Source organism: Mytilus trossulus, chromosome 1 (assembly GCF_036588685.1).
Source record: "Mytilus trossulus isolate FHL-02 chromosome 1, PNRI_Mtr1.1.1.hap1, whole genome shotgun sequence".
Lineage (NCBI taxonomy): Eukaryota > Metazoa > Mollusca > Bivalvia > Mytilida > Mytilidae > Mytilus > Mytilus trossulus.
This window is the reverse complement of record NC_086373.1, coordinates 91393229-91465317: the sequence shown is the minus strand read 5'-3', so window position 1 is coordinate 91465317 and position 72089 is coordinate 91393229. Positions and strand designations below refer to the sequence as shown.

At 32.1% G+C, this 72089-nt stretch overlaps 6 protein-coding genes across 6 annotated transcripts in view; 1 reads left to right on the top strand and 5 right to left on the bottom strand.

Moving 5' to 3' along the window:
- Window positions 1-13991: 13991 nt before the first annotated feature.
- Window positions 13992-15937, bottom strand: LOC134704682 (uncharacterized). The gene is made up of 2 exons (XM_063563576.1): window positions 15843-15937; window positions 13992-15222 (listed from the first exon to the last, which is right to left on the bottom strand). Exons 1-2 carry the CDS (start codon window positions 15845-15847, stop codon window positions 13992-13994), a joined length of 1236 nt encoding a protein of 411 aa, XP_063419646.1. The 5' UTR covers window positions 15848-15937.
- A 7762-nt stretch (window positions 15938-23699) lies between these two features.
- Window positions 23700-26967, bottom strand: LOC134704666 (uncharacterized). The gene is made up of 3 exons (XM_063563575.1): window positions 26898-26967; window positions 26270-26725; window positions 23700-23724 (listed from the first exon to the last, which is right to left on the bottom strand). The coding sequence occupies exons 1-3, from the start codon at window positions 26900-26902 to the stop codon at window positions 23700-23702; spliced, it is 486 nt and encodes a 161-aa protein (XP_063419645.1). The 5' UTR covers window positions 26903-26967.
- An 11837-nt stretch (window positions 26968-38804) lies between these two features.
- On the bottom strand, window positions 38805-40377 carry LOC134704649 (uncharacterized). The gene is made up of 2 exons (XM_063563574.1): window positions 40328-40377; window positions 38805-40092 (listed from the first exon to the last, which is right to left on the bottom strand). Exons 1-2 carry the CDS (start codon window positions 40330-40332, stop codon window positions 38805-38807), a joined length of 1293 nt encoding a protein of 430 aa, XP_063419644.1. The 5' UTR covers window positions 40333-40377.
- A 3227-nt stretch (window positions 40378-43604) lies between these two features.
- On the bottom strand, window positions 43605-46096 carry LOC134711156 (uncharacterized). The gene is made up of 2 exons (XM_063571605.1): window positions 46009-46096; window positions 43605-45052 (listed from the first exon to the last, which is right to left on the bottom strand). Exons 1-2 carry the CDS (start codon window positions 46011-46013, stop codon window positions 43780-43782), a joined length of 1278 nt encoding a protein of 425 aa, XP_063427675.1. The 5' UTR covers window positions 46014-46096; the 3' UTR covers window positions 43605-43779.
- Window positions 46097-48476: 2380 nt separating this feature from the next.
- Window positions 48477-63977, bottom strand: LOC134690496 (pyruvate dehydrogenase E1 component subunit beta, mitochondrial-like). The gene is made up of 12 exons (XM_063550473.1): window positions 63880-63977; window positions 59833-59895; window positions 58506-58613; window positions 57667-57729; window positions 55914-55949; window positions 55325-55387; window positions 54617-54661; window positions 53855-54032; window positions 52445-52555; window positions 51542-51633; window positions 50820-50961; window positions 48477-50005 (listed from the first exon to the last, which is right to left on the bottom strand). The coding sequence occupies exons 1-12, from the start codon at window positions 63910-63912 to the stop codon at window positions 49857-49859; spliced, it is 1083 nt and encodes a 360-aa protein (XP_063406543.1). The 5' UTR covers window positions 63913-63977; the 3' UTR covers window positions 48477-49856.
- A 6838-nt stretch (window positions 63978-70815) lies between these two features.
- Window positions 70816-72089, top strand: part of LOC134690485 (solute carrier family 25 member 3-like) — an 8764-nt gene continuing 7490 nt past the window's right edge. The window contains exons 1-3 of the mRNA XM_063550462.1: window positions 70816-70944; window positions 71050-71176; window positions 71825-72089. The exon at window positions 71825-72089 is cut by the window's right edge and continues 40 nt beyond it. Of these exons, the coding sequence (XP_063406532.1) occupies window positions 71056-71176; window positions 71825-72089 (386 nt within the window). The 5' untranslated portion in view covers window positions 70816-70944; window positions 71050-71055. The remainder of the gene's footprint in view (window positions 70945-71049; window positions 71177-71824) is intronic.

Sequence of the window (72089 nt, the reverse complement as noted above, 5' to 3'; positions counted from 1 at the left end):
ATCTTAATTATATTTGGTTAATGAGTTATATCACCAAACGCGTAATTTTAAATACAAGAGGGGAGAAAACACCCTTTCACATTCAACGTACGCTTGCAATCAAAATTTACATCTTATAGCGAAATGTCACAACTAACAATTTAGTAAAAATAATTTGTTGATATCTTATACGGTCTTTGCATATAAGTGAAAATAAGTCAAATTCAAATATAAGAATATGACCTTGACCTTTGACCTTGACCTAATTTTCATTTTTTGGGACCAAGGACCTCAAATCAAAAGATCCTGGTCTCTATCACTTATGGTTTATAAGATAGAAATGCATATCACTTATGTCAGATGCATAAGAGGAAATTACTCTCATATGGAGCGGTCATATTGCTTTGGTCAAAATAGGACAAATCATGCGAAGGATATAACGAGCAATTTTGTAAAATAAATTTGTCGTAATCTTTAACGGTTGCGAAGGAGTTGTGAACAGTGTTTGGGGAGATAACTCCTACAAAGAAAAGTATTCCGTTACGCAGGGTAAATTTCAAAAGCGCATACACTGTTTGATATCATATACCAAATATATTAGCGACATATTGCGAAACAAATGTTTATCGCAAGAACAAAATTTGGCGGATGAAAAAACAAATAATCAGAAGAAAAACAATAGGTCTTTCAACAGAAAAGTGGAAAGACCTAATTAATTGCAAGATAAAGACAATAACAGTTTAGAGTCTTTAAATATCAGCTGTATTTGTACTCGGCTCGAAACATGTGCAATAGCTCGCTAAAAGCTCGCATACACCTTGTTTCCTAGCCTCGTACAAATATGGCTGATATTTAAAGACACTCAACAGTTATTGTCTACATAACCGAGTAGATCCATTTAAACTAACTTGAAAGACTTAAATTAAGAAATGTTAATCTTTAAAATGCCATTCATTTTGTTTTTCGAGAGATTTAGTGTACATTTGTTACACATTTTACAAAACACTCATATAGTCTGCTGTAATCCATGCTTGCCTCTATTTTGTTTTTACTTTTTTTAATGGAAAATGATATCATCATACTTCTACATCAGTTTTCACTTTTCTGCGCTCAATGAAGTGCGAGACAGTAAAAAAAACTTTGCAGTTTATCGGCCGTCGTCTGCACCCATGGATCTGTCCCTATAAAAATATGAAAATTCCGAAATGGTTGACGTTGGATAGAAGAAACTGGAATCGTAGCTAATCACTGGTAATACACAGAATGATGTCGATATTTTTTTTTATGGCTTCTTGGAGGATAGTCTCCAGTAGAGATATAAATAAATTATGATTGTCTAATAACTTTATTCTCATAAACAAAGAGAGGCACTTATTATTGTATACTTGTGTTTAAATATCACTTCCGGAGTTTTCAAAAAAATGAATGGTAAAAAATGTTAAATCCAATATCATATCCTTCATTTTAAAATAAATACTATCATCATTACGCATACACGGGAGTACTAAGTAGTATCTATGTCGTGTTCAATGAATGGTATATCATTTGTTTAACCCCGCTGACTGTTTTCTTTTGACCTAGTCTTCACAATGTATTGATCATAATGAATAAAAAACTGAAATTGCGGTACAACTTCTTATCATTCCCCTGATTCAGGACTGGAACGATAGTTTTTATAATATAGATTGGTAAATTTCATTCGCAAATTCTACCAGAATGAAGTGTCAACAAAAATCGGAATCATAGCAATGTTCTGACGCTGAAGTGGACATACACATCTTTCTGACATAAATGCTCCTTTTTATTATATTTCCCCCCAACCTACGTACGTTGGTACTTTTAACATACACTATTCCGTGAAAAAGACACAAGGGAAGACGTGTTACATTGTATGTGGTTGGATTATGGGATGGTGTATATAAAAAAGGCAAAAAATATCAAGGGAACATTCAACGTCCGCACAACAGTACGCAAAAACCGAAGTTTTATAGAAGCACAAACCTCACCAAAATCATAGAGAGTACATAGTGGAATTTCAAAAACTCACAAAACAAAACGCCATCAATCAACAGACCAACGGAACAGGTGAAAACAATTGTCATATTTCCTGACTTGGTACAGGCATTCTCCGAAAAAAAAGATGGGTTAAACTTGGTATTTTAAAAAGTCAACAAAAGTTAGTTTACATATTTATTTGAATAGTAATCTTTGCATAAAATAACAAATCCGAGTCCTGATTTAAATTATAATGTGATAGTCTTTGCTGGATATCATTCGATTGCTTTTGGTAGTTTGTCTGAAGCATATCTTGGATAGTTTCGTTAGTATACGTAGTTTTGGTGTGATTCGTTGACATTTTCAGTCAATAAATCAAAGAATACCACCTTTGCAACTTAGTTATCACTAAACTCTTACAAAATACTTAGTATGTTCGTTAGTTATTCTTTGAGTCAATAGTTTTTAAAGGAACCATTTTCTTGTGAAATTGCTATCAGCAGTGTAGTTATATAACATTAGTACTAAACATTGAAAAATACAGTAGAAAGGGCGATAACTTATTCTAATATTTCCTTAGGTATTTGTCATCTTTTTCGTTATATTTCTTTTATGTTCATCTTTTATTTCCAAGCTTAAATTTGATTAACTTTTGAAGTTTGAGACCAGGTAGGGTACCGACTTTAGCTGCTAATAAACTCAACATAGATACCAGGACTAAATTTAGTATATACGCCAGACGCGCGTTTCGTCTACAAAAGACTCATCAGTGACGCTCGAATCCAAAAAAAAAAAGAGCATATTCAATGAATAATGTACAATAAAATAAAATAAACCAAAACACAAAAAAAAAAAGAGTTATCAATTATTTCCCTTTAAACTAAGTCACCTTTCATGAAATAAATAACCGCTTTGAATAAGATAAAAACGATTATGGTTTTCATAATTCGAATTGCATGTACAAGCAAATGATCAAATATATGCAGGCTGTAAGTGTTCATTCACGCAACAGCTTTTTACTTAAACTGTCCATATATTTACTAACAATAAGATATGTGTCAACATTTATTAAAAAATATAACCACCAAAGATACAAAACTCCGATGAAAATACATAACGGAAAATCCCTTATCAAATGGCAAACTCATTCAAGGGTTAACAGTTTATTCTTGTTAGCAAAGTTAGCATTGTAGATTAAAATCCAGCAAGTGTGACAGATAATAGTTGCTACTGGTTGGCGAGGTAATATTAAGAGACTCAATGTTAACTGCTTGTATTTCTTTATATTCCCCTCTATGAACAAAATTTAAAAAAAACCAATTTTAATATATTGGTAAACAAAATGTTTCAAGATCAACCGTATTAAATATATTTATACCTTTAAAAACCATTTGTGATAATTGCATACAATTCTTTGAATGGATGTAAAAATCATTAATGATATATTAATGCATCCAGTGTTTTACTGACAAATTTAAATAGCAAATGTGCACAGTCAAGATTGTTTATGAGTCTTAAAGTCTGTCGTGCAACAGTATTGTTTTTTCATTTCAATGAATTTCGATTTCTGTATAATTTAAGTTTACACCATCGAGAAAAGTGACTTGAATCATTTGAAAAATGATCATAACGTTTTTCGCCAAGCTTACTTCGAGCCCTTTCAACTACTTCTTCTGGATCATAGACAGTATAATCAGTGTTAGAGAAGTCAGTTACTTTTACACTTCCATCGAATTTAATTCTTAATGTTTCCTCCCTAATTTTTCTATCTCTATGAAAACCACGAAATGCATAATGAGCTATTTTACACTCTAGTGACCTATCGTGTGATTCAATGTCAAGTATGACAGCAGAATGCCAGCATCTATAATGTTTGTATGTTATAATATCACCGATCTTCACGTCATCTTTTGATTTGATCGGTTGTTTAACAACACTTAATAATTTTCGATTTCTTTCAAAACACGGTTTACAGAGCATTCCTTTTTCACACTCAATTATATTTCGAAGAGCTTCGTCGCCGATACCTTGAAATCCTCGATTTGCAAAAAGTTGCACTATCATTCTTATCTTTCGTATTTGCAAGCTAAGTTTCTCCCCTGTAACACACCATGTTGTAAAATGCTCGCAGTTATTACTTAACAAGTTGTAATGAAAATCAGGGTTGGATTTCGCTGTGACTGCTCTATTTACTATTTCTTCGGGGAAAGAATGATTGATCCAGTCCGAATATTTATAAACCATCACTTTCATCTTTTTTAAATTCAATTTTTTCGTTTCGCTTAATAGTTTCGCTTTGCTTGCAAACGGTGTCATGCAAGCAAATACTGCACCAGCTGTTGTGTTTGATGCATTCACTAATTCGACGACTACTTTGTGATCTTTCTTCTCTGAAATTGTAACATTGACTACAATTGCATGGTGATCATATATTCGTCCATGAAATTTGATATGATCCCCTCTATTTATTTCTTCTCCTTTAAAAATCCTTACGGGTTTTACACATTCAATGCATGCAACAGGTTTTGTCTTTTCTTCCTTTCTACCATCAATATCATCATGATTTTCCTTAATACTCTCTAATTTGTAAGATGATTCGTCAATTTCTGGATCCTCTGTAATTTCTTCTTCTTCAGCTATCTTCACAAAAGTAGGTTTGTCTGATGCTTTCTGTCGTTCCAGTGTTAAATGTTTTACGGATTGTTCAGACGGAGGTCTTTGTAGGTATGTCTGTCTGAGAGCGTAATCATTACCAGTCCATATTTTTTTCTTATTTATGGTTCTCCTATAAAACAAATGTTAAAATGTATAACCTCAAGTAATAAGATGCAATCAGGAACCACACACATAAGCGATAAAAATGTACTTTATGCTGACATACTGGATGCTGTATTAAAGTCATGTAAATCAATTTCCTCCTAGATTCTTTCAACATTGGGTAGCAAAGAAGCATACAAAAGAAAAGAAAAAGAACTAACTATAAAATTAAAGATGTAAAGATGTCTTACCCCATTTTGACAACTTAAATAATCTTCTTTGTCTTCTCTTACGATATAAAATGATATGTTTTACTGACAACTTTATGGTTTCCGGTGAACTAATTATGAAATCTTATAAAAAATATACTACTGTCTAGTCATGAAAGTTGACAGTTTCCTATCCATCTTTCAAGTAGAGTTTTCCGGTTTTATATTTTCGGAGGTTTTACAATAGAATCTTCCTCAACATATACTTATCAACAAAAGAGTCGATACAATTCAATGTTTTTATCTATAAATAAAAAAAATAGATACACTGTACTAAGGTAAATAAACTTTAAAAAAGTCAATTTCCACCACTATTAACTATTATAGTACGGCAGCTTTGTGAAAATTATGCACATTCTGATACAAGCATGACATTTGGCATAGACCTTCCTCAATTATTATTCTGATTTCAGATAGGGAGGTATTTGAACAAAATGTCTCACTTTCGGTAAAATCCAAAATGGCGGACATCATAATTAAATCAGCCCAATATCGAAGGCTAGTTTGTGAAAATGTGTTTTTATCAGGCTGCTATAATAATATTTGGTACACACTTTTGTTATGTACTACTTTTGGATATATTATATAGATTAGATGTCTTTAAAAACCCTACTTCCGGTAAAATCCAACGTGGTGAACATTGTACTAAAATAGGCTTATTGTTTTGACGCATTGCTACTATCATTTAATTGTGCAGGAACCTTTCTTTGATGCTGCTAATGACAACATATGTCTTTAAAACCTTTACTTCCGGCAATATTCAATATGGCGGACATAGAAATATCATTATTTTATTTTGATATTCAACTTCTTTTCAAAATGTAAAGAAAATGTTTGTGTTTATGTGCTGGTCATTTAACTTTTGGATTTTAGTTATCCTCTTAACCACTTGTTCTATTCTATAGTTAATGTTTGATTACAAAGTTAACACTTCCGGTAAATAAAACCAATATGGCGTAAATTTCAAAGATGAATTCTTAGTCCATATTATCGATATAGAGTTTTGGATAGATTGATTGAAATAAAATAAAATCTCTTAAGTACTAAAACATCTTTAAAAGTACTGATTATGGCCGCAAATACATGTTTTTGTACAATCGGAGAGCTATATTTTCCTCAGTTACAAAGAATGTGGTTTTGTTTCTTACATCAATAATTTACAAGCTCCTGATTAGGTGAAGTTGCCTCACAAAGAGTTGTCCAAATGGTTCCAATGGATCATATTTCCCCCCTACGCCATTCATAAGCGTCTGGACTAGTTAATTAGCATAGGAAACAATTCCAAGCTTGTTACTCATCCACACCCGCCATGGTATACTGCAAGTTGACATGCTGAAAAACACTAGACCGAGTCGTTCAAGTAGCATCAATAAGTCTTTCTTCTTTCAAACACATGTTTTAGTGCTTCGTAAACCCCATCTGATAAGTTTGTTCGATCTTACTACAAAACCACGTATCGTTTGATAAAAGACATTATCCAATCGATGTCTGGTGATGTTGGCTGATCAATCGTCATTCTAAATCATTAAGGCACACCTTCAAACGCCATCCATGTCAACAACGTAGTTCCATTTCAAGCAAAGGTTATGGATAGATATATATCTAAAGCTTTTCCCACTGCCAAATGCAAGCCAACGTTCATCTGTCCCTATGTCAGGAAATAACGAAACAGCAATGACAGCAACATCGGTATCGACTGTTCGAGTCATGACTAAATTGAGTCTGTGTATCACTGCATCAGATACATGTATTTTGGTTATAGTATAAGCATATTCAAGTTAACATGGGGATAGAATTGAAACACCATCATGTGGTGGATAACACAGCACATCATGAGCATTTGTTTCTACATCTACCTTTTCCTCAAAATCTATTGAGCAAGCTCCTGTGAATGAAAACTAAAAAGTTCTTTCTTAAAATCGTTATCCCTCAGAAAACTTTGCCAATTTTGAGAAATTTGTGTTGACTCTGGATTCGTCTATGTATTCCCTTCCTCTAAATATAGCTCTTGTTTCTTGTAGTAGCCTTCAAACTATCCGTATTGTTTATGTACGGATCCGAGACTACACCCACTGTTAACAAGTATGCTGATCGGGTATTATGGCCTTACCTTAAAAAAACCGCGAAACTGTTACACGAGTAGATGAAGTCTTGGATGCATATTTCAGTTGTAGCAAAACATGTTCAGGATATTCTATCTTAACCACCACGTGATGTAGTGCAAGTTAAGCACCATTTCCAATTCAAAGGGCTGACACTAAAATCATGGTACATGTGTTTGATGCAGTGAAACAGGAACTTAAACGAGTCATTATTCGAACAGTCGTTACTGATGATGCTGTCATTTCTGTTTCGTAATTCCGTGACAGGGGTAGACGAATTATGGATTCTGTTTAGGAGATTGAAAAGCTTTCTATAAATATCTATCAATAACCTTTTAAATGCACGAGCAATGAGTGATCACACACATATTGTGATCCATGTATTTACCGGTTGTGATACGGTTCTCTGTTAGCTTGAAAATGGGAGAAAAGACTGCGTGGGAGACATTGATGGCATTTGAAGATTTGACTTTACCATAAAAAATAATAATTGATCCGCCTTAATCACCGGTGTTTACTGTAAGATCGCACAAACTTATCAGATGGGGTAAGCATGGTTAGGAAAGCAAAAAATAAATATTTACGCAAAAAGGAAGGCTAATTGAGCTATTCCCTCAACTTAGTTCTGTCTTTTCCAGCATGCAAAAGTACAATATACTTAGACACGTGTTTAGGGGACGAGCTTGAAATAGGCTCTTATGCTACCCACTCCAGCCGCTAATGGATGCCGAAGGGACAAAGAGGTTCACTTTTAAAAAAACTCTTTATGATGCCTAATCATTTTGTCAGAAGCTTGCACATTGTGGATGTAGGAACGGTTGCCGCGGTTGTTGTTTATGTGGAAAATCAAGTCTCCCGTGCCATGCGTCGTGTGCATGTGGTGGTGACTGGGAATTAACATGTTTTTTGGACAAATAGTGGTATTTTTTTTAAAATATTTTAGTACTTAAGTGATTTTATTTTGTTTTAATTAATCTATCCAAATCTCTACATCGAAGATATGGATTGAGGACTCATCTTTGACATTTACGCCATATTGTTTTTTTTTATTGGAAGTGTTAACTTTGTATTTAAATATCAACTACAAATATGATAAGTGGTTTAGAGGATAACTTAGAGCCAAAAGGTTAACGACCACCACATTTTGAAAAGAAGTTGAATATCAAAATAAAAAAAATGATAAATATATGTCCGTTATTTTGAATGTAACCGGAAGTAAGGCCTTTAAAGACATATGTCTTATACATTGTAGCCATTAGCAACATCAAAGAAAGGTTCCTGCACAATTGAACAAAAGTAGCAATGCGTTAAAACACATTTTAAATACCCTCCCTAAAAATAAGCTTATTTTAGTACAAAGTCCGCCATGTGTTGGATTTTACCGGAAGTAGGGGTTTTAAAGACATCTAATCTATAAAATATATTCGAAATGTGAACATAAAAAAGGTTTGTACCAAATATTATTATAGCAGGATGATAATAATTCATACTAGCCTTCGATATTGGGCAAATTTAAGTATGATGTCCGCCATTTTGTATTTTACCGGAAGTGAAACATTTTGTTCAAATGCCTCCCTATCTCAAATAAAAGAGTAATAGTTAAGGAAGGTCTATGCCTAATTTCATGCTTGTAGCAGGATGTGCACAATTCGTCTGAAATATGCTTGTAGCTATTAACACCGTTTGTATGTTTAACATCCTGGACACACAAACACTCAATTAGTTTTTTGTAACTTTATTGATGTTTTAACATTCTCTGCAAGGTTTGACTAACCTATAGATCACCAGACACTGGTCTAAAATGTGTGTTTGTCCAGAACGCATTTGAAAGTAAAATATTACACATTATCATGTCGAGATTGTTGTACTGTTGCACGCAAAATTGTTGGTTTTGATTTATTCGGAAAATCCTTTTAGAAAATTAAAGAAGGTATGATGTTTTGTTTCAAATTAGCGATGGCGTTGCTAGGTTAATAACGATTATGAATGTTCCTTTGATATCTTTCCCTTCTCTATTACTTAATTTTTGCCTTTTTTTTAAAAGGAAAATGACAACATTATATAACTAATCAGTTTCCACTATTCCCGAGCTCAATGAATCGGGAGTTTATCGCATATGCACTGCAGTTTATCGGTTGTCGTTTTCGCCAATGAATCTGCGCTTAGAAATAGGATAGGAATTAGATACTAAAATCATATCCAATATTACACATTTGAATACAAATATTGGTGTCGATATTTTTGGTGGTATTATCCCCCGGAGCATAGTCTTTCTGGGTAAAAAAAAGATTGTTCTATTACAACATTTATTTACACTAATCAAAAAATACATTTTATATCATGTTATGAATATAAGTTGCTGAGTTATCAAAATTAGAAAAAAAGGAAAAATGATTAATTGATATCACATCTTTCATTTTTGAATAAAATGCTATCAACAGTCAGCTTGCAATGAAGAAATCCAATCATTTCTAGACTGAATTGTCGAACAAAACATCGGTTGTACATCAATGGTATAAAACTGTGGTTTATATACTAGTCGTCCATTTTCCCGTACTACAATACGCGGGGGTTTAACTTCTGTGATTTTTAAAATGTATTATACCGTGAACGTTAAACAATAGATGACGTGTTGTATTGCATGTGTTTTGATTATGTGATGGTGTGTGCAATTAAGAGGAAGTTAAACCGCCTTTATTAAATACACTGGGAAAACGAGTTCAAAAGAAATCAGTCTGTAGGTTAAATATGTATACTCTCCTTTCAACAAAGATATAGATATAAATAGCACATAAGTAATTCTATACACTATTATAATTGTCTTTCTTCTTTAAATTTTTGCACATATTGTCATCTACATTCCGATGCGTGTTTACATGATCAGCCGTTGGAATGAGACTTTATGCCTCACGGGGCCGGTATCGCTTACCTTGTATTATAACTTTAAATTGATCCAATATGATAATAACACCACCCATATTTTTCGACAAATATAATTAAAATATCATTCTTGAAAGGCAATAACTCCATAAAAAGCTATAATGAAATTGACTCACCTGGTAACTTATTGTAGATCTTATTTTGGTGATCATTTTTGTTACCTACATTTTCTCCCTAATATAGTTTCCAAACCAAGCTGTCATGGAATGACAGATGCTAGTTATAGTTTCTTTATATAACTTCTGCAAATTTGTAAAACACCAAAATTAATTAATTAATTGATTGGTTGCTTTCATGCCATGTTCAGTTCTTTTGGCTCTATCATATATATAAGAAGATGTGGTGTGAATGCCAATGAGACATCACTCCATCCAAGTCCCCATGTGTAAAATTAAACAATTACTAGTATAGGTCAAATAATGGCCTTTTAACTGCATCCTTTGATCACACCGAACAGTCATCAATAAAAAGTACCTTTATGATTAGTATGAAACAATTCAATCATGAAAATTAACGGTCTAATCCATATTAAATAAAAACACCGAGAAACGTTCCCTTGTGAACCACATCATCAAACGACAATCACTTAACATCAGGGTCCTGATTAAGGGACAAGTTTTATCTAAATTAGAAGCAAAACAGATTGCTGTTAAAGACATGAGGATTCATTTTGCCCATGATTTTACATTTTTTTTAGTGCCTACGCCAACGTGACCTAGGATATTTTTTTATTCCAACGTTATGAGAACCGTTTTTGCTAAATCGCTATAATTTTTTCCGGGTCACGTAGGCGCACGCTATTAAATTTTAGGAAACAATGGCCAAACATCGTTATTTTTACTCTTTTGATATTTTTGGCTCCCTTTTACCCCCTAACCTCACCCATTTTTTGAAATTTATGGTTTTGAAGTTCATCCAAACAAACTTCAATCCTAAGGGAATATTTTAACGTGATAAGTAGCTTTCCAAAACAAATTTAGAAAATGAAAAAATAGGAGGGGCAAAAACTGGTCTTATTGTACCTTGTACAAAAGTGAGCGGATGATTGTGTTTAGTTCATTCTATTCATTAGGGAATTGTTTATTATGAAATTGGAGACGAACGATGCATAAGTCAACATAAGATAACGGTGATTACAGTCCATATCAGTCAGTCAGTACTGAAATTTCATATACCCCCTCCAGTGAGCTTGTAATAAAGGATACTACATAAACTGGAATCTTTGCTTCTTATATTGACTTTATCCTGATGTTGACACAGATTGACGACCTCAAACAAAAATCTATGACGATTTTAACTTTCAAACTGTCAATTTCACCATGTCTCAATAGTACTATATCCTCTTTGCCATGGTATAGAGTATACATATCTCTATTGATAACCTACGCGTGTGCATGTTGTCACACTACAGACTTCATGAACAGGAGTGTGGTTGTAACATGAAATTGCTGAAAACATGGTCGCTGATATCAGAGGATATTTAAACTTTTTATTCGACGACAATATGACAACGTAATGGCAAAAGTCGAAGAACGACGCAAGGACGAATACAATTTTACAAAACACTAAATAACAAACTATAGTTGTTAATTTCTGTGTCATTTGGTCTCTTGTGGAGATTTGCCTCATTGGCAGTCATCTCACATTTTTTGTATAAAGACATACTCGATCCTTACTGAAAATCTCGTGTTAACCGGAAGGTTATTAGATTCTGCACCACATGTGACACTTGAGTCAGTTCAATAGTTATCAATAGGTACCAGGAATTTAATTAAGTACGCTAGACGCGCGTTTCGTCAACATAAGACTCATCAGTAATGCTCATATCAAAATAGTTATAAAGCCAAACAAGTACAAAGTTGAGGAGCATTGAGGATCCAAAGCTCAATGTGCAGATTTGGTGATATGTACTGAATAATGAAGAAGAACCGTCGACTGAAATGGAAAAAAAATAAGTTTTTTGGTCACACTCATTGATCATGTTACCTTTGATATTTACCGTGAATCAACTCACTAACATCATCTTTTCGCGGCTTAAGATCTTTTAAAAAATACTAAGTATCAGATCAGATCTCATGATATTTTTCATTTGCATGGCACGAGATGCATACTGTAGACGCGACTGATTTGAACTCTTGAAGTTCTGTGAAAATTCCCCCCTGTTTTTTTTTGAATGTACATTGATAAACAAGTGTTGCCTGTAATGTTTCTTAGAAACATACAGATAATATAGCAGCCGGCTGAAGTCAAGAAACCAATGTCACCGTGTGAAAGGTTGTGTTTTCTGTGCTATTGTTTGTCAGTTGGTTTTTTCTTCTTCACAGGCCATTGATATGGTTAATTATTAAATAAACTCATCATAGATACCAGGACTAAATTTACTATACGCCAGACGCGCGTTTCGTCTTCAAAAGACTCATCAGTGACGCTCGAATCCAAAAAAGTTAAAAAAAAGCCGAATAAAGTACGAAGTTAAAGAGCAGTAACTCGTGTTTAGGGCGACGCTTATCAATCATGCATAGAAAATAATTTCTTATCTTGTGTTAGTTGGGATTGCATAATTCAATCTGTCGCAGTTTTCAAACGAATAAAAGTCGGTTCTTTCATGAAAATGTAATTTTAAAGTTGTTGATATAAGAAAAAAAGATCATTGTATCTCCATAAGAGACCGAAATGACACAGAAACTAACAAGTATAGTCACCGCATATACATATACCGCATAGTCATGCCCCGAAATGACAATGTAAAACAATTCAAACGAGAAATCGAACGGCCTTATATATGTATAAAGAATGAACGTTAGTCTATTTTGTAATGATTATATTCCTATCAATATGTTTAATTCCATACAAAACGTCATGGCATTGTTTAAACGCAATTATTAGTCTGCTTTAAAATAATTTTTGTTGCCATTTTTGCATGTACTGATTCAAAGAATATGCACAAAACTCAAGTTTTCATTTGGATTGGGGTATGATAGATAGTAATATAAAATACAAGTTTGTTCATATTTTTCTATACTTTTTGTTTAGTTTTGACGGCGGCTGTTCTCATCATTTGAAGAAAAGAAAAAACATATTTTAAAAAAAATTGAAAATCATGCCCCTTTTTTGTAAAGTAGCATACGTTTTTTTTCTCGGAAAACTCATTTAATGTATTCTCATTTTTTTATGAAAAGTTAAATAAGGAAGAAAACATATTGAATTTATACATCAGCCTTATTCAAATGAAATCAGATATTCAATTTTGTTTTTCCTTGAAAACGACATGCGACCTTTGATCTCGATTTCTGAAAAACGGCATCTTATTTACCTTTCACGACCAAATTAATTTTAATGACACATATTTTCGAATCGAATGATTTATGATACATGTATAATATTTTTGACGATTAAACGTTTACAATACCAACTTTGGTAACCGGCCTCCTAGTTTTGTCGTTCTAAATGTTTGTACTTCCTTATTTTATAGTTAAATTTCTGTTGTATTAATATAAGAATTAGAAATGTCGAATGTTGAAAACTTTATTAAATGGGTTAGGTCACCTAAACCACTCAAATACAAAATTCATTGAAACGAAAACAATAGAATTAAAACAAAATACTAGAAATCAATTTACATAGTGGTGAAACCGAAATACATTCAGCGTCAATTATACAGAATCTACATGATTTGTTTGCTTATGCATGTACAATAATCCATTCAGCCAAATGAAGCATTTTAAGAAAAACATGTATTTCAAATTTAATATCAGCGATCGTAGTCGAGTGTGCGAAACAAAGACCATTGTGATTATCGAAGAAAATGCTTGCAAGTTCGAACATCACATATGTTGTCCTTTTTTTCTTCAAAAAGTGAATGAAATAAATTTAATGATGCTTGACAATGATTCATGCATAATACTCTATGGTTAGGACTATAGATTGACGCACATAAATGTCAAAATGTTTATTCCATTGAATATCGCTTTCTGTACAATTTAAGTTTACACCATCGAGCAAAATGACTTGAATCGTTCGAAAAATGATCATAACGTTTTTCGCCAAGCTTACTTCGAGCCCTTTCAACCACTTCTTCTGGATCATAGACAGTATAATCAGTGTTAGAGAAGTCAGTTACTTTTACACTACCATCTAACGGAATTCTTAATGTTTCCTGTCTAATTTTTCTATCTCTATGTAAACCACGAAATGCATAATGAGCTATTTTACACTGCAGTGATTTGTCGTGTGCTATGATTTCAAGCACGACGGCAGTATGCCAACATCTGTAGTACGTATATGTAATTATATCTCCAATCTCCACATCCTTTTTTGATTTGATTGGTTGTTTTGGGACATTTAACAATTTTCGATTTCTCTCGAAACACAGTGCACATAGCATTCCCTTTTCACATTCGATTTTATTTCGAAGAACTTCGTCACCGATACCTTGAAATCCTTGATTTGCAAAAAGTCCCTTTACCATTCGTATCTTTCGGATTTGTAAGCTGAGACCCTGTCCTGTAACGCACCATGTTGTAAAATGCTCACAGTTATTATGTAGCAAGTTGTATTTGAAATCAGGATTGGATTTCGTTGTGACTGCTCTACTGACAATCTCTTTTGGCGAAAAATGTTCAATAGTATCCGAATATTTATACACCATAACTTTTATCTTCTTTAAATTTATTCGTTTTGTTTCTCTCAACAATTTAGCTTTGTTACCAAACGGTTTTATACAATTATATATTGCACCAGCTGTCGTGTTTGATGCATGTACCAATTCTAAGTCTACTTTATGATCTTTTTCATTCGAAGATTTAACATCTACAACAATTGCATGGTGATCATATATTCGTCCATGGAATTTGACGTGATCTCCTATTTTTATTTCGTCACTTGTGAAAACCTGAATCGGTTTCACACATTCAAGGCATGCCACAGGTTTTGTCTTTTGTGTTTTTCTACCATCAAGATCATCGTACTTATCTCTAGTTTCTTCTATTTTGTTAGATTCCTCAATTTCGGGATATTCTGTAATTTCATCATCTTCAGGTTCTTCTAATACGGTACGTTGCAGTGTTAAAACTTTGACCGTTCCTTCAGATGGAGATCGTTGTTGGTTACTGTGTCTAATTTCATAATCATTCCCAGTCCATATTGTTTTGAATTTGTTCCTTTTGTTCTTTATACTCTTCCTAAAAAAAAGAAAAATGCAGTAACCCCAATCTCTTTTTACGTAATTAAATTGATCTTAGAAATAAAACCACGAATTTTTCATAGCCAATTCCTTTCTCTGATAAATTCCACAACTGCGAGCAATAACGGTTTTTTTGCCTGAATTTAAAAAAAGTAGCAGACATTTCATGTCAAAACTATATATTATCCTGACTTGGACTGAAAAATTTAAAATATCTTCAATTGCATATTAGAGCGCAAATGTTCCAAGTAGTTTGGTAGTACAAAAACAGGTGCTTCTGATCTGAATAACAAATGTGCCCTCCTATTGTATTTCATATAGTTTTATTATTATTCTAAAGAAACTTTCAAGTGTTCCACTGGGATCCTAAGTCCTTAAGATTCCATTTAATATTTGTTTCCCAAATACCTTACTTATTGACAAAGGAACACGCTATGCGTATGAACTATTTTGTTTAAAATGTGTACTACTTTCTGTTTTTATTCTTTCTGACTACGTCCAAATATTTGATCTTTATATTTATGCTATTCGATACTTTTTAATACAGCAGTCACAAAACAGACAAATACACCAACAAGAAAAAAGAAAAAAAAACGATAAGAGAAAATTGAATCTTACCACATTTTTATACTTAAATAGTCTTCGTGTCTACTAGTAAATGTCCCAACTTGAATAACGTCAGTTACCAGGTAAATTGTTATATAGTTAAAACATTTTAATGTGTTTACAGGTGTAAAAAAGGTGCAGTTATGTCCTTGTTTTTGTTGATATTATACATTTATTGTTAGCCTGGTGCTCTATAAATAAATGTGTTGTATATGCCAGAAGCTTGTAAAAAGTAATAAAGCCTATCCATGTGAAAAATTCAAAACGGAAAGTACCTTTTCAAATGACAAAATCAAAAGATCAAACACACAAAACAACTGTCATATTCCGGACTTGGTACAGACATTTCCTCAATGATAATGGTGGAGTAAAGAAGATTGTATAGTCAGGTAATACTCTCAAAAAGTAAACGCCAGGTATAAAAACCTGTTCAAAGCCATGCATAAGACGTTCAGTTATCTTGGTCGCATTAAAAGTTATATCAGTCTTGATCTACATATAAGACAAGATAAGATAAGATAAGATAAATTTTATTTTTCAAATTAGGTCCCCAAGGGGGGGGGGGGGGGGCATATACACATAACATATATAATTGATACAACTTCATGAGTTTAAATACCATTGTAAAATAATCTAATGAAATAAAGTCATATAGGTATTGTTTGTTAAATAAAAAAGTATTCAAGAGTTGCTACTCTAGAGATGTGGCAAACTTTTTTTTAAATTTATTTACTTATTTTTTTATTCTTTTATTATTAATTTTTTTTCTCACTTGATTTTATTATATTTGCTGGAAATGTATAAATACAAATGATTGTTTAGCTGCAACAGACACCAAGGGACGATGCTGTAGGATTCTGATCTTAAAAGGTCTAACAATCCTCCTCGTATCTGATGCAGAAAAACATATACAAACGTAAAAAGTTCATGTATATTCACAGCAAATAAATATACTGCAGGAACAGATATTTAGAATAGTGTATGTTTCCATTCTGCAACAGACACCAAGGGACGGTACTCAGGGAGCTGTGTTATTTACACGTTCCTCCTCGTGTCAAATATGTGGTGTGAGTGTTCTGTTGCTGTTTTTTATTTGCACATTTTTTTCATATCAGCATGATCATGATCATGATAATCAATTCGTTTTTTAGATAAAACACAAGCATGATTCGGTATTGCTTTCTTTGAAAAGAAAATAAATAAAATGTACTAAAATAACAAATGTTTTTGAATTATTAAAACATAATAATTGTCTAAGGTGAATGCAGGGTATACACTGAGTTTCGTTTTCATTATGATTTAAATCGAAACCTAAGCAGGCGAAGAATGTTCATGTTCGTATGTGTTAATTTTTTTCATTAATCAAATATCACGTTTATAATACCGATACGTTTTTGGTATATGTGATATAGCATTCTTTTCAATGCATTAAAGGAAAGAGCCTGACATATTCAAATCAATGATAATAGAATAGTGCATTCTTCTTTTAAAGCATAACTTTCATTTAGAATAGTTTTGACAGTATGAAAAAAAAAATATGTTTGACAATGTCTTTTCTCGTAGTTTAGGTTTGATTTCTCGACTCTTTATAGAAATAATCACATTTTGAAGAAAATGCAATGATTAGTCAAACTTTGATTACCAACGTAAGAACAAGTATATTCTGAAAGGAAGCGACTAATACTTTGTAATTAAAAAAGAAATAAGAAAAAAACTTTTATAACAGACAATAAAAATATTTCTGATTTTATTATTTTTAACATACATTTTGTATTTGGTATGTCTAGTGGACGTGTATTTAAACAAAAAGCTGTGCTCACTGCATGTTTTTTTTATGAAGAACATCAATACAGACGATGTTCATTTGTCTTAGGTGTGTGTAGTTATCCTGTTTCAAAAATTAATACGTCCTATTAAAAAAGTCCCTACTCAAAACGCAAAACCAAAAGCTCAAACAAATGGATAACAACTGTCATATTCCTCACTTGGTAGAGGAATTTTCTTATATAGATTATTGTGGTTTTAACTTGATTTTATCGCCATTTAAAACACCCACTTGTATAGCCGTTCGGTTAAAATTTCATTATGTTGACAAGGATGTATGAACAAAAAAAACAAAAACATAGGTAAAAATTTAAAAAAAATGGGAAGAGCCATTGTGTTATAATTTTACTCACTATAAAAAAAAACCAAACACATATATAAAAAATAAACACAAAAAGTGTGAGATAAAAATAAGCTGTCTTTCTTTTGTCTTTAATTGTCATATAAATTATATTGAACCATAATTGATACAAACTTCACACTAAACAGAAAACAACAAATGTTATGATATGAACCAATGCAACCTGGATTTGTTTTTTCTCTCAATCGATTTATAACTTTCGTACAGCGGTATACTACTGTTGTATATTTATACATAATTTACATTACTGAAACGGATATATTAAATCTTTAAACGTACTACAGTTTGAATTGTGTTTTAAAATAAATGTAACATACTTTAAAGTTCAAATGAATTTCCTCAATTGGATCTTATAATCTCAAGGTCAAATATTATTGTGTTTTTTTAAATCGACAATTTTTAACATGTACATAAAATAATAACAACGAACTTTTTGTAGGTACAAAAGGAAACACATTCTTTATGTTGCTCTTGTTATTGTTTCAAACAGGAATAGATTTTGACAAATGTTATTATTTATTTAATTTGGGAAAATAACTTTTTCACATGAAAGAACGGAAATGATGCAATCTTTCAAGAAGAGTTTTTCTATTTCCTACTGTCAGACATTTAATAATTTGTCTTCCTCAACATACTAATATCTGGTTTTGAAATTTTGTCAATTTCATTATTATAAATTATTGTTTGATATTTTAAAAAAAGAGTTATAGTGTATTAAGGTTATGTTTCAATTATAAGATAAATATTAAATTTGAAAAAGGGGGGAGACGCCCATACAAACTGATCAAATCAAACACTATCATCCAATGTAACGAAATAAAAACAAATGTCAAATTCCACTTGTAACAGGCAGTTTCCAAATACTATAGTTGGTTAAACCCTGACTAGCTTAACCTCTCACTTGTACAACAGTTTTTTTGTGATAAGTTTAAGAAATATTCTTTCTCATTTAAATATTTCATTACATTAGATATTTCATCTGCTTAAAATTTGGGGATGATTTTATCATAAATTGATTGGTTGATTGGTTGTTTACATATGTCTAGTTTCAAGTTTCAAATATCAAATATTCACAGGATGATAAATGCAGAAATTATTCAAATAAACTGTAGAACATTAATTTTATTTTTTTGTAAAAGTTTAAAAATTCGGGTCAATCAGGTTAGCTATACCTGCTTTTCATATGTTAAATATACATGTTAGTTTGAAATCCCGCATTATTCTTTATTTATGTGCATGTCCTTTGCCAAGAGCCTGTAGTTAAGTGGTTTTCGATGTTTCATGTCCGTCATATTTGTTTTGATTTTGTTATGAATTAGGCCTTTGGTTTTCTCAATTGAACTGTCCCATATTTTTCATGTCGGGGCCTTTTATAGACGACTAAACAGTATGTTTTTTTTGCCAAAACACGAAGGCAGAAGTGTGTTGGCTGATATTAAATTTCAAGAACAGATAGTAGAAAGGAGTGTATGCAAGGTCCAAACAAGCAGCGACTGCATACTGAGTATTTATCTCACAGTTGATACGGTATTCATGAGTTTACGTTTCCTAAAATGAGTTTTTGCTTTCAAGGAAACGTTTGATTCATCGATTCTAATTGTTGAAGTTACTCCTTCAAAAGTCTTACAAATAAAGGCAACAGTAGTATACCTCTGTTCAAAACAAACGTCATCCTGAGAAGGTTGACCGTTATAGACCGTCCGTTTCACTGATGACAATTGTTTTATTCCTATTGTCGTAACGATAATTCCGTCTTCTGTTTCTTAGTTGTGACAATAATGTTATAGTCTTATCATCTAAAAAATAAAAATATAATGATCTAAATCGAACGCCAAAAAACTTTTCATTTTGTTGCTGGATTTCAGTCCCACCGATTAAAACCATAAATCTCCTTATATGAAACATAATAGGTCGTGTCTAGTTTTGTATGTAATGTAATATTTCTTCGGCAGACGAAAGAGCAGTGTGCTCCATGGGAGTGATGTGCAAATGATAAAACAATCGCCTACAAAATATCATTTCACCTCATCAAGGCCAAGCTTTGAATATTTGCTTTCGTTTTTTCTCCATATATTTATGTATTAAACAATGCAATCTCATTATATTTCATATATGAGATAAATATTTTGAGACATGAAAAGTTATTAGCATTTTCATTTGGTCCGGTTATATTGATTCAGCAATAAGTATAACCCCACGTTTGCCGAGATAAGCAAAGAAAGACAACTCCTGTATTATCAGGACAACACTCTACGATAAAAATTATTCATTTATAAATATCCAAATTTATTGATGACTTTTTATATAAAAAGTTAATACTCCTCATTTTGTAAGAATAGGTTAAGTATAATTTTTTTTCGAAATACTAAGGAAGTTTTTATCCCAGGTAGAGATTACCTTATCCGTATTTGGCACAAAAACTTTTGGAATTTTTAATCCTCAATGCTCTTCAACTTTGTACTTAATAACTATTTTGATCTGAGGGTTACTTGATCTGAGCTCACTGATGGAGTCTTATGTAGACGAAACGCGCGCCTTGTGTATTAAATGATAATTATGATGCCTTTGAAAACAATAAAGACCTAACTTAAAGCCATCTAACTTCAATTAATATAGAATGACGGTAATTGGTTTTCACGTCTTACAAAAACTGCTATAAAGTAAATTTCCCAAAAAATTAAACACTGACCACTTGAACTATTACAGTATTTTTGGTAACCACTTTCCTTATCATAGACTTTTAATTTTCTCACATTAAGAAGATAGATAATTAATACTGACAAACAGTGACAGTTACTGCCTTTCGACCAGTAGGATTACGTATTTGTGCAATAGACATAACTGTGTTTGTTATTAAACTTGTAGTTCATGCAGTTATTTGAAAATTGATCACCCAAATCTATTGAAGAATAGTGTAAAAAGATATACAATGCAAACTACTAATTTCATATCCGTAAATTGTTTCGGGCAGGTTGTATTTGTAATGATATATATAATCAATCTCTGATTGTTCCTCAAACTGTCATTGAAATGACATTCCAGTACTACTCATGAAGAGTTCATACTCTTGCTGACGATTGAACAACATACTGAATTGACCTTGATAACATATTTGCTGTGTCTTTTGGTCGTAATGATAATTTGCTAATTCGTTATACGGCTTTAACATTACGTTATAATGTTTCGAGATTTTGTTCAACATGATGTGTTTGTTTCAATATTTGATTTAACTAAAAAGCTCTATATCCAATAGCTGGTAGTAAGGAAAATATTTTATTTGAGGAGTCGATTACTGCTTTTCGTATTTTTTGCCGTTTTTTTGTGTGTGTATATCTTGAAACGCTAGTTATCGTTATTGCTGTAAACAGTTGCTGTCTCTCGATAATAGTTTTCAAGACAGAGATCAAAACTGCATGTGTGAAACCTCAAATTTGAAGTGAATATGTGTACAATAACCTGATAAATGGTTTCAGTTATTGAGTATAAAGAAGTATACGACAAATACTAAATACCAAGATAAACTAAATAAGGGAGGTCCATAAAAAAATGAAAAATCAACGAATTACAAATATACATATCATGAATGTACGAATTGCACAGTTACAAGTAAGAAATTGACAATTTATTAATTAAGCATTTTGGAATTACACAGTTACCAATTTACGTATTAAAAGCAATATTAAATAACACTTGACAATTTACGAATTTGGAATGTTGTCCCCGTGTCTTTCCTTGTGTACTTGGATCGTCATTAATATGCAAAGTGTTCAACAGTTGGCTGCATGGGATTTGTTTTTATTGTAGTTTTAGTCTTTAAATTGTCTTGCTTAGCTGTTGATATATAAGAAATGCTGGTGTAACTAAATCTCTGGAAAATGTCCTTAAAATGAAATCCTGTTCTTTTGTAGATATTTTCCATTGTTTGAGGAATTACTTCATGACTGTTAACTGTGCTACTAAATTGAAAAAAATATGTATACCAGGAGAGCCACACAAGTGGATGAAAGGCCAATTAAAAATATTCAAATCATTCATTTATTGCGATGAGATTTTGTTAAGGTACTGACCACTTACTGCAACAGCATATAACCTATACGACATTTTTGTGCACTGAAGTTTAAAGTTTTGCGCCAAAGACATTTTCTTCTTAATCTATGTTATATCTTAATGCAATTTTAATCCAATTTAGATAAGAAAAAAACCACAAAATAACAAAAAAAGACCGGGTCTTGTACTATTTTACATGTTCCTTTTTGAAGGTCTGATGAACTTGGCCCAATAGCTTCAGTGGAAATGTAAGTGAAAATTTACAAATTTTACAAAAAAATTAAAAAATTGACTAAAAAGGGCTATATTTCCTTAGGGGGTCAATTGACCATTTTGGTCATGCTGACTTATTTGATGATCTTACTTTGTTGAACATTTTTTTCTGTTAACAGCTTATCTCTATCTATAATAATATTCAAAATAAATACCCAAAACAGCAAAAATTTCCTTAAAATTATCAATTCAAGGGCATCAACCTAGCAACAGGTTGTCAGATTCATCTGAAAATGTCAGGGCTGATAGATCTTGACCTGATAAACAATTTAACCCTCTGTCAGATTTGCTTTAAATGCTTTGGTTATTGAGTTATAAGCCAAAAACCGCATTTTACTCCAACGTCTATTTTTAGCCGTGGCAGCCATCTTGGTTAGTATGCCGGGTCCTTTTATTTGTAAATCTTACCTTGCTGAACATTATTGCTGTTTACAGTTTATCTCCATCTATAATAATATTCAAGATAATAACCAAAAAAAAGTAAAATTTCCTTAAAATTACCAATTTAGGGGCAGCAACCCAACAATGGGTTGTCTGATTCATTTAAAAATTACAGGGCAGATAGATCTTCACCAGATAAACAATTTTATTCATGTCAGATTTGCTCTAAATGTTTTGGTTTTTGAGTTATAAGCCAAAAACTGCATTTTACACCTATGTTCTATTTTTAGCCATGGCGGTCATCTTGGTTGGTTGGCCGGGTAACAAAACACAAATTTTAAACTAGATACATCAATGATGATTGTGGCCAAGTTTGGATTAATTTGGCCCGGTAGTTTCAAAGGAGAAGATTTTTGTAAAAGATCATGGAGATTTACGAAAAAAGGTTAAACATTGACTATAAAGGGCAATAACTCCTAAAAGGGTCAACTGATCATGTTGACTTATTTGTAAATCTTACTTTGCTGAACATTATTGCTCTTTACAGTTTATCTCCATCTATAATAATATTCAAGATAATAACCAAAAACAGTAAAATTTCCTTAACATTACCAATTTAGGGCAGCAACCCAACAATGGGTTGTCTGATTCATCTAAAAATTTCAGGGGCAGATAGATCTTGACCAGATAAACAAATTTACCCCATGTCAGATTTGCTCTCAATGCTTTGGTTTTTGAGTAATAAGCCAAAAACTGCATGTTACCCCTATGTTCTATTTTTAGCCATGGCGGCCATCTCGGTTGGTTGGCGGGGTAACAAAACACAAATTTTAAACTAGATATATCAATGATGATTGTGGCCAAGTTTGGTTTAATTTGGCCCAGTAGTTTCAGAGGAGAAGATTTTTGTAAAAGTTAACGACGACGGACGCAGGACGCAGAACGACGACGACGGACGACGGACGCCAAGTGATGAGAAAAGATCACTTGACCTTCTGGCCAGGTGAGCTAAAAAGGAAAAACAATCAAAAAACAACGAATGGCAAATAATTCAACACAGTTATCTCAGGAGCTCCGGAGGAGTAATGGGATTCTACTCCATATGTGACACCCGTTGTGTTGCACGTGTGAGTACACATTCGGTGATAAGTCTAATTTGGTCGGTCATACTCTATGAGAAATTGACGAGACTTTTGTAATAACAATTTATTTCCCACGGTTTGAAATTGATAAAATCAATATAATTATAATCTTATTCGGATATTGTTTTGACGTAAAGTCATGATATCTTGTCTATGTTTGATACCTTTTTGAAAAAAAAAATCATTTAAAATCACGTCTCATTATTTGTATTGTATATTAAAATAATTCGAATGGAATAATATTTGACACATAATCAGATACAATCAGTTTTAAAGTCAGAATATAGTATCTTTTTTTTCTGTCTTTTTTTTTTTTTTTACATATAACTAAGTATTGTACAGAACGTCGTAGCTGCCTCATGTCAAAATAGGTTTATATATGCACACAATTTTCAAAATACGTAATAAAAAGAGAACTTTTTAAACTTTTGGAAGAAGATTTAGATCCATTCAATATCCTTTGAATACAGGAGCTAGCAGACAAATTATAATGTTGTTTCGAAAATATGATAATATACTGCAAAAATAGTTAAACCGGCATATGAATTCCCTCTTTTTTGAATTGCCGCTTTACCTTTTTTTTCCTATACGAATTAAATACAGTCAGTTTAAAAAAGTATTTCATAACAATAGCTTTAAACATTTTCTTACCATACATTTTTATATCGGTATGGATGATTGATTGAATTATTGTTTGGTTTTTGACGCAACTTTCAGCAATTTCAGTACTTTTCGTGGTGATCAGTTTGTATTGGTGGAGGAAGCATGAGTGCCTTGATAAAACCACCAACCCTACGTTAGGAAAACTTACAATTCTAGTCAATTAAGATTGGAGTATTACGTGAGGGATGTGAACTCACAACCTGTGTTGACAGGCTAGTGATACAGTATTTCGAAACCTCAAAGCATTCGGTTAAAACAAAAAGATGCGTTAAGAATTCATATTACTTTTATCAACAATATATCTGATATTCTATCAACAATACAGTTTATAGATCAGTCTCTGTGGACGTGTCAGTAAAAAATTAATTGCGCACAATTTTTGACGAAGAACATTAATACAAATGATGTTCATTTGCCTTTAGTGTGTGTAGAGATTGTGTATCATAAATTCATACACTATATCCTTTGTTTTCTATTCCATAAATAGTGATTGTCTAGTGCTTTCTACATGTTGTTCTTGTTGTTATTATCTCTAGCAGGACTATGTTATAACAACAACCTGGTAACACATTTACAACTTTAACAGTCTGGTAATAACACAAGAGAACATGCACTTCATTATGATGGAACATACCTGTTACAACTTGAAAAAAAACTATGGAAAACAAAAAAATCAGTCTGGTGCGATTATAAAACAAGAGCTACAAATTTCTGTAATTACTTACTATTTTATTGCAGTTTCAATGAAATATAGTCACTGATTTTCAAAAATTGCAAATACATAGCTACTACCCCTCACCATACAACCCTTATAACTAATATCTAGGTTTATGTTCAAACCAAATCTATTAAAGGAAACCAATGAAAATCCTTTTAACATGTGTTGTCTTCTTCTGTGATGCGTACTGCTAGTGCATCAAGTCAACTTAAGGTTGATAACATTCGAAGTGTTTTGTGTGTGTCCTTTATGTTTACTGATAAGTCGATTTCTGTATAATTCAAGTTTACACCAACGGGCAAAATGACTTGAATCATTTGAAAAATGTACATAACGCTTTTCGCCAAGCTTTCTTCGAGCCCTTTTCATCACCTCTTCTGGATCGTAGACAGTATACTTAGTGTTGGAAAAGTCAGTTACTTTAACACTTCCATCGAACGGAATTCTTAACGTTTCCTCTCGAATTTTTCTATGTTTATGCAAACCACGAAATGCGTAATGAGCTATTTTACACTGCAGTGAACTAGCGTGTGGTTTGATTTCAAGTACGACAGCAGAATGCCAGCATCTGTAATATTTGTATGTAATTATATCTCCGATGTTCAAGTCAACTTTTGATTTTATCGACTTTTTCGATACATTTAATAAATGTGTATTTCTCTCGAAACACGGTGTACAGAGCATTCCTTTTTCATGTAAGATTTTGTTTCGAAGAACTTCATCACTTATACCTTGAAATCCTTGATTTACAAATAGCCGCTTTATCATTCTTATTTTGCCTATTTGCAAGCTGAGACTCTCTCCTGTAACGCAGTGTGTTGCGAAATGCTCGCAGTTATTATTTAGCAAGTTGTATTTGAAACCCGGGTTTGATCTCTCTGTGTTTGCCCTTTCAACAATCCTTTCGGGCGAAAAATGTTCAATTGTGTCTGAATATTTATATACCATCACTTTATTCTTTTTCAAATTTATTTGTTTCGTTTCACGTAACAGTTTTGCTATGCTACTAAATGGCCGTAAGCAGCAATACATGGCACCAACTGTCGTGTTTGATGCATGTACAATTTCTACGGTTACTTTATGATCTTTCTTATTTGAATGTATTATATCCACTACTATTGCATGGTGATCATATATACGTCCATGGAATTTGATATGATCCCCTCTTTTTATTTCATCTCTTTTAAAAACCTGTATGGGTTTTACACATTCAAGGCATGCAACGGGTTTTGGCTTTGATGTTTTATTACCATCAGATTCATCATGAACTTCTATTATATTTTCTATTTTGTCAATTTCTGGAGCTTTTTCGATTTCATCTTCTTCAACTATCTCCCTGAAACTAGGTGTTTCTATACTTGTTTGCCGTTGCGTTGTTAAATCTTTTACGGTATCGTCAGATGGAGATCTTTGAAGAAAAGTCTGCCTGAGATTGAAATCAGTTTTAAACTCTAATTTTTTGTTGCAACTGTAACTTTTACTTTTCCTGAAAAAAAGAGCAAAACATTCCAATAAACTCTTATCGTATTAAAGAAGCTACCACGAAACATTCCCTTTTCAGTAAAATATGATAAAGTATTCGACGATGTTTCATTCAATTCACAAACAAATAAACTTTAGAAATTAATGCTGATACAATAAAGACAAATTGATCTTACCTCATTTTTAAAAACTTTGCTATACTTAAATAACCATGTTGGCTCGTACATGTCTAATATTGAATTAAACACACCTTGAACAGTTAATCAGGTGAATTGGTAAAATTATACTTTGGAATATTTAAATACATGTTGTAAAACGTGAAAATCCATATTTGTTTTTCGATATTTCACATGTGTTTTGGCTATTAATCTTAATACGGATTTCTGTGTTATTAAAATTTGCTGTTACAAAATGATAGAAATTATTATAAATTAAGGAATGTATCTCCCTCATGCAAAGCTCTGATTCCTTTCACGGATTTGGCTATACATTTCGGACCTTTTGGATTATAGCTCTTCATCTTTTATATAAGCTGAAGAGACATGTATTGTCGAAATGCGCATTTGGTGCAAGAAAATTGGTACCGTTAATTTAATTAACATACTAGTTTAGTATAGACCAAAAGATAGACCCCTACTGGTATATAACGTAAGACAGTCTTCTCGTTGCTTTTTAAAGATTGAAGTATGCTTTTTAAGTTTTAGAATTCTTTGCAGTTTGAGAGATTAACTATATCAACATAATCATGAATACTAGTATAAATCTACCGTTCAATAAAATACGAAAAAAGATCACAGCAAACTTTATTGTTTTTCTTAGGAAATATAAGTACTCGAGGTCAATATACAGTAAATACGATATGCCACTGATTCTGTTCCAATTTGCATTAAACTTTGGCTTGTTAAACTGATTAAAAATCAAAACGTGAATCATTTATATTATTTTATTTTGAAGCTTTTTTATTATTTTAATTAGTACTAAAAAAATTAACATAGAACAACTGAAAACGTACTAAGATTTGTTTTATAATCTTCAATTCCTAAATAACTGTTCATTTTTATAGTGATAGGTTGTAGATACATTATTTTTGTTTTAATAGTGTAAAATAATGGAACAGGCAATTTATTGACCTTATTGTTTGTAGACCTGCTATTTAACATAAAAACACTAAAGTCAAAAGAACAGTGTTGTTTATTATATGCGGTTTTTAATGTCCAGTAAGGTCTTCGCCATACAATCAAACTTTCCAAAAAATTAACAATCGAAACAAATCTAACACTAAATAATAAAGTGATCCCTGTCAGAAAATGATTTTCTCCAAATAGCAGTTACAGTTTAACATACCATTATACTTATATAAAATAAAAATAAATCAGATCGAAGCACACTAGAAAAACTTTGAATTTAATTACCGACCATGAAAGTCAGTCAAGCAAGTCAATTATAGCCACCAGTACAACCAATTTTCAAAACTCATAATTTTATTTTGAAGGTTCCTGCTATGTTTATACTACACTAGACTTTTTTCAGTTTTGAAATTGCTATATATAGAAAGATATTGTGCTTTATTTGTATTGTATATATATTAATATTGAGAAAGGAAATGGTGAATGTGTCAAAGCGGCAACAATCCGACCATAGAGCAGACAACAGCCGAAGGCCACCAATGAGTCTTCAATATAGCGAGAATTCCCCCAACCGTAGGTGTTCTTCAGCTGGCCCCTAAAAAATATGTATACTAGTACAGTGATAATGGACGTCATACTAAACTCCGAATTATACACAAGATACTATAATTAAAAATCATACAAGACTAACAAAGGTTAGAGGCTCCTGACTTGGGACTATTATTTGTTTCTACCATTACTATTTAAAATATAGATTTTTTATAAAACTTCAAATCTCTAGCGTCTTTTACTGAGCGTTAGCAAATTCATGTAAAGTTGAAGACAGTTATCAGCAAAATTGGTGAAAATAAATAGAGATATTTTCAAAATGTTTCTTAAAACTGTATTTTGATCATTGACAAGCTTCTATGATCGTTATTTCTCACTTTCGCAGGACCGACAAAACACGGATATATAGACAAACAATTATATTTAAACATTTTTAAATGCGTTTTACATATATATTCGATAATATGCAATCATATATGTTTTACTTGCTATTAAATATTTATTGTGTGTCTAATATTCTTTAGATAATAGTAGTGTATATAATGTAAACTAGTTAACTCCTTTATATACAATACAAAGCCTCGAAGTAGACGTTCAGTTGTTGTCCTGGTCGCAATCGCACTAAATAACAATCTTTGCTCGTTATATTATGAGTGTTCTGCACTGTTGCTTGAAAATTTAACTAAATCAACATGAAAGTAATAACAATTCAATTTTGAATTAAAATACAAAAACAGTTCCAAAGTTCTTTCTACAGTATAGCTTTCTTTGGAAAAATAAGGATTTAAATGTCCTAAAATTACATGTTTTGAAAAACTATACCATAATGATAATTGAAAGTAATTGCGAGGTATAAATTGACCATCACTTTTTCATTGAGATAATCCTAACTAGGGGTCTCAATAGACAAAGTTATAGGCAGATGTTATTTGATCTAACTATGGGTCTCAATAGACAAAGCTAGAGGCATGTGTTATTTGTCTCAATAGACAAAGTTATAGGCATGTGTTATTTGATCTTACTATGGGTCTCAATAGACAAAGCTAGAGGCATGTGTTATTTGATCTTACTAGGGGTCTCAATAGACGAAGTTATGGGCATGTGTTATTTGATCTAACTAAGGGTTTCAATAGACAAAGTTAGAGGCATGTATTATTTGATCTTATTAGGGGTCTCAATAGACAAAGCTAAAGGCATGTGTTATTTGATCTTACTAGGGATCTCAATAGACAAAGCTAGAGGCATGTGTTATTTGATCTTACTAGGGGGTTCAATAGACAAAGCTAGAGGCATATGTTATATGATCTTACTAGGGGTCTCAATAGACAAAGGTAGAGGCATATGTTATTTGATATTACTAGGGATCTCAATAGACAAGCTAGAGGCATGTGTTATTTGATCTTACTAGGGGGGTCAATAGACAAAGCTAGAGGCATGTGTTATTTGAGCTTACTAGGGGTCTCAATAGACAAAGCTAGAGGCATGTGTTATTTGATCTTACTAGGGACCTCAATAGACAAAGCTACAGGCATATGTTATTTGATATTACTAGGGACCTCAATAGACAAAGCTAGAGGCATATGTTATTTGATATTACTAGGGACCTCAATAGACAAAGCTAGAGGCAAGTGTTATTTGATTTTAGATTCAAATTCAATAGTATATCATAGCCAAAAGTTGTAGCTGCATTTAATAACACTTTCGTTTGCAGGAAATTAACATGAGTTAAAAACGAAGCATCTAGCTTTGTTTGCTGAACAAATGTATCTGTTGAGAGAGCATTGACTTGTTTTTATTCTGTTTTTACATCTTACATTATTCAAGTTAATATACTACTAGCAGCGTCATTTTGAACTGACCCCATAACTAACTTCAATTAAATGCACTACAGACTCTGCCAATTCGCTTCCTATTTTGGCTGTCGTGACACTGATATATTAATAATCTTATGATTTTAATCAAACGCGTAAGTTCTTTTCATTTTTGTTGCTGGATTTCAGTCCGACCATTGTAAACCCCATAAATATCTTATATAAAACTTGCTAATTTGTGTGGCAAGTTTTCCAGTTAACGTAATATTTCTTGGACATTATCCATGGAAGGTATGTGCAAATCCATTCCCTACCAAAATATCATTTCACTTCATCAAGGTCAAGCTGTGAATATTTGTTTTCTTATTTTTCCCTATCATTTATGTGTTTTAAAGGATGAAATTTGAGATTTTTTTGATTGTTTTTAGACATTAAAGGATAAAGCATTTTCAGTTGGTCATATCGTTGTCCTTTCATTAATATCCTGCCATCGATTCGGCATTTAGTGTAACCCACATTTGCCGAGGTAAACGAAGAAAGACAACTTCTGCGTAACAAGGACAACGCTTTAAGGATTAAAGAAATATTCAGTAATCTCCAAATTGATTTGTATCTTTTTATATAAAAATCAATAATCCACACTTCGTAAGAAAGTTTCACCGACACATGATGTATAACGCTTGAACTTTTTATCTGTCATTCAAACTGTTGTTTAAGAGTTTAGTTCCTTTCACAGATAATATCGAATATGTTCATAATGTTGTATCTACAACCAACCTCCTTTTCACCACGAATGGGACCTATACAATTAGACTACTTACCGAGCGTTTGTAAAAACATGAGCACTATCAATACACTTGATGAAGAATTGTATTGATTTCGGTGCTGATGGTAACTGGTCCTTCCCTTCTTAAAAAAATCAACAAACATTCTAAGCCGTAAAAAGTAAACTTTTCGAGAGAAAAACATCATTATCAATCACTTTCTTTATCAACTTTTACTTCTCTCTCATTAAGATAATAAATGCCTCGATCAGTAGGGTTACGTATTTGTGTGATTGACATAACTGTTTTTGTTATTAAAATAAACTCATTATAGATATCAGGATTGAAATTTTATATTTACGCCAGACGCGCGTTTCGTATAAAAAGACTCATCAGTAACGCTCGAATCAAAAAGTGTTTAAAAGGCAAAATAGAGTACAAAGTTGAAGAGCAATGAAGACCAAAAATTCCTAAAAAATTGTGCCAAATATTGCTAAGGTAATCTTTTTCTGAGGTAGAAAAGCCTTAATTTTTCAAAATTTCAAAGTTTGTTAACAGTTGATTAATAATTATGAACATATCAATGATTACTCAAGAAGTGCTGACTACTGGGCTGGTGATACCCTCGGGGAAATAAATCTCCACCAGCAGTGTATCGACCCACTGGTTGCAAATAAACTCATCATAGATACCAGGATAATTTTGTTTTATATTTACGCCAGACGCGCGTTTCGTCTAAAAAAGACTCATAAATGACGCTCGAATCAAAAGGTGTTTAAAAGGCCAAAATAGAGTTGAAGATCATTGAGGACCGAAAAATTCCTAAAAGTTATGCCAAATAAAGCTAAGGTAATCTATTCCTAATGTTTAAACTTACAGTTCGGTGATTTAGAGATGGATCAACCAAATACAAATTAAGAATAGTGTAAAATGAAATAAAACATTCAACGATTGTAATATCTGTTTATCGTTACAGGCTGGTATTATTTGTAATAAGGTGTATGATGACACTCTGATTGTTTCTAAAACTGTCATAGATATTGACTTCTCACAAAGTGTTTGTAAACCTTGACTTCTCACAATTTTTGTAAAGTTTTTGACGAGGTAATATTTGCTGTGTCATATTGGTATTCTTCGTTTGCCTGTCCTCAAAGTTATTAAGAAGCTTTAAAACATGTGGTCCTTATTGGGCCTGCCTCATTCCAGATTTGTTAGTTGTTAGTGGCTTTGAACCAGCTGCCATTTAACTGCGAGTACTCTCAAATCTGTTTCTATTGTCTTTTTGTTGTTGGGATGTACAAGTACCCGGCCACGTCCACTTGTAATTTGTCCATCTGATGAGTTAAGCCGTTTTCAACTGGTTTTTATAGTTCGCTCTCATATTGTACTGTAATACCATTGTCCAAGATAAAAGGAGGGTTGGGATCCCGCTAACATATTTAACCCCGCCACATTATGTATGTATGTGCCTGTCCCATGTTATGAACCTGTAATTCAGTGGTTGTTGTTTGTTTATGTGTTACATATTTGTTTTTCGTTAATATTTTTTTTATATAAATGAGGTCGTGATTTTTTTCGTTTGAGTTGTTTTACATTGTCATTTCGGGGCCTTTCATAGCTGACTATGCGGTATGAGCTTTGCTTATTGTTGAAGACCGTACGATGACCTATAGTTTCTGTGTCATTTTGGTCTCTTGTGGAGAGTTGTCTCATTGGTAATCATCCCACATCTTCTTTTTTTATATTAATTGCATTCAGATATTTTCTGCTTTGGTCATTAAGAGTGATGAATATTAACATACACGGTGGTTTTGTTTGCCCGTTTAAAAATTTCGAAGCATAGTTCACCTACAAAGTCAAATAGGTGTCTGGAATGTCAAATCAATTTAGCAATAAATTAAATCGAAAGAACAACAACATTTACATGCATTATTTAAATTTATTATAAGGCAGTGCAATTGATGACTTGAGATACAACGTTTTAAATAAAAGAATAAAATTTCAAAAGAGTAAAATTTCAACTGCTGTAAAGCAGGATGTCTGTTAAAAAAACCTCCATATTAACAAGTAGTCAAAATTCAATCTTTTTGACATTATGGTAATTGCATTGATAAATAAATCTAACATATAACCTATAACAATGAAAAGAAAATTGGTGAAATGTGGAGTTTTTGTGTTATCTTTAAATATAGTGTTAGCTTCCATACAGTTTGTCTAACTCTAAACCTCACCTGAAAAAATCATTTCTTTCGCATCAGCATCATTATGTCAAGTAATTGATAGTATAAATATGTTACTGGTGTCGAAGTAATCCGTAGTCGGACAGCCTTTTTTCACTCTTGGATTTGATGTACAGACTGGTAGAATGAAGGGAACATATGTGTGAAGAAGGGTGAATTATCGAATTATCTGCTTAACAGCGAATTAGTTAAGATTTCAAAACAAAATCGAATATGTTTTCTAAATTAAAAAAAATCTGATTAAATGAATTTTATTTTTATACTTGTTATGATTTTTCGAAACAGTACATTACACTTTCATGAACTATCTATATTGGTACTGCAGTGTTTTTGTTTTTTAGCATTAACGAGGCTTTGATTATATGTACAAGATTGTGTTATCTTTTTTCGTTTGGAATCTATTAAGAATATAGTTTTACCGAAAAACATGCTAAAGATGCAAAGATTACACTTTGATTTGTTTCTCAAATGACACTTTTATAATTTAAATGAGGAAACATATATCTATCATGTCATTAATTGGACAGATGGGTATATGGGTCTCTGGATTCGTATACGTATAATAAGTATATACTGCACTGTCGCCGTAAATTAACATTGGTAGGCTTTTAAATAAGATTAAAATTGTCATTTTATTCAATGCATTATCTTTTCTAAACATCTGATTCAATTTATATATCTTATTTTGTATGTTTGAAAGGTAAAAAATAATCTTCAGTCCGTTGTCCTTTATGGAGTAAAAACTTACTTCTTCCTATTAAACCTACTAAACTAAAAGCTCCTTATGCCACAGCTGGGAGTAAAGATAATATGTCATATAAGGAGCCAATGAATGCTTTCAGTATTTTTAGCGTTTTTGTATACCTTGAAACGCTGAGTAGCGTTGTTTCTGTATACAATTTCTGTCTTTAGAAAATAGTTGTCAAGATAGAGCAAAAAACGGTATCAACGTACACGATGTAACATCATCAATTAAGGTAAATAACTGAACAAATAGCAGAGGAATGGTTTCAGTTATTGAGCATAAAAGAATACATAATATACCGTATTCCAAAGTATATTCATAAAAGGGAAGTCATTAAAACGGACATACATTATAAATATGTATACTGTGGATTCATTATTATTCGTTGGTTACCAATTTTCGTGGAATTCCATCCATTTAAAATAAAAAATACTGAATCCACCGTATCACAAATGTACAAATTACACAATGACAAGTAACAAATTGACAATTTACGAATTAAGCATTTTAACCATGTTGGCTTTCCATATGAATAATGGTCGTAATTCATATGAAGAGTGATTAGCTTTGCTGCATGCTATTCTATATTATTGTACTTTTTTCTTTAATATATCTTGCCTAGCTATGTATATATAAGAAGTGCTGGTGTTTTTATCGCTAAAACGTATATTCTTCTTCACATGTTACTACACCATTCAGTTGCGTAAGATGTAAAATTTGATTTGGATATAGTTTTGAAGTAAAGAACAGCGTGATTTCAGTTCTATGTTGTATACATTTAAAGTTCTAAATTGAACATTTGTATTTTTTTAAATCATTCTAACGAATTAAAAGGGTAAGTTTCATAAGATTTCACAAACATGGTCTGTTTCATTATTTTTTGAAATAAAATGTAGGGGTATTGATATTTCAACGCTTTCATTTCATGTTGGATATTCATGAAATGTATTTCAAAGATTTTTGTTAGCAAATTCTTGGAAGAGTGCAAACAAATCTTTTTTTAACAGTAAAAAAATTAAAAAATTATAAAGAACAAAAGTCCACATGCAGACATGTCTCACCTGCTGGTTTCTTGCCATACCGACATGTGCACAGTCCAATCTTACCATACAATTAATAAAATATTATCTGATAATTTGCAAAAAAACATGAAAACTTAAACATTAAATATTAACCAAGAAAAAAGGTCAAGATCAGATAAACTCTCATATCTAAGAAAAAGACCGAATCCTTAAACACTAAACATTGCTTAATAAACCACGCAATAATTTAGATTGTATAAAACCTAGTCTGACATGAACAACTTACAATAACTCAATACACAAAAATATAGTCAATCTACTTCTTACAGTATGTGAGATACAGACTTGATAACACCAAATTAATCTTAGTTACTGGTCTAGGAAATTAGGTCAAGGTCAGGTGATTACGATTTTGTAGACATATTGAACTTGTAAGGGTCATAGATGCCAAATATAATTATACTTTACTCGTAATGAGAAAAAATTCATATGACAAAACAAATATATTTATTTTTTCAAAAAGAACCTGTACCAAGACATTGTGGATAAGGACAATTGTCATATAAATACATTTTGTGTATTTACTGTCTTCTGATTGCTTAAAATTATTAGTTTTATTTTCAATGTTGTCAATTTTGATGGCGACAAGCCCACTCTGACGTTTCAATGTGAAGAGTCAAAATTAGTTTGATGGTTCAATAAATTTAAAATAAATAATAGCCATTCATTAAATGACAGACGAAAACTTCTTATCATACGGTATCTACAAACAAAGTAAAAAACATGTCTGTCTTATACTTTCTAAACTATAAAGCTTAATACCAATAGTTTATGCTGCTGTCATCGGGTTATAACCACTATGTTTCGCATTCAACGTTTTTTGTCGCAGACTAGACACTCAACAATTCACATAAACATGTTTAACCCCGCCGCATTTTTGCGCCTGTCCTAAGCCAGGAGCCTCTGGTCTTGTTTTTTTGTGTATTATTTTAATTTTAGTTTCTTGTGTACAATTTGGAAATTAGTATGGCGTTCATTATCACTGAACTAGTATATATTTGTTTAGGGGACAGCTGAAGGAATTTCTCGTTACGTTGAAGACCTGTTGGTGACCTTCCGCTGTTGTTTTTTCTATGGTCGGGTTGTTGTCTCTTTGATACATTCTCCATTTCCATTCTCAATTTTATATACTGAAAATCTTGACATTATGCCTACGTTTCTTGAAGGATATCTGTAAAAAAAGATTTTTTTTGTGTTAATGTCATTAAAAATGTTAAAAAAAAGCATATTGAAATGCAGTTCTTTTGTAGATTTTTTAAAGAAAAAAAATGCTAAATATTCCTTTTATCGAAATTAAAAACAATTATGTACAGTTCAGTTCGGTCAGACATTAAGATGTATTTGTTTTTTGGTGTTGAAGGCGTTATTAATCAGTTGTCAAGGAGATAAATCATCCTTCCTCACACATTTTTTTGTAGCTTTTCATACAATATGGTTTATGCTTGTTGGTTATGAAATATGGTTACTTATAATGTTCACATTTCTTCTCCTATTGAATTGAGGATGTTGCCGTTTCAAGTGATATGAAGTAACCATTATTTAGAAACGCTTATTACAGTCAAAGAAATGTCTATAGTTGAAATATGAGTTACAACGATTGAATACAAGTATTTGCCCAATTTTATTGAATCTGCACCGTTTTATTCAAATCATACTCCACTTCTTTTTTAAGGTTCATGTGGACCCTATGGCTAAAATGGCCGTATTTTCACCTCAAAATTTACTGAGTACAGACAAACCTGCGCATCTGTAAAAAAATTCAGCCATAGCATGCCCTAGATAAATGTATTTTTAGTATGTTTTATGTTTTATAAAAATAAAAACTTACCAGGATTGTTCCGTGCACTTTTTTTCATTTCTCCAGAAGGTGCCAAAATAAACTAAGTTGGGAAACAGGTTTGAGAAATTCCCACAGGTAAAAATTAAACTGAGCATTTTAAATTGACATGGATATTAGATGGACAATAGATACCTGACAATAATTCGTTATTTAAACTGTGTACCTGAGTGGACCATATCAAGGTAAACGCAACTGTTTGTTAATTTTATCATCTTCTGCAGAGACGAAAAAAAGTGTACGGCAAAATCCAGTTAAGTTATGAATTTTCTAAATCATACAATGCATTTGAATTCTATTTATCTAGGGCATGCTATGCCTTAAAACTTTTCCAGATGCACAGGTTTGCCTGTACTCAGAGAAAATTTTGAGGTGAAAATACGGCCATTTTAGCCATAGGGTCCACATGAACCTTAAATGACTATGATCGTATACAGACCCACCAGCACTGAACCAAAACATGAACTTGCACACATTTTAATTTTTTTTAATGTATACTGAATCAGAGTAGAAGCCCATGGATTATTCACAATATTCGTTATTACCAGCACCGATCAAGACAAAATTTTAAGCACAGACTGTCACTCGCAGAAAAATCTTACCCAATATTACTTTGAAAACTTTATTCAGAATTGTACTTAGTCTTCCTAAAAAATTTCTCTCTGATTGTGTGTGTATTTAATTTTTTGTGTTTTTTTTTTGTCTTATTCATTAAGTGTAAAAGTTTAAAAGATACAAAAGGTTTATTCAAACTCCTGCTTTGACATTAAAAAAAGACAAACAAAAAAATAAACAAGAATGTGTCCAAAGTACACGGATGCCACATTCAATCATTTGACATGTTCCATGGACCGTGAAATAGGGTACAAATCTGATTTGGCATTAAAATTAGAAAGATTATACTATAAGAAAAATTAGTACTAAGTTTTAAGTTGATTGACTGCAATTTCATCAAAAACTACATTGACCAAAAACTTTAACCTGAAACTCCCACTTTCATTTTAAATGTTCAATGGACCGTGAAATTGGGGTCAAAAGTCTAATTTTGCTTTAAATTAGAAAGATCATAACATAAGCAACTAGTGTACTAAGTGTCAAGTTGATTGAACTTCAGCTTCATCAAAAACTACCTTGACCAAAAACTTTAACCTGAAGCGGGACGAACGAACGAACGGAGCCACAGACCAGAAAACATAATGCCCCTCAATTATCGTAGGTGGGGCATAAAACGACAACATAGACATCTCAGGTGCTCCGGAGTAGTACTCAGCTCCTGTTCCACATAAGACAATGCGATTTTGTTCATGTATAAACAATTTAAGTAATAAGTCTTATTTGGTAGGTTATACACAAAGTAAATGAGCTGTGGAAATTATAATTGGAAAATTTGCACAAGGTTACAAATGAATATATAAGTTGAACATCTAATTTGAATAAAGCTTTAATGTAAAGTCATGATATCACCATTAAGTCATTTAAGATCATGTCTTATTATTTGCATGTGTATATTAAATATCATTAGAATGAACAAATTATAGACAGATAATCAGATATAATGAATTTTAGAGTTAGATCAGTTTAAAGTATCAATGTTTTTATCTATCTTTTTGTGGTTTTTTTTTAACTGGAGTTAAAGCGCCTTAAATAGTCTTAAATTAGACCGTTGTTTTTCCCGTTTGAATGGTTTTACACTAGTAATTTTGGGGCCCTTTATAGCTTGTTATTCGGTGTGAGCCAAGGCTCCGTGTTGAAGGCCGTACTTTAACCTATAATGGTTTACTTTTTAAATTGTTATTTGGATGGAGAGTTGTCTCATTGGCACTCACACCACATCTTCCTATATCTATTGTAAATTCCGTGATTGACCTATTTTGTCATTTCAATGTTTCTATGATAGTTGCAACAAATTAAGCAAGAATTAAATTATATTAAGACGGGTTGTTTTCTAATGTTACATTTAACAATTTTGATTTTGCAGTAATAATCATTCTTTTTCTATACAATTTAAGTTTACACCAACGAGCATAATGACTTGAATCATTTGAAAAATATACATATCGTGTTTCTCCAAGCCTACTTCTTGCTCTATCAACCACTTCCTTTGGATCGTATACACTATAACCGTTATTGGAGTAATCCGTAACTTTCACACTTCCATCAAGCGGAATTCTTAGCGATTCCTCTCGTATTTTTCTGTGTCTGTGTAAAACACGGAATGCATAATGGGCTATTTTGCACTGTAGTGACATGTCGTGTGAATCAATGTCTAGCACTACAGCAGAATGCAAACATCCGTAATAAGTGTATGTTATAATATCACCAATCTTAACGTCACCTTTAGATTTGATCGGTTGTTTCGCAATACTCAATAGTTTTTCATTTCTTTCAAAACACGGTTTACAGAGCATCTCATTTTCATATTCGATTTTATTTCGGAGAATTTCGTCTCTGATACCTTGAAATCCTTGATTTGCAAAAAGAAACCTTACCATTCTTATCTTTCGAACTTGTAAGCTAAGACTCTCTCCTGTAACGCACCATGTTGCAAAATGCTCGCAATTATTATTTAGCGCGTCGTATTTAAAACCAGGTTCTGATTTCTTTTCGACTGCCCTTTTGACTATCCTTTCTGGTGAAAAATGTTTGACTGTGTTCGAATATTTATAAACCATTACTTTCATCTTTTTTAAATTTATTTGTTTTGTTTCACTTAACAGTTTTGCAATGCTACTAAATGGCTGTAAGCAGCAATAAATTGCACCAGCTGTGGTGTTTGATGCATGCACCAGTTCTACAACTACTTTATGATCATTTTCTTTTGAAGGTTTTACTTTTAATACAATTGCGTGGTGATCATATATTTTCCCATGAAATTTGATGTGATCCCCTATTTGTATTTCTTGTCCTCTGAAAACCTGTATCGGCTTTACACATTCAAGACATGCAACAGGTTGTGTCTCTTGATTATTTCTACTATCAAGATCATCATTACTTTCCTGTCTGTTATCTTTTCTGCAGGAATCGTCAATTTCTGGATCTTCTGTTATTTCATCCTCTTCTGTAATCTTTGCAAAACCAGGCTTTTCTGGTTTAATGTATTGATGCATTGTTAAAACTTTCACTGACTCTTCAGATGGAGATCTTTGTAGATCGTTCTGATTGAGAGAATAATCATGTCTGATCCATATTCTTTTACATTTCTTCTTCATGCTCTTCCTGGAAAAGAAAAGAAATTCTATTACTCTAATTTTAAATAAGAAGCAAACACGACCCACATCATTAAGCAGTAAACAGTTTCTTTGTGAACAGATATTTGATGTTGTTTCATCAAAAACACGTTATTAAACAAACTTTCTTAATACAATTATTAAACGAAAATTAAAAAGTACGCAAGAACAGTACAAAAACTGATAAAAAAGGGCCAATATCACTAAAGAAAGATGAGCCTTACCCCATTTTTTTCTGGAACTGTTGAACACTTAAATAATCTACTTGTCTTCTTGTGCATGTCTCATCTTGAATTAAACATTTACCTTCGTCAATCAGTTATATTGGTAAATAGGATTTTTAAACATTTTATAAAGCATTTAATTCATTTGGGAAAGGTGATCCGATGTATGATTTTTTCGATATTACACATCTATTGTTTGTCTATTGATTTAACAGTTTGGTATAGAACGTGAAGCGGTCAACTCCACACTTCTTAAAATCTTGATTCACTTACATAGTAGTTGATACGCTTCTTTATATAGTTTTTGTATTGGTTGTTGTTTGATATATTTACTGTAGCAATATGATCATGATAACTGCTACTTTTGCTCTACTTGGAGTCAACCACGCAAATGGATCACATGTTCTTTACGCGGTATTGGCTTTCTATAAGATAAAGGTTCCAAAAGATCAATTGATTATTACCGAAATTACAGGCTTTTGAGTAAGACTTTTTTTTATACACCTTCACATAATTAGCTGATTGGTTTTTTTTTTTAACTCATAAAAAATTCTTCAATTTTATTTTCCAGTGCCGCAAAACTTCCTCATACAACAATAAACAATGCATGAAATAGTAACTAAGTATGAGCACGTGCGTATTTTGGGCTAAGACTGTTTTATGGACTATCGACAACTGCAACTCATCATATATAAATAAAGGCAACAGTTGTCTACCGCTGGTCAAAAGTCACAAATCGATTGGGCGAACTATTAGAAACCAACTGACATAATTCTGACTTAGTACAGGACATGTTCAGAGCAAAAGTGCACACGCTGAAGCCAAACAAGAAATACATGTACACCATACAATCATTCAATACACTAAATATAGTTGACCTATTGCTTATAGTTTCTAAGGAACAGACTCAACCTAGAAAACTAATCATTGACCGGCCATAGAATCATGAAATGAGATCAAGGTCAAACAAAACCTGTGAGACTGACATGTACATCATAAAATATTTCCATACACCAAAAAATAGTTGGCCTATTGCTTATAGTATTAGAAAAAAGACATAAGAACAAAAACTTAACTTAACCAATGAACCATGAAAACGAGGTCATCTGATGATACCTGCCAGCTAGACATGTACACCTAACAATCATTAAATATACCAAATAAAGTTGACCTTTGCATTCAGTATAAGAAAAACAGACCAAAACACAAAAACTTAACTATAATCACTGAACCATCAAAATGAGGTCAAGGTCAGATGACACCTACCAGTTGGACCTAACAGTCCTTCCATACACCAAATATACTAGTTTGCGCCTGTCCCATGTCAGGAGCCTCTGGTTTTTGTTAGTCTTGTATTATTTCAATTTTAGTTTCTTGTGTACAATTTGGAAATTAGTATGGCGTTCATTATCACTGAACTAGTATATATTTGTTAAGTGCCAGCTGAAGGACGCCTCCGGGTGCGGGAATTTCTCGCTATATTGAAGACCTGTTGGTGGCCTTCTGCTGTTGATTTTTCTATGGTCGGGTTGTTGTCTCTTTGACACATTCCACATTTCCATTCTCAATTTTAATTCTATTGCTCAGAATATCTGAGATATAGACTTGACCACTAAAGCTAAACCTTGTTCTCTGATCCATGAAATGACGTCGAGGTCAAGTGAAAACTGTTTGAGCATCAGAGACAAAAGTCGCAGGCTCGACAAAAATGGTGGATTGAACCTGGTTTTGTTGCTAGCCATTACTCGCGCTTTATGGCAATGTTAAATGTACCGCTAACATGACAACATTACATGACAGGAATACATTACAAATGAATGCAAGAACACTCTGGGTATAACAATGCATAAATATATATATATATAAGAGTACAGATCCTATGTCTTCTATAAAGCATAAATATATATGGTTGCCTATAATTGATTACACCCGTTTCGTTTAAATCTTAGTGGTAAGATGTCTAATTGACAAACAAAAGTATACAAAACACAGCATGGAAACTATAATGAGCAACACGAACACCACCAAACACTGGGGTGATCTCATGTGCTTCGGAAGGTTACTTATATCCTTCTCCAAACGTGGCACCCGTCGTGTTGCTCATGGTAAATAAACCTTGGGATAAGTCTAATTCTGTAGGTCAAATTCGTGGAAAATTTAATTCGATTGTGGCATATTAAATTATAATGATATGGAATTCCAACAGATTCTTTTTTAGGCAATTTCTATATATTTTGTTTTCCATAAAACTTCAAGATGTGCTTTCTATTATATCAAATATAAAATATTCCCATAAATTCATAAATATATATGAGGAATATTAAATACACATAGCTCTATTGATTGTTGAATTTAATACAATTAATTTCTATTAACCAAGTTCATCTGAGATTTAGTCAAAGAAGTAAGCATTAACAAATGAAAAAAACATAAGTAACTTTCGATACAAAAAATGCCAGGACTTCATGAACGCATATCATAATTATGGCAGATTTCTTGTATGAAGTTGTTCAAATATTAGGACCGTCATTTTGAAATTTGCAGCCGACTGAGTAGTTCTGATTTAATTTGATTTTAGGTGTTTGTAACGCCACTTTTAGCCCCGCTTTCGGTCTATTTCGTGGCGGCCAGTCTTTTATTGGTGGAGGAATCCAGAGTGATGCTGTGGATTAACTCAAAATAGCAAACAATACATTATGTTTTATTTTTATGTTTTATGTTTTATCGTTGAAAACCAAAATGTTAATAGATGCTTCTCTTATCTTGTAGTTTTTTAAAATTTAAACATCGCTGTTTAACAAATATTTGGCTCCCATGATTTATTTAAAATAGATTAATAAGACTAATTTAACTTCAAGTCTTAACACAGAAAGATTTATCTTAAATTTTGTGATTTTGTTATCCAAAACTATTATTTATAGATTTATTTTTTTGAATTGACACTGCCAATCAATTTTTCTATATTTTCTTTAAACAAATATCCCGTTCCAGATGATTAATTCAGGTTTTAAGATTGAGTTTGAGATTTGATATAGACAAAGTTCTGGACCAAAGGATTGCGTCATATCATATATGTATGTTATACCTTTAACAGCACGTGTCATGAATTGACATTTGTATTAAATTCATTTGAATGAATAAAAGATTCACACAAAATCAGGTACAACAAACTGTTCAGCAGTTCGTAAAATATACTTTCACAGATCTTAAAGGACAATATGTAGTAATTTTGTATGTGTATTTTAATTTCTAACACTAAAATTCATTTCTTATTTTGATAAGTCAACCATTGACAAACTGGTTAAAGTTCTTCCGCCAATGCATCAGGATTGATTTTCTGTTGACAATTAGATATGTAACAAAATTACAAAACAAAGACATGTCATTAATACATATCAAGTCATATGTTTACTAAAGATTCCATGAAACAATATTGGCTATAACGATTAATTTCAATTTCTGTACAATTTAAGTTTACACCATCGCGCGAAATGACTTGAATCATTTGAAAAATGATCATAACGTTTTTCGCCCAGCTTTCTACGGGCCCTTTCTACCACCTCGTCGGGAGCATAGACAGTATAATCAGTCGTGAAATCAGTAACTTCTATACTTCCATCAAACGGAATTCTGAATGTTTCCTCCAGAATCTTTTTATCCCTATGTAAACCACGAAATGCATAATGAGCTATTTTACACTGTAGTGATTTGTCATGTGATTTGACAATTTCAAGTACGACAGCAGAATGGCAACATCTATAATAGTTGTATGTTATTATATCACCAATCTCTACGTCACTTTTTGATCTGATCTTTTGCTTCGTGACCTTCAATATTTTTTCATTTCTATCGAAACACGGTTTACAGAGCATTCCTTTATCAAATTCGATTTTATTTCGAAGAGCTTCGTTGCCAATACCTTGAAATCCTTGATTTGCAAAAAGTCCCTTCACCATTCGTATCTTTCGAATTTGTAAGCTAAGAATCACGCCTGTAACGCACCATGTTGTAAAATGCTCACAGTTATTATTTAGCAAGTTGTATTTGAAATCAGGGTAGGATGTTGTTGTGACTGCTCTAGTAACAATCTCTTTGGGCAGAAAATGTTCAATTGTATCCGAATATTTATACACCATGACTTTTATCTTCTTTAGATTTATTCGTTTCGTTTCTGTTAACAGTTTGGCTTTGTTACCAAACGGTCTTATAAAATTATATATTGCACCAGCTGTCGTGTTTGATGCATGTACCAATTCTAAGTCTACTTTATGATCTTTTTCATTTGGTTTTACATCGATTACAATTGCATGGTGATCATATATTCGTCCATGGAATTTGATGTGATCCCCTCTTTTAATTTCTTCACTTGTGAAAACCTGAATCGGTTTAACACATTCAAGACATGCCACAGGTTTGGATTTTTGTTTATTAAGACCATCGTAGCTTTCTGTATTTTTTTCTTTTTTGTCAGATTCGTCAATTTCGGGATATTTTGTAATTTTATCATCTTCGGGATATTTTGTAATTTCATCATCTTTGGGATATTTTGTAATTTCATTATTTTCAGGTATCTTCATAAAACTATATGGTTTTGCTGGTACGTTACGTGTTTGCATTGTTAAGACCCTGACTGTTTCCTCAGATGGAGATCGTTGTTGGTTACTGTGTCTGAGAGCGTAATCATTCCTAGTCCATATTTTTTTTACTTTGTACTTTTTACTCTTCCTGGAAAAGAAATATGTAATAACTTCGTTACTCATTATGTGATACAAAACATCGCAAGGGATTCTGCGAAACCCTGGCTTACAATGACAGCAGCGTTTGAAGGTGAGACACAGCCTGCGTCTCACCTTCAATTGCTGCTGTCATTGTAAACTTGTTGTGCTAACTTAAAACGTGAGTTCATTTATCAGTCAAAAACAGAATTGTAAATATAAATCAATCTGTTTCTTTACATGTTATTTCTTTGTCTCGAAAATTTGCGTCTGTTTAAATCTCATAACAATCCATAAATGTTTGCAAACTTATTTCAAAATTATGTAATCCCAGACTGTCTGTAAATGTTAACTGTAAAAAACTAATTAGTCCATCTATCAGAAAAATACCGAAAATAAAAATACATTTTCAAAACTTTGCACAAGACATTATATCTTAATCATTAAAAAAAAGTTTTTTGACAAAATATTTGATGTGTAACAAACTTAAACTAATGCTTATCAACTTGTTAATTATGAACAAAACTAAATTCTTTTATCATTTAAATATTAAAAAATGAAAAATAAATAATTTCAAACTTTTGTTATGGGTACTATGTTTTGGATATTCACAATGCTTTTGTCTACATTTCATTTAATTTCATAAAGTTTGACAAAGTGATTGATGACAGCTAAACTGTAACGTCAGAATGAATATGAATGCTACAAAATATGAATGTTAAAAAAAACTAAGTCCATTTATTCGTTAAGATTCATACTTTAAAATAAATATTTTCGCAGTTTTGCTCTGGATAACTATATGTTGGCATGAACAACTTCTGTGATAGCTATATCTCGCTTTCGTGAAATAAAGTTCGCATGCTCGACAAAAAGGACTTCACGAAAACATAGTACGACTTTTTTAAACAGTACTCGCAAATCAGACAAACAAACCAACTAAAACCAATACAGAAAAATAAATCTTACCCCATTTTTTTTAAAACTGTTGAACACTCAGATAATCTTCTTGTCTTCTTGTAAATGTCTCATTTTGAACTATGGTCAACCAGGTAAGCAAGAACAATTTTTAAATGCGTTTTATATTTATTGGATACGGTGCAATCATATATTTTTGTGGTTATTATATGTGTACTGTTGGTATAATGATCTTTTGATAATAGTTTGGCATAAACTGTACACTAGTAAACTCTTTGTGTTAAAGTATATGCAATACAAAGCCTCGAATTATACCTTCAGTTGTTGTCAAGATTGCCCTAAATTGTAAACTTTGCTGGTATTTTATGAGTGTTCTGCACTGTTTAAAACTTTAACTAAATCAACATGATAATGATAATAAATCTATGTTGAGGTAAAATACAAACAGTTCCTAATTTCTTTATACAGAATAGCTTTCTAAAGAATTTAAATGTCCAGAAATTGCATGTTTTGAAAAATTATAACATAATATTCGTTGCAAGTAAATGTGAGGTATAAATTGACCTTCAGTTTTTCAATGAGATAATCTAAGGGCTTTGATATTTACATAGACATAGAGAAAGGCATTTGTTATGAGAATAATAATGTTCTTTTAACCAGGTGAATTTATTTCATGTTCGTTTTTTTGTTCAATGTTTTGATAAAGTTCTACTTTAATAAGACCAATGCCTTTCATGAATTGTTTTGTTTGTATTAATTACTTTTTCACAAATTCGCCTTTAGTACAAATCACACACCAATATTTTTTTTGTATAATGACTTAAAATATACAAGACAATGATGAAAAGGTAGCGGGGAATTCATTTTTCAAACCATAACTTTCATAGATTGATTTATAGTTGAAAACCGAAGAACTTGTGACAATACAATTGAGAATGGAAACGGGGAATGTGCCAAAGAGACAACAATCCGACCATAGAGAAGACAACATCCGAAGGCCACCAATTGGTTTTTAATGCAGCGAGAAACTCCCGCACCCGGATGAGACTTTCAGCTAACCCCTAAACAAATATGTTATATAAAGTGTCTTTAAAGAAAGATGAAATGTCCTATTTGTATTTTATGTATGGCGTCTCTACCTTTTACACAAATATTTCACATTGAAAAGTTGGAGAGGGATAGAAACAACTAATTAAACTTTGCTAATGAATAATCAAAACAAGTGCATTCTTTAAGGTAGTCACTTGTAAATAATAAAGAAGAGGGGGAAAACTCACTTGCAAACAAGAACGGGATAACAATGAATGATTTTTCTTTTGACAGTATATTTGATGTTTATGAACTTTTTATTAAACACTCTTTGCTTTTGAGCAATTCACTATGCTGTTGTGACAATCCCCTCAAAAAAAAAATATTTGAAGAAATTTTCATTTTAGTTTCTGAAATCTGTAATTAGAAAAAATCCCCCATGGAACAAGAACCCCAAAACTCAATTCAAGCCTTTCCTTTGCAGTAAGAAATCTTGTAGTATAATTTCAGAGAGATCCATACACTAAAAAACAAGTTATGGTCTGTAAACTAGAAAAATGCTTCTTTTTGGCCGTTTTTTTGGTCCCTTATTCCTATATGTTCGGGGAAATTAACACCAAACTCAATCCCAGCCTTCCCTTTGTTATATAATGAACCTTGTGCCACAATGTCAGAGAGATTCATACAGTTACACACATGTTATTGTCCTAAAACTAGAAAAATGCTTCTTTTTGGCCCTTAATTCCAAAACTGTTTGCCCAATAACCCTGAAAAAATCCCAACCTTCTACCTATGGTATTAAACATTGTGGCACAATTTCAGAGCAATTGAAATACTTGTACACAACTTATTGTCCTGAAACTTGATAAATGCTTGTTTTCAATCAATCCCAACCTTTCTTTTGTGGTTACAAACATTGTGTCAAAATTTTATTGATTTCTATTAACTTATACTAAAGTTATTATCCGGAAACCATCTGTCTTCTGACAAAGCTGACAACGACAACAATGTGATACTAATATATGACCGCAGTCCTTTAAAAACAGCAGGCTTCATATCAGACTATTCTAAAAGTTTGGCTTATTTATATGTTATAGGTCACCAAATTAATCGATGAACCTTTGTAAGCAAACTCTCGTTATTGTCCAATCATTGTTACTTTGCAAACAATCTCACCAGATTCCTAAGTTAAAGGCTTAAAAAAATCCATCAAAAAACAACTGATAAAAATTTCTTGTGGATATGTGCATCTACATATCATGTATGTATTATCTTCACAGTTTCATGAAATTCTATTGTGGGATTTCAGAGGTGTTATGGTGACAACAGAGAACTGAAGGATGGACTGACTTACAGAGGAACAGGTCAAAAACATCATACCCTTTGAAACTTTGTTTCCGGGGTATAATATTTCTACACTAGTAGTAACTTACACATTACTTTATGTTCTACTCTCAGTCGCTTAATAATAATGAGAAATAAACATAAACTGTCTTTTTCTGTTTTTAATTTTCACATAAATAATATTGAAACAAATGATACAACCATCACGCATTATAGAAATCAACAAATGTGATGATATGAACCAGTTTATCCAATTATACTGCAATATCTTTCAAACAAAAACGGATATCTTAAAAAACTTTGCATGGACTACAGTATCACTTTTTTGTTAAATCCACAGTATTCTGCTTAACAACAGAAAATTATTAAAAACTATTGTGATAAAGCCTTCATTCAAAAATTTATATTTTATCATTGCTATATTAATCTTTCTTGTTCAAATCATCTATCAAAATCAGAGTGATGCTAAAAGTTTAAGGTTTAATTGTATAACTTGATTATGTGTAACTTGCATAAAAAATATAGATATGGTAAATGGAAAAGCCTACTACATTGTGTTCTGGTTGTTATCCTTTCAAACAAGAGTATGTTAAGACAGCAACCAGAGTATTATAACACAAATACATAACTAAAAGTTTGGTAGTACGTTATTTTGATGGAACATACCTGTCATAACTTGGGAATACTAGTACAAAAATTCAGCCAGGTCAAAATATAAAACATGAGGTGCACACTGCTATTGGGTACAGAACATTTCTAGCAGGTTAAATTAAATCCAGTTACTGGTTTATAAAGGAGATGGAAAGTATAAGCATCTAACAAAAGGATGCAAACAAATTTTACAAATCCACTTTTTCTAAAATAGGGAGACAAATTTAGTCACTTTAAACTCCAACCTCCACAACTATCCCCTTTTGCCAAGTTAATGTAAGTAACAGTCTTCACGCTTAACCACAAGTCATACAGCCATGGCTTGTAAAATTTTACTTTCCAGCTTGTGAAATTCTTCTCTACTAGCCAACAGAATCCAACTAAAAATTTTGTAAAATTAAGCCTCTGGTTTGTGGATTCAAAAATTGATCATGAAGACTGTGATAACATGAAACACATTGGAAAAAACTATCCCTACAGTTGACATCTCTAAATAATGTTCTTTTGTATACCTTGGTTTCTACAGAAAGTAAAATCATTTTAAGACTTTATTACATACATCTCTTCTAGTTTACAAATATTAATCTTCACGAGATTCAACAATATATCATAAATAAAAAATAACAGCTACATGTGATAAAATTTTATCCACAGGAAATCAACCTGACTAAAAAAATAACCTATAACAGATGAACTTTAATAAAATAAAATGTACTTCATATTAGACATTGAGCCATTTAACAGTAATCTTTTCAAACCATGAAATCACTGTCTATGGTCACACTAAAACAGTTCTATCATAAGTTATATCTCCAATTTCAACTGATTTCCTAAGTAAGTCACAACAGTTAAAAATCGCCTAAAATGAGTATTTGTTAGGATATATTCAGCGACTTTTTGACTGCTCCAACAATGTTATGAGTCTGAGGAAATGAATTATCTTCTAACTGTTTAGCATATGGTGTAGGTAAGTCAGCTCCCGTTACACGTAATACTGGTGCATCAAGGTAATTAAAGGCTTGGCCTGCAAAATAAGTTTGATATTACAGCATTTAATGGTACCACAAATCATTCACTTAAGATCTTTTCAATGTTTTTTCTCTCTCACACACATATTTAAAGTATAACTAATGATAACATTATTTTTTTTCTATTTTAAACAAATTAGCTTGTTTAAATCTCTCGTGTGAAAGTTTTCATGTAGTACTGCAAAATTTAGATATTATGAAATTAATAGTATACTTCTATTTTTTTAATTATTTATAAAGCATGAAATTATTTAACACATTGATTTCATTTTATACAGCACTAGGTCGATACCTCTGCTGTAGGACTATAAGTCCTTGATGGAGTTTATCATCAGCTCAGTTATCAGTACTTCCTGATTTCTTAAATTGTCCATTCACAAATTTTTAAATTATAGAGAAACTAAGGTTTCAACTCTTTCAGTCAAAGTTGATCTTTTTTGTCATACAGCTCTGCTCCTGTTTCGGTTCGTATAAATCCTCAGCTTTTAAATATTCAGCTGTGAGCATGACTGATGAAAGTATTTAACATGTTGTTTTCATTTCATTTTACGTGTTGTTTTCATGTTATTTAACATGTTTTTTACATCTTATTTAACATGTTTTTTACATTTTATTTAATATGCTGTTTTCAATTTATTTAACGTGTTGTTTTCATTTTATTTAATGTGTTGTTTTCATTTCATTTAACATGCAGTTTTCATTTTATTTAACGTGTTGTTTTAATTTTATCTAACATGTTGTTTTTATTTGATTTAACATGTTGTTTTCATTTTATAACAGAAAGATAGAGTATTTACTCTGACAACTTACTTTCTATGACTCTGGCACATATTTCAGATCCAATTCCACACTGTGGCCATCCACCCTCCACTGTTACTAAATGGTTTGTTTTCATCACTGATTTTACAATTGTTTCTTCATCCATTGGCCTAATTGATCTTAAATTTATAACCTGAAAACAAAGTACCAATTTATTTTTTTGGTCAACGCATAAAAAGTTATGGCATGAATATTCATCTTAAAGAGGAAGTATCTACATAATGCATGTTTTCATGTGATAACAGAGCCTTATTTATAAATCTAAACGAAAAATATATTTCATGACAAATTCAGGATTCTAAAAAAAGTTATTACAGTTAGAGACCAGAGCTCATTAATTATACAAGTATGTGTACCATGTCACAAGCAATGACCTATAGACCTTCTTCAAGCACAATCTGCCCAAAAAACTTTTCCATCTTCTAGTCCAAAAAACAAAATATCAAAACTTGTCCCTATATGACTATTGAAAATTTTGAAAAAAAAATCGAATCAATATTTACTAGTCTGGGGCATCAGACTATAGGCTAACAGTGCAGACTGCAAGCATGTGATTCTGTAAAGGCAGAAAAAAAGAATTTTGGGTTAAATCTATATAAGTATTACACAGATGCTTGGCCATAAAACTTTTACAAAAACAATGTTCATTACTAGTGTGTATCTCATGCTAATTTACAGAACATAATTTTTCTTTACGTTAAATAAAATATTACCTCACATTCCACACCTTGTCCTGCTAATTCATTGGCTGCCTCTAAACAATGTCCAACATATCTACTGTGTGATACTAATGTTATGTGATTACCTACAGAGTACAAACATAAGCTATTAACAAACCATTCAATAACATTGCAGTAGAAAGAAACTATGGACACAGATGATGCTTACATATCATATAAAGTTATAATGTGACAAAGAACCAGTAAAAGTGACTGTACCCAAATTTGTTCTTGATCTGAGTTTTATGGTAATAAGTAGTGTGTATAAGTGTCATTCCATTTGGTTGATGCAAATTAAAGTCAGAGAACAGAGCAAAAACTTCAGCAACTTTTCTATATGTAAAGGGGCATAACTCTAGAGCTGTAAAAGTGACACCACCAAAATTTTAAATCTGATCAGTATTTTGTAGTAATGAGCATTGTGTATAAGTTTCATAACATTTGGTTGAGGCTATCTGAAGTTAAAGAACAAAACAAAATATTCAGCAATGTTTTTCATTTGTAAGGGGGCATAACTCTTAGACAGTTGGAGTGACGCCACTAAAATTCAATAAATGATCTGTAATTTGTGGTAATAATCATTGTGTATAAGTTTCATAACATTTGGTAGAGGCACACTAAAGTTTAAGAACTTCAATGAAAATTTAGCAATTTTCCATTTGCAAAGGGGATTAAAAACGGTTAAAATGTCACCTCCACAATTCAAACTTGATCTGTGTTTTGTGGTAATAAGCATTTTGTACAACTTTCATAACATTTTGTTGAGGCAAACTAAAGATAGAGAACAGAAACCAACTTTTGGGAGTATGGACGTTGTATATACAGTTGACATTGGTAACACTTAATGCCCCCTCCGCTCTAAGCATCAAGATTCGATCTGACATATGAAATACTAACCTTGTCTTTCTATTTTAGCTTTTCCTATAGGAATAACGAAATCTTCTGACATAGCTTCATCAGACATTTCAAATTGTGTTCCATACATAATCTCATTCTCTAAAAATACAACTGGAAAGAAAAATATCTTAAATCAGTGTTATTTGAAGTGAAAGTCACACCATTTACACAGAAATATCTACACTAAAATGTAGGAAAAACAGTTTTTTTGTTCCTTTTTGTTTATTTTCCTTTTTTGGCAGTGATGTTCCTTTGGCACCATCTCATGGTGTTTATGTATTTCAACTTGTACGCTATATGATTGTAGTGACATTTTGGAATTCCATAGAATTGTTAAAAAATCACTTTAAACTTTCCTTAATTCTTCCATAGATACAATGTTTTGGTTTGGAAGCTTGGCTGTAAAAAAAACATATGACAAACAGGACAGCATATCCAAAGTTTTAAAGTGATGTTGTTTACTAAGCCTGTAAATGTAGATATGATTTGAAATATATCAATCCTTTGGATAAACTTATTCTAAAATGTTACTAATTCAATACTGTAATTAGATCTTTGAATATTGTTTTCATCCATATAAATATTGTTATCAGAAATTTAAACAAAACCAAATATTACTGTTATACAGTTCTACAATCTGTCAATACCTCTATTTTCTGTGACTTTAATGAAGTCTTTACACTAAATCTGTTGTTTGCTGGATGTGTATTGATTGATACTTTAGTCCCAGATGCATGATTTTTATTAATTCTTATTGGCTTTGAACTAGTTTTCAGAAACTGCACATACTCTCAGATCTGTACTTTGTGTCTTTTGATTTTCTGTCAGGGATTTGATGTGCTTTGTATCGAATGAGTTAAGCCAATTTCAATTGATAAATTGATTGATTGTTGGTTGATATAAGTCAAGTGGAAAATATACCATGTGTGTTAAGTATGATCCATTTCAACTGATTTACATAGTTTGTTCTTAAGTTGTATTGTTTAACCAATATCCCAGGTATATTTCAGGGAAGAGTTAGGTCCAGCTAACATGTTAAACCCATCCAGTTCAAAGTAAGAAGCCTGTAATTCTAGTTTGGCATTTGTTGCAGTATATTATACTTTTGTTTGGTTAATTAATCAGGCTGTTAAGTTTTCTCATTTGAGGTGTTTTAGATTTGCCATTTCAGGGTTTTTAAAGCTATCTATGCGTTATAGGTTTTACACTTTGCTTAAAGGTCATAAGGGGACCTATAGTTGTTTTAAATGTCTAGGTCATTTGGTCTTTGTTTGAGAATTGTTTCTTAAGAAATTATACAGAATCTTCTTAAATTTACTTTGTTATCCTAAAGCTTCAGTCATTGCTATTTTAGAACCTTTCAATTACCTGCAAAAAATTAAGATTTTGATAACTTCCCTTCATACAGACCTGGGTTGGGATCTCTAATTGCTGCTTTTAATAACCCTTTACAATCTTCTGAAGAGAATGGGGATAATACTTTTAGTCCTGGACAAGCACTGTACCATGAAGCAAAGCACTGTGAATGTTGGGCTCCAACACCAGCTGCAGCTCCATTTGGTCCTCGAAAGACAATAGGGACTGGAACCTATCAAAACAATTAGGAAAATTCAATTTAAATTATAGTTTAAGGTGAGACTGGAGCTCACTGATACACAACAGTACAGACAATTTATAGACTGTGAAGGTATCTCTCTGATCATTCATTGGGAGCTTTGACCTAAGTGCAAAATAATGATATCATCCTAATTCTAGTGTTTTATGTGATATAGCGATAGAGTAAGGGCAAACAAAAACATTTTGTTGATGTAAACATGTGAACCTTTGAGAAGTAATATAACATAGTATTCACACAGATGTATAATAACAGATGTCTTGCAAAGAACTACATCTGCTCACATTTTCAAACAACCTCTTTTAACTTTTGAAAATATTGTGTTGTTAATAATTGTAGACCTGAATGTGAGAGTTGAAAATATTTTCAAAATCAACAAAAATTATAAAAGGTGGACCTATTGATGATATAAAGTTACGGAAAACAATTATTGTTAATATTTTCAATAAATGATATAAATGAACATAACTCAAAAGTGTAAACAGTCACAGACAATTTGCAATTTGTTTGTTTAATAGTTTGTCTGGTTACTAGAGCTTTCTCACATAAAAACTTACCTGTCCTGCTGACATGTAAAATGTTTTAGCTGCTGAGTTGATCACCTGAAATTCAAAAGTACATAAATCTGATCACATTGATTATTCAGAGGAGGAAAACTTTGTTTTTCCTGAATCCCTTTTGACACATTATGATGTATAAATCTAATTAACAGTAGTTTTATATGTAAGAAACAATTATTATTCGATTGATCATGTATAGGAAAGATTTTAACTATACTGAGCCATAATTCAATTTCTTTACTCAAAATAACCTCAAATTCAATTGTAATGAAAAACTATCTCAAGTTATCAACAGTGAATTGTTTTAAAAAATTAAACAATTTGAAATGAGGTACAAGATTAAATTATTTTCCCATTTTTTGAAAAAAAAGTTTAGATTTTTGTAACTTACAATATTTTTGTAAAAAAAAAAAGATAAAAAAACAAGTGAAACTGCGAGCTACTGCTCACTGATGATACCCCCGCCGCAAGTGAATAATATTAATAGTGTTAAAATATGCAAGTGTTCGGTAAACAGGAAGTTGTCAAGTGATGAATCTGAAAGCGCATCACACGGTATAGCTGAGGAAAAATATTCATGGGATGGACGGGGACGGACTGACTGACAGAAGGACAGACAGAAGTAAAACAGTATATCCCCCTTTTTTAAAGCGGGGTATAATTATAAATAATCAAATTTCTATATCATCTTAAAATTACATTTACCTGATCTATTGCTTGCATGGAGAAATTGAATGTCATGAATTCACATATTGGTTTCAAGCCTGCCTGAAAAATAAAAATAATGTTGAGTTTAATAGATGGTCAGTCAAGTAATGTCACTGTGAATATAGCCCTTAAAATAGCTCATTATGTAACCTTTTACATTGTGTGCTTGCTAAACATTCCTCCTCTTATTTGCCATTACTAGGATTGAATAATGCTTGCTAATACAAAACGTAAGCACTCATCAAAATGATCATAATATGTTTATTAACAAAATCGACATGGGAAAAAAAAAGGTTACTTTCCCCTTGATGCTTAATTTCATGCAGTAATAACAACAAAGGCACACAGTAAAGTTTAAGGTTTCTAACTTAATCTATGTGATTTGCCTTTTAATGCTACAGTTCAGTTTAAAAATCATACATAAAATCTAAAGACTAATGTAACAAATTACGATGGATTGCTTCCCCTTAATCAATTTGAAAATGGACGGCTCCAGCATTTAAAATAGGACAATCTTATCATGAGGGAAGTTATCTCAGATATCTGCACCATTTAATTTAAGTTGCATGATTTTTAAGTAAATTACCATAGCTGCTCCTACTGCAATACCAGCAAAACCCATCTGCAAAACAAAATGACAGAAAATATTTTTTATTGTGATGATATAATAAAGTAAACAGTATAGAGGAATGAACACACTGTTACAGACTGTCTATTCAAGTTATCCTAAAACATCAATAAAGGGAGATACTGTGAAAGTACTTATATTCGTGGGGTACCAATTTTCGTGGTTTTCGTGGATGACTATATCCACGATTTTAAGTGTTCAACCAAATAAAACAACCATTGAGCAAATCAAGACATGGGAAGATCCCCATCGGTAGGTTTGATTACTGATATGATCTAGTAAATATATTGAATAACGCCAAATCTAAGAATTCTTTAATAGCAGTCATGATTATACCCATTTCATCTTTAAACAATAAACTGTACAACTTTTGATCGTTTACTTCTCTCAAAAATATTTTTGATCAATGAAAATCAGATTTCCGGTAGTAATATGCTAGTATGATAAAGTGTTCATTTTATATCCTCGTAGTTCTCCTACATATTGAAAATCATAATTTCATGCTGGGTTTGATTTTGATAAGAATTATTTGACAATTCAAGATACGTTTATAGCATTTGTTTATGTTACTGTTTTATTTAGGTGCAATTTCCTCAATCCAGACTATTTATAACCTGGCTTTAATTTTTTAATTTTTATAATTTTTTAGTAAACTAAAATCCATGAATTTAAAAACCCACGAACAAGTAAATTTTCCTCAAACCACGAAAATTGATGCCCACGAATTAAAGAACTTTCACCGCTACAACGCAGCACTCGCACCCGCAAAGTGGAAAGGGATAAATATAAGTTGCAAAACTTGTTTCCCAATCCACTCTAAATAAATATGTTTGAATTAAATTAAAGAACTTTCACAGTAGTATCCTTATTAAAAGATGCTGTCTTTAAATCTCAATATGTGCCATTCAGGTTTATTATTTCAAAATCAAATATGTAAGAATTATATAACCATTTTTTGGTTTTGCAGTTATCTAATCCTATTGCAAAACTCCAAACATAAAATTAGATAGTAAAATCAAATTCCTCTGAAAACTGAGAATTATGAAACAGAAAATAATAAACTTTCAACATTTGTAAAACTTCTAGAAAAATCACCTGGAAAATTTTGTATCATTTGTTTAAGCTGAATTGATGCAAATCAGGGTTGTAACAACTTATCAAAGAAAACTCAGCCAAAAGAGCTACCCACTTTACCATTGATATTTCAATATACAAAATATTGAGTTTCCCTGTACGGTATGAATCAACAAACTAAATCATCTGAAAGTTTAAAAGATTTTGATTTTCTCAAAAGACAAATGTGAACCTTTTTATACATTTCTCAAGTCTGCTCAATTAAGTTACCATATATATATAGATTAAATATTGTTGAAGAATGATTTTCATGTGCAGAATTTTAGTAATAAGAAATTAATGCAAACTATAATCATTTGATAATGTAAAAACATTAAGTTACATTTTTTCACCTTGAGCATTTATTTAAGAATTTATGATATATATTGATTTTTGAGTTTTATAAATTATCTCCCCTTACATGGAAAAAGTGTATATAAAACTTTAAAAAAAAAACATTTAATATTTCTCTGAGACAGCATTTCTGGTATTCTTGTGCATTTTATCTCTGTGTTAATGTTTGACTTGTGAAAAACCCTGTGATAATCATATTTTTGGCTATGTGAGCTTAAAAAAAACAATATCAAAGTTAACAAACCTCAGTTATAGGAGTATCTATTACTCTCTTGTCTCCATATGTCTTGTGTAATCCTCTGCTAACCTGTAATCAAGAAGCAAAATTCAGAAAATTAAGTGAAATTAAAAACTTTGCATTTTTTTCCATTTATAAAGGCACATAACTCTAAAACGCTTGAAAAGACACCACAAAAATTCAAACTTGATCTGTGTTTTGTGGTAATAAGCATTGTGTATGTATAAGATTTACAACATTTGGTTGAGGCACACTCAAGTTAAGAGAATGGAAACCAATTTTGGGATGTACATACATATGTACGGTCTGACAGACCGACAAGGGTAAAACTTAATCTCCCCTCTGCTACGGTGGGGGCATAAACATATCTTCTTTATAATGCATTTACATAAACAAAAGAACCAGAAGAAGAAGACAGCTGTCAGAGTTCAAATATTTTGGCACATATGACTTTTAATAAAATATGTTAATTTGATAGACTTGAGCTTCAACTTTGGTTTTGACTATCTACTACATGTTTTTGTACTAACATCAGACACATTTATTCCATAAATCACAAAAATAAACGTAAAACAAATCAAAGGTTTTTTCTTTCCTTTTGGTTTATAATGAAGATGGCAGCCATTTGGCAGTTTTTCAATTTCAGCAACTTCATAAGTTTAGACATATTTGTACATTGAGGCGTAAAACATAACGCTTTAATATCTGGAATATAATAGAACATTAAAGCATCTGAGTATTCCCAGGGAAAAATTCAAAAAACAGACAAATCAACCATAGTATTTTGGGTTAGCAATTTTTTACTGGTCAAACTGATTTCATTTATGTGAGAATATACTAAGAACCTTGTAGGCACCATCATACAATGCAACTTCCTCTCCCAGTAGAAAAACTTTATCATCTCTTTTGATTTCTTCATCTATAGCAGCATTCAAGGCATCCCTGACAGTTAACTGTAGAAAAGAAATGGTCATAGCCCAAGTTTAGTTAATGATAAAAAAAAGTTGGATATCAAACTGAATGGTATCTTAGTCTTAGATACAATGTACAATGTACATTATCTTTTTTATTGGCTTTGAACTAGCTTTTAGTAACAGCCAGTACTCTCAAATCTGTTCTTTGTGCAACCTTGTCTTTATTCTTTTGTGCTTTGTATTATTCTGATGAGTTATGCTCTTTTCAACTGATTTGTAAAGTTATGTTGAGCTGCTCTTCATCCCAGATAAGGGCGTGGGTGTATTAACAGTTAGGTTACTCATGTCAAAACAAGTCACGTTCTGTATGTGCCTGACAAATGTCAAGGGTCTGTAATTCAGAGGTTGTCTTTTGTTGCCGTATATCATATTTGTTTTTGTTCATTGTTTTGCACACAAAATAGCCTTTACTGTATTACAATGTAGTTATCTCAGTTGTTTAACATGAGTCATTTCAGAGCAAAACATTTATCCCTTATTCTGAATCATAATACATCATACACCAAAACCCCAATCAATTAAACCATAACATAAGGGCCGTTCAATCAATCAAATTAACTATAAAGTATTTAATAAATAAAATTTATATCAAAAGACTAGAAATAATTAAGTCTATAAAAGATTTTGGATATTTTTAAAAGAAAAATAACAAGCTGACCTGTGAGCTATTGACTACTAATTGATTGATTGGCAAGCTGACCTGTGAGCTATTGACTACTAATTGATTGATTGGCAAGCTGACCTGTGAGCTATTGACTACTAATTGATTGATTGGTTGAATCATTGTGTTTAATGCCACTATCAGTAATATTGTGCTACTTCGTGACAGTCAAGTTTTTATTGATACAGGAAGTCAGAAAGCCAAAGCCAAAAACATTAGGTAGGAAACAATATCAGTTGTTAAGGTAACACCATAAACATATTTGGTAAAAAGGAAGCCGATGTGTGATGAATATAAGACCACTGCTGGTTTTTTTTCTAATTTGGATTTAAAATATTCTTTTCAACCAGTCTTCAGGCTTAGCCACAGACCCAGCAGTTAGGGCATGTAAAATTGCTTTGAGGCCTTTAAAAATCATCTCTACAAGTTAAGCCGACAAAATATGACTGAAACTTTCCAAAATTTTAGCCTTGGGCCTGCTAATTTAAATGTTTTTCATGAAGACTGTTCTACTCACATGACTAAATATAAACTTACCTGAGTTCCAGCTCTAACTGTCGTTGTGGAAAACTGTTTATTGAAACTTTTCAATGGCACTTTCTGTAATTGTAAATCAAAACATTCAGACCAAAATAAAGAAAACGTTTATTTTTCCAAAGCCAACCTACACAACTTTCCTTAGGGACCGGTCAATATTTATTTGGGGTTGGGACCGGTGCAATTCATATTTCTCCCTTTAAAAAGTTTCTGTCCTATATGAAAAATCTACTAATTAAGTATATGTCCTAATCTATGAATAAATCAAACAGACTTTAACTTCATTTTTATCAGATTAATACAGATCAAATATGGTAACAAGACAAATCGGCACCCAGACAAATCGGCACCCAAGTCCGAAGACATTTCGGCATCCATTTTGGACATTTCGGTATCCCACAAATCGGCACCAAGACAATCCGGCACCTCGTTTTTAAAAATAAATTTATTATCAAAAATTAAAGAATTGTTGCATATTAGATATTATAATTTGTATATAAAATATGCATTACAAAAAGAATAATCATCATTTAATTAAGCTCTTAAAGACGACGTCAACAACATCTGACATCCTACTCACTCCATGGACACAGATTAGAAACAATAGACAGTGGGAAATACCTTGGGCTCACCATCAGCAAAGATCTCACCTGGTCAAATCACATCAATCAGACCATAGGGAAAGCCTCCAAGACACTAGGATTCTTACGGTGGAATCTGGGTAGGTGTACTCCAGCAACAAAAGCTACAGCATACTGCACGTTAGTCAGACCAACCCTGGAATATGCTTCCCCGGTATGGGATCCCCACCAAATTACCATCATATGTGACATAGAGCAGGTACAGCGACGAGCAGCTCGCTTTGTCTACAGTTGCTACCAGGACAACTCTCCAGGATGTGTCACAAAGCTTCTGGACCAACTTGAATGGGAATCTCTGCAGCACAGACGATGGAAACAGAGAAATTTGAATAATTGTGGTCATTACACGTAAATCTGAGAGTACTCAAAATTACTGGAAGCTAGTTGATTGATTTTTAAACATCCAGTGTCAAATATTTGTGCAAATTCAGGACAATTTTTTTTTTTACAATAAATGCAACAGGGAGCTAGGTCCTGTAATAGGTGCCGTACAGAACGAAGGTCTGGAAATTTGAAAATGTCATGCATTGGAAAATGATGGATTTCTTGGATAGGAGCAGAAATTTTGCCTTTCAGTAGACTAAATACGAACTCCTCAAAGAGTGGCATTCTCTCTACAACTAGGCATCGGATTTAATGTCCCCATTCTGACCAGACGTGACTGCATATTTATACATCCTGCAAAGCGGTGGTCAAAACCTATAAAGTCAGAATGTTCATTGTTTCAGGAAAAAGAATTCACACAAATAATAAACCTATCAAAATGACTTAGCTGCTGTACAGTCTTATGCACAAATAAATAACTAAAAGGAATATACCACTTAATAAGATACATACATGTATTCAAAGATTTGTCTGGGTGCCGAACAAATAACTAAAAGGAATAAACCACTTAATAAGATACATATTCAAAGAAACAATGTACAATATTGACAATAATATTATAAATAGTGCAGGAGACAAAAAATAACACTCAAACATAATTGCTGTCTATTAACACTGAACACCCAAAATGCCCTCATACATAAACAGTGCCAGGAAATTTTAATTTTTGGTTCACTATATATAGATCAAAGATAAATAATTGATAAGGTGCCGATTTGTCTATGTTGGGTGCCGATTTGTCTAGGTGCCTATTTGTCCGGATGCCGATTTGTCCGATTGGATGCCGATTTGTCTTTCACGGGTGCCGATTTGTCTATGGTAGGTGCTGATTTGTCCGGTACCGATTTGTCTGGGTGCCGAACTGTCTAGAATTCATCAAATATAGTAGTCTTGAAATTTGTCTGGACATTTTAACTGATCTACCCCTTGAAGAAGGCAAATAAGGGACGTTTAATATTTACCAGATTGATGCATTCTTAATATTGTTTCATTAAAAAAGGTAATGCCCATCCTTTTAAATTCTGAATAAAAGAACTTGCCCATCTAAAAAAATCTATAAAATAGTATTTGCCCCTCTGAAACTATAAGACAATCAAAAATGATTTAGGTTCTTATTCTATTTTAAAGTTTTTAAATTTTTATGTCTTGAAATCAAAGAATAGACTTTGGTATTAATACAAAATTTAAAATTGGCTAGCTAATTCCATATATATGTATATATTCATGTGTGTATCAGAACCATACATTTTATTGTTTTTTAACACCAGTATGAATAAATATGTACAGATTTGATTTTATATGTGCAGCCTCAAATACAATATTGATTTAAAATAAAGGAAATAATCTTAATTAAATTAATAAACAACACAGGGGTTAAAAAATTTTGTTACAGCTAACTAGCCCAGGACTTTTTTGCAGGAGGATTATACTAGCCCTGTTTCAAGAACTGCTAGCCCATCAAAACCAACCTGCTAGCCCAAGTATCACTTACAAATCACTCAGGGTTTGCTGCATAAGACCCTGGGAATGTGTGTCATGTTTTGAAGGCATTTGTACACTATAATTTAATAAAATAAAATACATAGTCTCAGGCTTTTCATCCTCAACAACCGACCTTGCCCACGGGAATCTTTCATTCCATGTCGCTATGAACGTTCTTTTTCGCTTGTCCCGATCGTACTTTCTATTTTTTTTAGATGTATCAGCCTCATAAGAATCCCCTTCATTTGCCGATTTTCGTGTTGAACTTGAAGAAGTTTCTGCGCTTGCCGTAGTAAAATATGTTGATATATTTTGGATAATTTTGTTGCATTGACATAGTTTCGTGCTCCCTGCTTAAACAGTTGTCCGACAAGAGTCTAGACGGATCAATACCTATCAATACATTATACCCCCGGTACCGTTAATTGAAAAACTCGACAGAACCAATGAAAAATATCCCCGTTATAACATATAACGAGAAATCGATATTGAAAGTACAATAACTGCGATCAATACATGATACCGGGCCACCAGGAGTTATTAGTTCTATTTTTAAAACATGTTACTGTGCATGAGGTGAGAACCTGTACAAACTAGTTCAAATTCTTGGAATCCCGGATGACGGAATTGAATCTGATTGGCTAAGACAGAAAAGTGATGAAGGGATTTTCCACTTTCTATTTTAGACATGCCAAGATTTTTTTGATACTAGTCCGTCGGGCATACTGGGTTAATAGTTTTGGTTGCCCGAGACGTAAATGTCTAGTCCCGGGCGTCGGGCTAGTGGATTTTTTAACCCCTGCAACATTATAAGGATTTCTGAAATTTGGTTTCAGACTTTATTGAAGTCGGCTTTATCGTGTGATGCAATTTCAGACTCAACAAATTTCTGTTTACCAGCATGGGTATCATCAGTAGCTTGCACCATCACCGGTTGGTCCTGATTTATATGCTCTTGATATACCCTGTTATTTGGAAAATGAAATATTCTTTTCTGTTCTATTCTATATACAGATTTTGAATTGAGTATATAGGTATTCCAACTACCTTAGTCTTATGTAATATATATATATACAGAGTTATTTCTTAAATATGTATGTGTTGGACTTATCGGTTGTCAGAGTATTGGGCTGTCGGAGCAATGGGTTGTCAAGACTATTGGGTTGTCGGACTAATGAGTTGTGGGACCAATGGGCTGTAGGACTAATGGGATGTTGGAATAATGGTGCATGTAACCAATCTGCACAGGGGCGGATCCAGCCATTTTAAAAAGGGGGTTCCCAACCCAGGACAAAAGGGGTGGGGTTCAACTATATATCCCCATTCAAATGCATTGATAGTTCCAATAATTTTGTGTTTTATAGCAGAAGTGTCAAACTGAAAATAACGTCAACGACGAGTTCACTTTAAATGTTTGTTTTTGAAAACACCCAGACACCCTCAGAATGAAATCAACAAGCATCTTCCCTGACCGAAATGTTTGATTATTTTTTCTAGCATTTAGTCAGCCCAAGATACATTTTCTACTCATAAAACATACTCGCACAATTCGTTGAACTACAGCGGATGCCATATTGGATCACAGTAACCTTCACGCGATGTTCCAGTGAGAAAAAAATATAGATTCATCTAAATACCTATCCAGAAAAATGAATAATGTCAGCCGTTGTTTTCCACCAATCTCCCTTCGCTCATCTAAGAGCTATCAGCCGATAGAGGGCGCCTAATAAAAAATACAGTCAGCCTAGTTTGATATTCTATAATCAGAGACATATAATACAATTATATGTCTCTGCTATAATTAAGTAATTTATGGGAAGACTGCATGATTTTTATGTTTCAACAAGGATTTGTATAGTATTATGTATACTATACAAATCCTTGGTTTCAGTCCCTTTTTAATTTCTAACATGGTCTCTTACCTTTGAATTTAGAATGATACCAAAGGGACAGTCAAACTCATAAATCTAAAACAAACTGACAATGCAATGGCTAAAAATGAAAAAGACAAACAGAAAAACAATAGTAGATCTACACATTACATTTGTAACATAGAAAACTAAAGAATAAACAACACGAACCCCAAACGAAAAGCTAGTAAAGCTTTCCTAATTTAAAAGTTTTTTTTATTTAATTTAAATGAAATGAAGATACAACTACAACAAAAACTATACTATATTGAAAAAAGAAGATGGTTTGGCTAAAACAGTGACAGTCTAAAAGAACAAACATTAAGATCAAGATTGTTACATTGGAGACTAATAGTCGGATTGCAGGGTTGGGTGAGAACTGATTAATTACGAATGTGACAATACTATTTGGATTCAGTTACATTGCGTTATTGTTACATTTACGAACTGCAATGGAAAAGGGGGGTGTCGTAGGGTCCTGGTCCCGAAATCCTGGGCTTTAAAGTTCCAATTGAAGATAGACTATATATTGCGATCTCGGACATGTAACGTTAGAGACTGAGAAACATTTTTTGATGGAGTGCCCTTTATATGCAGACATACGATATGATTTATTTTGTGAATGTAATTATTTAATTGAGAACTTTGAAACAATGCATACTGGGATGAGATCCGAGCAAATTCAGAAATGTCCATGTAAAATTTTACAGAAGTGTTTTATTTACATTTGATTGAAGAGGTAGATTTTCATTTTTATAGCCTAGTTTTTGTCTAAGGTTTTAACATTAAGCATATTTGTTTTTCTCAAATTTTTAAAATAAGGTATTTTTATTTATTGAGTTCAATATTTTTATTATACTTTATTTCTATTTTAGAAGAGAATTGATAACTTTTTAATAAGAACTTTTATAGTGTTTTTCATATGATCAGTATTAACATTTTATATTTTTACAAATGGTATTTTTGAAAGCGATTTTGAAAAAATAATTTATTAGATTTTTAACTCTAGAAATATTTTACCAATTTAACATACAGTTTATTGTAAATATGTACATGAATGTTTTCAGTAAAGTGTCTCATAAGTCAAATGTTTGGCTGGGCATTGATTGAATTTTAAAGATGTTACTTAATTTACTTGTATATATGTACTGTATCAATCGATGTGTGACACTCAAATAAAATATTTATTTATTTATTTAAAACATGAAGTCCCGAGGTCCCGGCGAATTTAAAGAAATGAAAATCCAAACATCATTTATAGAATAAAACTCGAAAACTTTTATTTGATATTTAAATATTGTTTGCATACAATATTTTATTTTTTTGTTTACAATGACAGATTCTACAAATCCAGTATGTCTTTTTTAGCATGTTTTAGTCCGACGCATTTTTGGTGAAACCACTCTATAAGCAGCCATCCGTGACAAACCAGTGATACGGCAATGTGCACCGCTAAATGGAAACAGTGTTTTCACTTTTCAGAGTCCAAGTATTTTGTGATCGTAATTTCGTTCTTAGTGGTGACAGTACTGAATGCCCTATTGGACAGTATTAAGTAGTCATCAATAGTTTGAACTAAACTATCATGAGTAGTTTCTTTAACAACATCAAAACAATCAATACTTAAAAAAATTGTTGAAAAGGAATATTATTATTACTATTAAGGGATATTGTTATTACTATTATTATCTAGTACATATCGAAGTCAAAAATTAAGCAACAAAACTATAGAAGGTTGAAGTTTAACAATTCTAGCCTACATTGCAGTCTTTAATCACAGGCACTTGTCTCAAAAAAAAAAATCCTGTATACCTTAATATATTAAGGTATACAGGAATTTTTTTTTTGAGACAAGTGCCTGTGTCTTTAATGTAACAATAACGCAATGTTGTCACGGAATATAAGTTCCTTCATAATATAAGTTCCAAAAGGAAAAAATATTCTGGAATATTATTCCCATAGGAATAAAATAAATATTACAGTAAATGTTCCTAACGGAATAAATAGTATAGAATATTTGTTTCAACATGAATAGGTATTATGACATTGTTTATAACAAAGTTTCCAGTGGAACTTCTGTTAGGGGGAACACATATAAATGTAACCGTAGACCCAAATATTATTATTACATTCGTAATTAATCGGTTCCTTTCCCAATCCTGCATTCCGACAATTAGCCTCTAATGTAACAATAATTTTCATATTATTGTTACATTTCCGTGTAACTGTAGCCAGTGCAAATTAAGAACAAATCTATCAAATTCAAATTTCAAAATTCATCACATGGAGGTAGAAAATATTCATACAACCAGTCTATCATATTTGACGTCACAAATTCTTTCTGTAGATGGGATATTTGAAAGAACTTCCTCAATCGTATGGCCTTTAGCATAACTGTTCTCATTGGTACATATCAAAACCTACGTGGATTATCCGTGTAATTTCATCCATGTACTTCAATTTTGTTCTTGCTGTTACGATTGGGGTTGTGGATGTTCTGGTAAGTCAAAACGTCCGTTTTTTGCAATAAAGTCCGAAACGATTTCTTACTTCCATTTATATTTTCCTGTGCTTTCTTGGTCTATCAAATGTTGCCAATAGGGTGCATGTGTGTTTATCTTGCTTATTTCTATTTCCTATATGTTATTTGTCGGTACCTAACTTACACAGGCACTTGTCTGAGACCCCCTATATGTTAATGTTATATTAAGGTATATAGGGAAAAAAATTATGAGACAAGTGCCTGTGATAACTTAACTTGCTACGATTACGTTGAAATTTCATTTCCCACCGCAGAAGCATTGCATTTGCATTATAGAGCTCTGGAATGGACATTTGCATTATAGAGCTCTGGAATGGACATTTGCATATACATACCAGAAGGATACTAATTTAAGTCAGTATCAAATTCTTTATAAGATGTATTCCAAACATCATAATGACTAAATTTTTGTTTGATTACAACACATATAGTAAATTGTGAAACAAATCCGAAAGCACAGAGATTCAATATTAATTTTACTCAAGCTTTCAGCTACACGCCGCTTGAATTCGAAAGCCGGACTTTACAGCATCAATATATAAAAGAGATTACCGTAATATTGTACTCAGTTTTGTTGCCTATTGATTTTTAAACACATTTTGACTAAATTAAAACTCTAATAAATCCATGTGTATGCATCGAAGAGCTCGCTGAGGCCGTATGAGTAAAAGTTCAAGTTCAAAAGCTTTATTTATAGACGAAATCGATATACAGAAAACATAAGCTCTTAGCTATTTAGCTTTTATACCGTCTTATAATTACAAACAAAACATTTAAAACAAAGCACGCATGCTACACACTCAAGACTGAGCTACGACAGCTACACACAAACATAATCATTACATTGAAATATTTTAAACTATGCCAAATTATTGAAAGTTCTCCTTAGCTGTATTTGGCAAAACTTTTAGGAATTTTGGTTCTCAATGCTCTTCATCTTCGTACTTTATTTGGCCTTTTTAACTTTTTTGGATTCGAGCGTCACTGATGAGTCTTATGTAGACGAAACGCGCGTCTGGCGTATATACTAAATTTAGTCCTGGTATCTATGATCAGTTTATTTCCATAAGCAATCAATAATTCAAACATACAAAGCACTTAAAAAACACATAAACATTTATAGCACATCAAGCAGAAAAAAACACTAACAAGTATAGCATTGATAATTTGCAGGTATTGCATCAGCATAAACTACTATTCCATGCATGCAGGTAACAATAAGTTTAGAAAATTGTTTAAATTGGGTTTTTTTCTAAAACTATGTGGTAGTTCATTCCAAATTGTGCTGCTGTGTATCTAAAAGAATTGAAGCCATGTATACATTAGCTTGTTGTTCTCACCTGGGGCTGTTCAACTGAATGTAATTTTTACTTATTTGTTAACCAAATCATGCAAATAGGAAGAACACTTTTTGTGTATAATTAAAAAAAAAAGTTGACTTGTGTAAAAAATCTTCATATGAGCTATCATAATCCTCATACACCAATCCCAACACATGCTTTCTCTTGGCTTTATGCCATCTTTCCAAAGGCGCTTGTCTCAGAAAAAATGCCTTGATGTTCCTTAACACGTGTTATATTAAGGTACACACTAAAATTGAGAATGAAAATAAGGAATGTGTTAAAGTGACAACAACCCTACCAAAGAGCGAATCAGCCAAAGTCCACCAAAGGGTCTTCAATGCAGCGAGAAACTCCCCGGGCGCACCCTTAGGCGTGCATAAGCTGGCCCCAAAACAAAAATGTACACTATTAAATATAAGAGGCCTTTTTACTATATGATATTTATCAAAATTTAATCTGTAGTATAGTATGACTCCCAGTAGCTGTACATCATTTTCATCTCTTCTATTTCTTTTAAGGTTAAAAACAATATCATGACTATAAATATACAAATTGTTTTACCAATTGCCAGAGCTTGAAATTTATCTGGTTTATAATTCGCTTTCATTGAATTGTAACCAAACCAGTCCAATATTTTAAGACTATCACTTCAATTGTTCTATATATCAAAATCAACATTATATACTACTAGTAGTATAGAACTATTGTCAACTACACCAAAAATGTCAGTTTAGAGGCATAATTTCAAAATTTCGACAATTATTATTAATCTTTAAAATTGAGAATGAAAATGGGGAATGTGTCAAAGTGAAATTGCCTGGGGCAGTTGTCCTCAAGAGGGGTTATTGTGTGCAATGGCAAAAATTATGTAGCTCCATTATTCCTTTGAAAAGTTTATTATGTAGCAATGCTTCGTTGTGTAGGTAAGCGGCAAAAACAATTCTCGCGTAGACCGATTGTCAGTTGGCTTTATCCACATTCCATGTCAGCATCAAGAAACTACAGAAAAGGAACTGCAATAGTTATTTGTGTATATATCAGTTGAGTAATATGCATGTTATTCACAAACTATATAATTGCCTAAATTTTTGGTTAATTTATTTGGTATGCATCCAAAAAATAAAGAGAAAAAAATTAACAGAAAACATGGGTTTAAATTTAGCTTATAAAATTAAAAAAAATTAATTATGACAGAGAGCTACAAACGATAGCTTCAGGGAAACACATATGGGCTTTGGAAAAGGCTTATAAAGAATGTGGTGGGTTTAAACATGTTTCATTGTGCTCAATCTCCATCTAACCCGGGACAGTGGTGTAAATGTAACTTGTTTTCTAGATTTAGATTTCAGTTATACACGAAATACTCGACACAAAAACTAATGACAAAAGGGACCAATTTTCTCCTCCTCGTGATAATTTTACTCTTGGCATCGTTCTAGCCAAAAAAAACACCGTTATTTACTATATAAAAGATGTCTGTTTAGGCTGGGACATACTAATTTTATAATTTCGGGTTCAATAGTTATATTTTTGGGTTAACATTTAAGCTGTTGTTTTGCTGGGCGATTGAGATTTCAAAGCCAGCCTTTCATCTCCTTATTTATATTCATCATGCCTCTGTGCATTGGTTATTGAAGTTGGTGATTATCCAATAAATTAAACAACGTCGTTTTTCGACGATTTATGAGCTTTCCTGATGCTGACCAGTCAGAATTTTAAAAAAGGAGCGAACTAGACAACACGGGAGTGGAACCTGTAAACAGTTTATGCACCAAACCAATATGTAGCTCGACAACTCAGTGAGGGGCCGCCCCAAGACTCATTGGTCTTAAGATCAGGAAATATAGACAGAAGTATTCTGTTTTACCTTTAATCGGTCCAATCGGAATATGATAGAAAGTGAAAGAAAAAGTGTCTTACTTTTTCTTCAATCTAATTGAAATGTTGATCTCTGATTACGTTATACTGCAGTATAACGTAATCAGAGATCAACATTTCAATTAGATTGACTTTTTCTTTATAATTATAGCTGAGGGACTTATCATATTTAACACGGGAGGGGGCCTGGTCAAAATGTAGTGGGGGTCAAATGTTTTTCTGTACTAACTTTGGAAAAGGAGGGTTCAATTTGATATAGCACACCCCTATAATGATTTTTATATATTAGTGTAGCCATTGGTGCTCTATATGGATGTGTCCGGTGCCTCAACACAATGCAAAAAGAGATTTGCAGTTTAATTTATTTATTTAAGAAAATTGAATCTGATTGAATTTTCAATTGTGTCGTTTGTCATTTGGTTATTTATATTAAATAAAGCATCTATGTTAAACTGAATTACTGTATTCAATATTTGTAATTTATCGTTGTGGCCATGTGTCCGGACACAAAATTCATTTCAACTATATTTTGCACCGAAACCTTGCCACTAGTGTCAACCCCCCCCCCCCCCCCCCCTTTTAGATAAATCCGCCTCTGTTTTAGAAGAAAAAAATTCACAAAAAAATATATGTCTCTGACTAGACTAACTGTAGACTTTTATGCTGTGCATCGAATTATTTTAGTCGAAGCATAATACACTTTATAAAAGTTTGCTGCATTCGCAAACGACTCTCCCAAAACTAAATTATTGAACATTTTTATATAAATTATAATAATACCTAGCAAAATCATCAATTATTACACTTTTTTATGGATGCAACAGGGAACCAGACGATATCGTCACAATAGCACCATCCAATCACAAATGTATGAAGAATTTAGCCCTGTTTGACCTTTTAATCAGTCCTTTCCGTCGCAACACGCCAGAACGGTAAGAGGACAAAACGCCGGTTGTCAATTTAAATCTTAACTGTACTGAAACTTTGATCAAAATTCCTAGCGACAAGTCTTAATACAATATTCATGTATATTTCAGGTCAAAATGATGGAAGCAATCTCCAACGCGGTGAAAAACAACCCGTTCAGCAGCCCTTTCCATCAGGCAAAATGTGAAGGTTTCAAAGTGAACGAAACACGAACAATCGCCGCTGCATCTGCTAAAGGTATATCAAGAAAACACATTATATAGGCGACATATATTGTATATCATTAATTACCAATGACCGTTATCATTAAAATTGTAAAAGATTTTCATGATACAATTACATTTGAAATTTACTCAGCTGTCAGATTCAAGGACACCCATGAATTTGTATTAAGTTTTTAGTTAAAAGCTATATTTATGAATGAATGTTAAAGCAGAAAAGTTCTTTCACCTGTGATAATCTCGGAGTAGTCAATTTCTATTGAAACTAATAAAATCACTAGTCCATCCAATTTATTTTTGATATAAAATAATCATACTCATAAGTTAACTACTTTTATTAAGGTATACTCCTCACTTGAGGGGTTCTTCCAATTCTGATAAGATGTAATTACCTGTCTGGTATACAGTTGATATCCTAAATATAAATATTTATAATGCAAAAAAACATCAGAATACTTGGAATTATTGAAAATGCATATTGTGAAGGTCAACATGACAACAGTGGCAAAGTTATAGATGGTCACTTTTCTAAGGCAAAACCGCCACAACGAAATAGAAAAGATATGTTTCCTGCCTTTGGATTTTAAGTCTTGGCAGAAAAATAGAAGATATTTTGGAAAATAATTCTTTATTATTATATAAATAATATTTAACTTTATTTCAGAGGACACCAGCTGTGAATTTGGATCTAACAAGTACTATGCCTTGTGTGGTTTTGGTGGTTTATTGAGTTGCGGTATAACACACACAGCTGTAGTACCACTTGATTTGGTGAAATGTAGAATTCAAGTACAACCTGAAAAATATGGTGGGATCGTCAAAGGCTTCAAAGTATCCATCAAAGAAGGTGGAGCTATGGAGCTGACCAAGGGATGGGCTCCAACATTAATTGGTTATTCAATGCAAGGAATTTGCAAATTTGGATTCTA

Coding starts and splice junctions, on each gene's coding strand:
- LOC134704666 (XM_063563575.1), bottom strand. Junction 23,725..26,269: donor AACACGACAGTTGGTGCCAT/GTATTGCTGCTT, acceptor TTTCCTTTTTAG/CTCACCTGGCCAGAAGGTCA.
- LOC134690496 (XM_063550473.1), bottom strand. CDS start 63,912: ATGGCATCCGCTGTAGTTCAACGAATTGTGCGA. Junction 55,388..55,913: donor TTGCAGTAGGAGCAGCTATG/GTAATTTACTTA, acceptor TTTATTTTTCAG/GCAGGCTTGAAACCAATATG. Junction 54,662..55,324: donor CCATGCAAGCAATAGATCAG/GTAAATGTAATT, acceptor TTTGAATTTCAG/GTGATCAACTCAGCAGCTAA.